Source organism: Tuber melanosporum (genome assembly GCF_000151645.1).
Source record: "Tuber melanosporum whole genome shotgun sequence assembly, scaffold_25, strain Mel28".
Taxonomy (NCBI): Eukaryota; Fungi; Ascomycota; class Pezizomycetes; order Pezizales; family Tuberaceae; genus Tuber; species Tuber melanosporum.
Window position 1 is genome coordinate 228,572 of NW_003298919.1, and position 69,890 is coordinate 298,461.

A 69,890-nucleotide genomic window follows, 5' to 3' on the forward strand; every position below is an offset into this window, starting at 1 on the left:
AGTATACCTCATATCTAAAATTGGAGGAAATGAGTACGGGTATTATAGAAGAAGGGTGAAGTTCAGGATGCTTGACTAGGTAGCAGCAGAAGAGACAAAGTTGCTTTTGTCGATATTGAATTTGGTGATTACTGGGTGATTTTCTTCGAGGAGCAAGATCATAGTTCTTACTCACATACCCGTGATACCAGCTTTAACTGTTATTTCACCTCGGAATAATACCAGTCTGAGGATACCCATTGCCTACAGGCCTCTCGAATAAGTTAACAGTAATTTGCTGACTATGGTGAAGGGAGTAGAAGCCTTCCATTACAAGGTTCTAAGGTAATCAGGTACGAAAAAATCCATGATGTTTCCAGTACTGGTCACACAGATAGGAAGCTGCAAGTGAAGTCCAAAATTCTAGCTCTTGAGCTAATAGGAAGGAATTAATAATAGTGGTATCTAAGAGTCAAAAGAAGAGGGGAAACCAATTGCAATAGGTTCAAAGTTGTATTTAATAATAGCTGCATCTTTGGTCGGTGATGTCCACCCTACCCATATAGTTATTGTATTCAACTGATAGCTTTGGCAGCCTTAACTCTCAAGTAAAGTTATCCCCCCAACCTGCTCCCACTAGCTGCCTATTTGCACTGGCAATTTTAGGCCATCGGCGAAGTCTAGTTGCAAGGTTTTCTGGTTCTGGTATGCTGGTATGAGAGGTGGTAAGAAACCGGACCAGGGTCTTATCCTGCCATAAGACAGCTAAAACAGAATCCATAGTAATGGCAGTAAGGGTATTCCAGGCTAAATACTGTTTTCTTTTATCAATTTTAAACAGGGTAGAATAGGAAGCAGAGGATGGGTAAACTGTGCCACAAGCTGCAATACTGTGCTCTCGTAATGTAATGAATAGTAGAATATTGGAAAGATAGTTGTCACAATAGAGAATAAAGCGATGAGATTGAGAGGGAAGTAATAATAAGAACTGGAAGACTGCACAAGATATAGGTGATAAAGACTGCCTACTTGATCTATTATACAAGTTGCTAAAATGGTAAAACTTGTCAATATGGGAGGTAAAAAGAAAGGAAAATGTATATCCTCTTTCACAAAGAGCTAGTATCTTATACCTCTGAGAGATAGGTTTGGCTCTTATTATAACAGTATGAGAAGAGTGGCCCATGAAGCGTGCTATCATTTCATCCACTGAGACATTTGAGGCCGGTATAATGTACTACTGAAAGTGGCTCTCTACCTGGAAGGCAAGAGGCTAAAGCTTTTAAGCCTACTCACATCGAGGTGGTTGTAGTTTATTGAGATTTACTAGTGAAACATGAAAATATCGCTTCAGCTGTTCAAAGCGATATTGAGACATATAGTGGACAATCTCATGAGTTGAAATTTCAGCACTTTTATTCCAATAAAGTGGAGCTCTCATGGCCTTATGAGTACCCATATAAATAAGTAATCCCACAAAAATCATTAACTCTTCTGTAGAGGTTCTTTGCCACCGTCAACCTCTGGCAGTAGGTGGTAAATTTGCACACTTGATATCTGCATAATTGTTTGTATTCTCTGCTAATTCTGCAAATATCTCTTGAGTGAAGAAAAGCTTAAAAAAAGAGCCTAGAGTTACTTGTAGTCTTGTTTGACTCAAACAGTCACGGTCTTCCTCCGAGTCCTCAACCAGTATGCTTGATGTAATTATTCCATATTGAACAGAGAGGTTTTCAGAGAGCCTGACGATTCGGCTATGCTCTGGTGCTCAATGCCTATATGGCTCGAAGGGTGGAGGGACTGGTAAGGATTCCTCCAACATCACCAGTGTCTCTATAGGCTCTTGATCCTAATCATCTCTATTTTCCTCCTCTTCCTCCTGACTACTACTCATGGGAGCCTCATTTTCACTGTCATCTGGTTCTTCTAGAACAACCTCCTCCTCAGACTCGTCTAGGACTGGAGACCGTAATGGCTCCATTCCCAGAGGTGAATCAAGCTTATTTAGAATAGCTTCTCGGTTCTGGTATTCTCCGGTCATTGGAGAGCGTATTGCCACTTTATTCACATAACATTGTGAATTTACAGGTAGTCTTGGGTGGGTAGGAGGTTCTGCATGTGCCAAAGGTCCAGAAATAAAACTAATAAATGTCATTTTATCTGAAATAATTAGACCTACTTGCATTAAAATAGTAAGGAAATATTAATACTTACTGATTTCTTACATTTGGACACAGTATCACAGTAGTTCGTGTGGGTTTGTAGATGTCTACAATTGCTTCACATCACTAATAAACTTGAAGTGACACCTGTTGATGTTAGCAGGTACCGACCATTGCACTACTATTCCACTTTCGGTGACAAGACATGCTAAGTGGTATTTAGCGCGAGGTCCTGAATACAGACGAAGGGATGGGCAAGAGGGAGTGGTGAAAATACCACTTGCACAAGACGACGTCAACTCTGACAAACCAGATAACAATAGCAGAACTCTACTTTAGTGGTCTGCTTACCAGGTCCATGGGAATGTTGTGAAAATACTACTCAGACAAGATGATATTAACATTAACAAGCAACATAAGAGCAGCCAAACACCAGTCTTGAATGCTGCCTTCAATGAGCACACAAGGGAGTGGTAAAAATACTAGACCGTGTGAGGACTCAGCGAGGCAACACCCTCAGCGAGGCGTGGCAAAGCTTGGCAAGACTTGGCATCAATGAAACTGAACATAATTTTTTCTTGTATACAAGACCACAGTTTCTTCCTTTCTCTTTTCCTATCAACTTACCCCACCCCACCATACCAACAGACACAATTGTCTTCGGAGAATTGATTTCTCTCAAAGGCACCAACAACAACGTAAGCAATTAGTCTACTGGCTCCGCAATGGGAGCAGGGGCTCCATCAGTCCCTGCTTCCTGTACCTCTTCCAACCTATCTTCAAGTTCTTGATGGTCAAAATCACTTTCTATTTCATCTCCTTGATGACCTGCAGACATCCTAGTTCCTTCAACATTCTGCGCCATTTCTTCCAGGTATTTTTTAAATTTCTTTACCTTTTGTTCCGCTTTGGTAATCTGTTTGACAAGGCAACCTTCTTTCTGCAGTAATTCTGCTCCTGTCTTCCGCCGCTTCAGTAATCTTCCCTCCTCTTCCAATCTTTCTGCATCCCTCCTCTTTCTTATGCATTCTGCTAACTTTTGTTTCCTAATTGAAATTTGATTTGTTGCGTTGTGGTACTTCCACTGTGCTGTTTCACGTTCCTCAGTGGATTGAGATTCGAAAAACTGGGCAATGTACTCACGATCTATCCATATTTTCCCCGTTGTCGGTATTCTCGAACGATTGGCTGTTCGTTTGTAGTGAGTTTCAGTTATCTGTTTTCGTAGGTTCTCGATCTGGTGATTCTTTTCATCGAGTTCTGTTAGTGCCCGGTTTGCACTTATAGCAATATTACTAACAACTCTTTTTAGTCTCCAATCAATCGGATCATTCATTGGCAGGGATTCAAGTGCAATCAACTCTTGTTGCTCGATTTCGGCTTTACTGAGAGATACTTTAAGATGGTTGATTTGTAGTGCAGACAATGTACTTAACAGCTGAGGATCAGGCAATATAGAATGGGTCTGAGATGTGGTTGAATTTGGTAAACTAAGATTGCTGTTAGGAGGTCTCAGTCGTGTAGCTTCGATTTTTGAAATTACAAGGCTTCTGTCAACTGGAAAAAGTCCTGTATTTCTGAATCCACTTAGAATGTTGTTAGAACTGAAGGCTTCTCATCGTGCTATCATTAGAAAATCATAGAAGTTTGCTTTCGAAACTCCATATTCCTATCTCTCAAATCGTCGAGTCAACTCTTTCTGGTACTGGTGTTTATATGGACTAAAGACACTAACATCTAGTGGCCGCAAGCGGTGTGTGGTATGCGGAGGGAGGCAGTATGGAATGATTTTTTGTGAGATGCAAAACTCAAGAAATTCCACATTAACATGACTATTATGTCCATCGAAAAGTAGAAGACAAAAGTCCCCTTCTGCCTTTTGTGCTGATATACTGTTATTGTTGAAATTTCGTCTAAGATATTCTTTTGCCATATTCCCGTCTGTCCATCTATTGTATGAACGTCCAAAAAGTATATCTTCAGGAACTCCTTTCATTTTTTTGAACCATTCAGCGATGAACTCTTCTGCTTTCAATATGATAGTTGGATTTAAAGCAGTTCCATCGGCACAGATTCCTTCAATCACAGTTACGAATTCTCGAATACCATCCACTTAATTGTAAGTATCATATATATACTATTATCCTTTATAGATAGAAAACTAACTTTGTGCCCGATACTTCAATTCACCATTCTCCCGTGGGTTTTTTATCACCTCTAAAACTCATTCAAACTGGCCCAAGCCCAGTAGGAATCCAACTTCATCAATATTGTATGTATTATGTCGCTGTATCTTATACTCGTGTACAATCGTTTTTAACTATATATATAAATAATTAATATTTAGTTTAAAAATATAAACATATAGTATACATAAACATGAATCACAGAAGAAGAAGAAAAATTAATCAATATGCAGTATATCTACATAGGAGGAAAGCTACCTCATCGAAGAAGTGATTCATTAATTGAATATCATTTCCCCTTAGATTCCATATGAAATCTAATTGCTTGCTAAACCTTGACTTTACCTCAGGGTGTCGTTTCTTGAATCCCTGTTCCCACCTCTTCCCAAGTACCTCATCTGGAATTCGTTTTCGTATGATGCCAGTTGCAATTTCCGGCAATTGCCAAATTGTTGGAGGAAATCCAAGTCGGCAGCAGAAGTAGCAGTGTTCAACAACTGCTATCTCCTCCTCTGGTGAGAGCTTTTGCCAGCGCTAGCCCTCCTCAACTCGATCCCTCCTTCCCTGCCGCCGATGCATTACAGTGGTTGCTGGAGCTCCTACCATCGCTGCCGCGATCATTAAACTTGGAGCTATTCCATTTGAAGCCATCTCAATGGCCATTTGCTCTCGAACTCGCCCCGGAATCTCACTATCTGTTGGTGACATGATAGCAGTAATTGGCAGACAACATTGTCAATTTCATGAGCCTTACTTAAGATTCGATGACACAATTCACTTTACTATTCTAGGATGCCAAGCTTTGCCGCGCCTCGCTGAGGGTGCCGCCTCGCTGAGCCCTCACACGGTCTACTCACACGAGACGAGGTCCCACATGAGACGACATCCACCTGACAAACGACATAACGACGGCGGAACACCACTCTCATACGCAGCTCATAATGGGCAGCAGAGGGTGGTGAAAACACTACTCGCATAAGATGATGTCAACCCCAACAAATCTGATAACAATGGCGGAACACCACTCTGGTAGGCTAGTTACCAAGGACATGAGAGTATGGTGAAAATACTAATTTACTTACACGAGACGACCTCGACCCGACAAACAAGATAACTATGACGGAACATCACTCTAGTAGGCTATTTACTAGCGGTATGAGAGTGTGGTGAAAATATACTCGAGTAATTGTTTGCACTTACCAGCAGGATTCTTAAGAGTAATACCAGCTTCCTGTTGGAGCAAGCTTGATATTGTCTGCCAGAATTGTCCTTTTTTTCGCTCTTGAAAATCTAGTTGATTTTCAACACAAAGTTTGACGAGTGTAAGCTTATGCTCATCGGCCAAATGGGCTCATTGATGGACAGGACCATGCTGCTCATTCTGGCTCGCTTGTGCAATGGAAAGTTCAGAATTTTGAGAACGGTCGGTCATTGTCTCTTGATAGTATTCTTATTGTATTTTCAAGCGTAAGTGTGATGAGGTACAATTTATCATCCCTTAGTGCTTATTAAGATATTTACCAAGCGAGCCTTAGGCTAGAACTGTGAAATCCCATTTTTTTTGAGTTCGCTTGTTGTCATGGTAAACACTCTTGTCACAGTAATAGCGATTCCTAACTTTGCCTTGCGAAATCCCTCTATTGTAAACTATGATATTCCTATGTTCACGGGGGATGAATCGTACTTAGGACGTATCTCCTCTGGCACCTTCATCCCTACAAACTCCTCCACTAACGACAGAAATGTTTCTTCAAACCTCAACATGCCCGTAACTACACCCTCCTATCTAATCCTCCCTTTATTTTTGGTTAAACGAAGAGCCGGTGCCGATTAGTCCCACATGATCTTATGGGGCCAGCAACGACCGGGCCAGCAGCGGTTCCCTTCTTATTTTAGACCTCCTACCGGTAGATCAATCAAACAAGGAGGGGTTCAACCACCGGATCAATAAAGTCGGAGAGAAGATGGATATCCATGGATGCAAGTCTGATAACCTCAGTTAGAAGCCCGATAACCCGGGGCAGGCTGTGGCCAACATTGGTCAGAAAACAGAGAATCTGGCTCAGAAGATTGAAAATACAATATCAAACTTGTGACAAAAATAAAACGGTCCTGGAGAATTGCCGTGAACGCAGCGATCGTCGCCATACAAGACCCGAAGAAAATCCGCGCGCGTAAGGGAGAGGCTTGATAATTTCTATGCACATGCGTGAAGGGAGAGTGAAGATCACGAATGGGTCAAGACGTCCTGATTGTCCTTTGTTTCCAATTGGTTGTGCTAGTTGAGGCAATTGAACTGGTAGTTGGCGATTGGAGAGCCAATGGGTCGATGTGGGGTGAGTGTATTGTTAGTGGTATCATACATAGAATGCTATACGGTAGCTAACAAGTTAAATACACCGTCTTCAAGTAACAGTTTACTAGTTCGTTCGTTCGTTCGTTCGTTCGTCTATCAAGTTCTCCTTACTTGCTTGTTTGCTCCACGAGATATATTTTAAATAAAGAAATAAAAGAGGCAAAACCACAAAGACAGACACCCCACGAAAAAAAAAAAAAAAAACACCCGTTATGCTTGTAACGATTCGTCGTCCCTTCCTTTCGTATCTTTCACTTTCTTTTTCGGTCAAGGGCATAAGAAAAGAAAGTCGACAAAAATCATAGCAAGAGCATTCGTACATGGTGAACGTCTACTCAAAGTTTAGGGATGTGTATCGACTTGGAGACCATTGCGCAACCGCTGGCGGCAAAAATCAAGACTGCAGGGTGGAACTCCAACAACCCGGCTCCGGCAGTGCCAAGAGGCAAGTTGCCCAAGTACCATCCCTTGTGCGCCCAGTATGCCATAGCCATGACGATGGAGAGGGTAGTAGGGATCGGTGTGCCCTCAAAGTACTTGGACTTTCCCGTAGCGTCTTTGGGGAGAGATTGAACCGTCACGTTGAAGCGCGCGAGACGCGAGAGGCCGCAGAGAACGAAAAGCGTGAGGATGATGGTATCCAGGAACGTACGAAAGCCGAGAGCGAAGGCACAAGAAGCCGGGGCCATGCCAAAGGAGATCTGGGCGCCCGTTAGCCAATTTGCGATACGGTACAAGTCGGGGGGGGGGGCATGAACCAAATCTGCGAGGGAATCAAGCTCCTGTCCCATCAAGGAGCTCTTCTTCCTCCAGCGAGCCACCTTCCCATCCATAAAGTCAAAGAAGAGTCCGAATGGCATGAAAGTCATGGCGAGCCAAAGTTGGGTGAGGTCGTCAGGGCTACCAAGACAGTATCGCAGTGATGAAAAGATACTCATCGCTCCGCAGAAACCTGTAGGGCATTGCACATCAGCTCATGGTTCGATTGTACTCGCTCTACAGGCTTTGAACGGACCGTTGAGCTCAGTGATGAGATCGGCCATATGGAGCGCCCTATAGCGGGTCTGTTAGTTTCGGGAAGCCAGACACCCCATCGAATTTGGCATCCCGTACCTGATCATGGAGAAATGTCGGTCATCGTCAGCGAGCGCAGATACCTTTGCTTGATCCTCTGTGAAGGGTAAAGCATTGTTAGTCAGATTCGAACCATATCAAACCATGCAACGGAGGCTCGAGCACGACCTGTAGGCAAACGTCGAGCTGGAGAAGAATATACCTGGTGAAACCAATGGCTTCTGCTCATTGGCGGCGGCCGTTCCGTTTCTTCGTGACATTGTTCGTGTCCCTTTTTTAGAGTGTGCTAATGGGAGATAAAAAGTTCAAACTCCGTATCTCAAGTGGGTATACAAAAACCAGGAGATCTTCCGGTAGGAAAAAAAGATTCAAGATAAGGTCTGAGTTTGATAGGGAAGATAGAGAGGGGGGGGACTAGAACGAAGAAAGGGTTGTTAAAGGATGTAGAAGCTTGGGCTTCGGAGAGGGGTGGTGGTGTTGAAGACTTGAAGTTGCGGTAGCGTTTTTCCTGGGAAATCTGGAAGCGGAGGCTGGGATCATGCCTATGCCAAGAGTTGCAAGGGCAGGGCAGAGGGAGAGTTGGTCAACGACGTCGTCGAAACTGTGACGTGCACCAAGGGGTGGAAAATGTACGGCAATAAAGTCAGGAATACCTACGGCAGTCTCTAACTCGTGCAAGGGAATGAGAAAGGAAACACTGTCCAATCTTTTATCAGTCTTACATCTGCGGTTAGGTTTTTCGTCAGGCACAGTACTGTACCGGTATCATATTACGGCGCGACAGCAGGAAGTGGGGCTCTACAACCACCAAGTATCATAATACAGTATGTATCATATCACACATATCCCGACTCTTGCCCCCCAATCATGCCATGGCTTCTCACCAGTGAATTGTTTCGCCGCTGACAAACTTCTGAATCCAGAATGCCAAAAGTGATGGATGTGTCTTCAATGGGCTCACCTTTCACGGGTTAGGGCTGTAAATTCCACATGCTCATAATATGACACTGTGTATGAATATGACACTCGAGTACGGTGGTCTATACTGGTACCTGTTTGGCTCCACCGTCAGGGCATAGAGAGTAGGGTACCGTACCGGTATATAATACTCGAGTACCAAGCTCGTGGTGAGCATTAAGCATTTGTGCTTTTGGTCCACCTACTCGAGTAGTGTCAGAGTAGTGTCAAAGTTCATCCGACAGGAAGGAGAGGGTCGGGAGTACTCGTACAGTGCCGATATTATGTTTAGACTACAAGTGCCTCTCTCTCTACTGTACTGTATCCTTATCCTCTACGGCAATTAATATATCCTGTTTCTTCATGTATCATACCGGTACGGCACGAGCAATGGAACGGATGGCCATCGATTGGGCGGAGGGTAAATTTACTCAAACATGGCACTGAGGGAATTTTAGACAAAGCGGGATGTGAGAGGGTCTTGGATGGAGATTAGGGGGGATCGCTTCATCGAGGCATCAGGGTGGTGTTTAAAAGGGTTAATTGGCGTATAGTCTACCAGTAATAAGTGAAGGTGATGATGATGGCGGTGATGATGAAATAGGATGAAGGGTACCGGTGGTCTATCATAAAGCATGTTTTGATAACCCATGATGTTTTCGGGGGCATGTGATGAGCCGGTAGATGCAGCATTTTCCCATGGTCTCCACGACAACAGGCCAGACGACAAAAAGTCACAAAGGTGACCCGACTTCCATATCCGGCTGAGGAGTTGTCGGGGCACGGGCCATGAAAGCCTGGCCAAAGTGACGTACCGGTAGAGGGCGAGAATGCTTGCTGGGCCACACACACACCTTTTCACTCTTGTCCCTTAAAGTAGTTGCACCCTCAGCGAGATTGCACCCACAGCGAGATTCCTTACTAATAAACTGCTAATTGCTGTGAGAAAGTTGCCCCTAAAGGAAAGAATCTCGCTGAGGGTGCAACCGCTTTATTTGCCCTTTTCTTTTATGATACTGGTATCATAGTCTACCGGTATTACGGTACCCTACCGTACTTGTGCACTCCACATCATACTTGTATGACAGAGTACGGTACTTGCATTATGAGTGGCACTCAAATTCAATTTGATAATATGATACTTGTACCCCTCTTGGGGAGTATCTATGCTACCCTCTGTGGAAGGACCGTTTATACCGGCTATCCTAAGGCAGCGGGACCATACCTGTGGAATACGGTAATTTACCGGTACTGTACTCGAGTAGCAGAGCCTTCCTACCATCTACCTGGTCTGCCAGCACTCGAGCAGAAAATCGCCATTTGCTTCCATACTAGTAGTGAAAAGCCAAAAATTCAGAATAAAGGGGAAAAGGAAGAAAGTACTGTACTTGTACTCGTACATCCATTCCCTATTTACGTTTACTCGAGTACAGTGATACCGGTTGCGGGATCATCCAGGGGTCTTTTTCTCCCTGTCTTTCCCCACCCCTCTTGGTCTCACGACACCTCCCCCCCCCCCCCCACACACATTTGATCCCGTTGCTAGCTGCAGCTTAGATCCTGGATTGCCCATACTTCTCCCCCCTCCCCCACGGTTACTCTTCCAATCCTCCTTCCTTCCTTCCTTCCCCTTTCCCTGCATTATCCCTCTTCTTTCAGACCCTTTCTACACGCCGACGTCTATCCTTTAATACCCTAGTTGCATCTTTTTTTCCTTACCATCGTCCTCTTCTACCCAAACTCCACCGACGTCAATCACCGCTAGGCATTATCACTTGATGTCTGCTCCGACCTCTACCCTCCCGGCAGAGGTGGCCCCTAATCACCATTCTACGCTGGGAGAGAAAGATTCCGTGAGACCGCGAAGTGGCAGTCATTCCTCCACTTGGTCATATGACGAAAAGGTGAGAGACCATCTTCTTTTCTCCATTGCCCGAAATTTTTGCTCACTAGTGAAACGAAAGCACCCCGTCCATTCGACCCTGGATGATGATGAGGAAGATTTCCTTCCAGTTGGAGCCGAAGTATCCCCCGCGGTGGAGAGACGTATGTCCGCCAAGCATGACTATTCCCGTGAGCATGAGCCCCGCGACCGGAGATATAGTGGCACTTCAGCCCACAGGGGTCCTCCATCCCGCAAGCCTACCGCGAGCTACGGGTACGACCCCGTAACCGGCCAGCCGGATACTGGGATGGGCTCACCTTCGCAACAACTCGCGAACATCGATTGGGCGCACGTACTCGCGGCCTCTGAAAATAAGCATGCCGCCCCCGCCGCCACCACCTCGCCGACTCACTCGAGAAAGACTCCCTCCCGAAAGCCTACAGCCAGCTATGGCATTGACCCCGTCATGGGACATCCAGAGCACGGCCACCACCACCATCCTTACCCTATTTCTGAGAATCAGCCCATTAGGACAGAGGTCAGTTCTTCCGCTGCAGATCCTGGTAGCCAGCTCACCGCTGAGGGACCGGGAATTATTAGAACTGAATCTGGCGTCACGATGACCAATCTCCGCATCTCCTGCGAGTATCCTAAGCCCACTTAGATTTTGCGCCTAACTTGGTGCTTTTTTCTTTTTACTTAATATTTGGTTCTCTCACGTCACGCCAGATCCCTTTTTTTGACACTTTTTTACTTTTCACTTTGCCATTTTCCCTATTTTCCTATGTAACAAGAATTCACGCTGTCTCATAACGTGTAGGCATTGGTTGGGACGAAGTGGCAGCACCGATAAACTGTTTTGGGCTTTCATCTGATTATTCACTTTCGGAACACTTGCTCTTCCGAGTGGTATATTACCTCGAATTAACATTGATGTCGGTGGTCACGCACAAGAAGCCGGAGATCGAAGAGAAGGAGAGAGAGTGTTCCTTGTTTAACTTCTTTGGGTGTAGATGCGTCTGTGACTGCCCTACTTGCAACAGTCGGCGGCGTCTATATATATCAATTGGTCTTGTCATTTCCTAGATCCTGATGCCCTAGGTAGTATGGCAGGTGGTCGGACAAATTTGCACTTTCCATCACACCGAAGTCATACAGTAAATTTACTTCCGACTGCTTGATTTCGGATATAAACGAGTGATATACTATGAGCCATAAACCATAAGTCGTACCCATACCCTATCCGCGTCAGAAAGCGACCGTGAACCCGAGCAATGATATCGCATTCCAGATCGAATACCCCAACTCGTATGGGTACCCCAATAAACCGTAACAGGGGAAATGATGTTATATTATGCTGATAGATACCCGGTCTCGTCAGTGAGGTTTTGTTTACGCCATAGCTCACGCTGCATGCGAGTTCTTGTGCCTTAACAATGAATACATGTTAAAAAAATAAAAAAATAAAAAAATCCCGATCTCGTCAGTCCATTGGATAGGGAAGGAGGCCGTGGAGGACCTCCGACGCCTATTCGCTTCTGAACTGGTTCCTCATGTTATCATACTTACTCCCGGGGTACGTAAGAATGTTGTTGGTAGTCTCCAACGACCCCGTACCACCGAACCGGTCCACGGTAGTCTTGATCAAAGACCGCGGGTCCCCAATCGGCTTATCAGAGCTTAACTCCCACCACATGCCACCGCCCAAGCCCTTCTCCAGGATATATGAGCTCTTGGTCTGCGCAATGGTGGGTGTGTCGTAAGAAATCATCTCCCGGGCGGCAGAGTCATAACTCCACGAGGCAACGGTACTGTTGTCAGCGCACTCGGCCGCGCCGGCTTTCGGCAGGGCCTTATAATCCCACACGCCATTCTCCCAGCTCCCGTTGCCGATGCCGGTGAAGGAGGCTCCGGGCCCCGTGGTGGCCTGGAAGGAGCGGCCGTAGAGGGGCATGCCCAAGACTATCTTGTTGCACGGGACGCCGCCGGCGATGTAGGCGTTCACGGCGTCATTGGCACTGAAGGGCGTGCTTTCTGGGTTGGAGGCTGAGTGGTAGAGGTTTGCTTGGTGGCCAGCTGTGGAATCCCAGCTCCCAGCGAAGTCGTAGGCCATTAAGTTCCAGAAGTCGAGGTATTGGTTCATTTGGCTGATTAGGAGTTTGGTGTAGTGGGTTGCTGTGAAGGTATCGTAGTTAGTCCGGGGGCCGGGGGGGAGGGTGGGGGGGGTACTTACCGCCGCAAGGAGCAGCAATAGTCAAAAGCAACTTCTGGCCTGGCGCATACTGGTTCCCGTAAGCGTCGAGTTGTGTACGGCACTCTGCCAATAGAGAAACAAAATTCTGAGCCTGGGTGGCATCTAGAATATCGAAATATCAGCTTTAACCCCGCTACTCTCAAGATACTCTAATCGTATCGTACCAGCAGGGTATTCCCTATCAACCCAATTAGTCAATGCCCCATAGAAAACATCAGACGAAAGGGCATACCAATCAATATCGATACCATCAAATCCCAGGTCCCTGACGAGTTGAACGGCAGTCCTGGCGAATGTACACCTGCCAGCAGCCGTAGCTGCTGCCGGCGCAAAGTTGGCGGAGTATGTCCACCCTCCGATGGAGAGGAGGGTCTTGAGCTTGCGGTTGCACTTCTTCAGAAGGAAGAGCTGCTTGACGCAGCCGTAGACGTTTGTGCCAACGTCGTTCCAGGAGTCGGTGGGGTAGTGCTTTTCTGCTTGATTGTTAGCCTTCTATCTGGATGGATGTGGCCGGTTTATTGAGTGCCTACCAAGATCGGAGTACGGGTCGCTCAAGTAGCTGCGGGAGTGTTTGGTTAGATTGGAGTGTTTGGCGTGTAGGGTGCTGGAGGAGGGGGAGAGGGCTTACACTTCACCAGATTCAGGGCGGACATTGGCAAAGGAGTCTGGTGTAGCATTAGCCTATCCGTTCCGTGCTTAGCTACGCCATGTTGCAGCAGCTCTCGGTAGGATGTATTATTCGCAAACTTACACAAGATGTGGGTCAAATGAGAAGCTGGGATGTCTTGGGGTTGGTAGTTGCGGCCGTAAATGCCCTGTTTGTGAGACCGGGTGAATCAACAATGAAGTTCATTGCATCAAGGTAATGGTAATGGTAATTGAATATCACGAACCCAGTTGACAAAGTAAGCAACCGTCTTCTTTCCAAACATTGTAGCGCGGGGGGTTTCTGTGCGGGTTGCCGTACAGTCGTCGAGGTATGAGGATATTATGTCGTTAAACGCGGGGCGCAGGGGTTCGTAAATTCTTGGGGCTAGTACAACTGATATAACAAGCAGAGCTGAGATGATGAAGATTCGAGTTGTGGTGAGTTGGAAGGTCATGAGGAGGGACTCCCAAATAGTTTTATACTTGTAATCCTGGGGTCTCTTTTTCTTTCCCACCAAAACGTGCTAATTTTGTGGGGCATGGTAGGCGATGATGTTCCGTTTGTCCCCTTCCCCACTCCACCCCATTGCCAGTGCTATTTCGTTTCTAATGCCGGTACAGTATTCGCACGCCTTCCGCCCAGGAAATCCCGTCTGTGTTCTCTTTTTTTTTTTCTTTTTCCTTTCCTTGCTTTAGCCCTTTAGGTGGTGCAGCCGGTTGGGGGGATTTATGATCCAAGGGAGTTCTTGGTAGGGTTGGCAGGATGGTCAGCTCAGTCTATCCACGCAACTGCACTTCACTCAAATATCACCGCCACGGTAGCCGAGCTCTATTCAGTGAGAGAGTACCGTATTCCTCCGCCAGTCCGTCCAAGATACCTGGGATGGCGATATCATCTTTTCTGTGTCAGATTTCAAAGATTGGGCTACTAACATTTAGGGTGCTACGGCATAAGGCCGTCTTTCTACATCAATCTTGTAAGTCAAGATTTTATGACTTTATCTTAAAATAAGATTTAAGGCTGATCTTGATTACCTAGTGGATAGGTGTGTAGGGGGTGTTGGGTTTGCATTCTGTGGCGAGGGGGCTTGGAGGAGTTTGGTGGAAGTTTGGGGATATCGGTTGCATTTCTTTTCTCTTTTCACTTGCACTGGTGTACTGTACTACTCCTAGTATATCAAAATTCTTCCAAGTTATGGTTCGTGCAGTCCAAAAGGTGCACCAGAATTTCCCTTGTTTTCAAATCATTATATCTCCTTATCAACATCAAATATAAAGTCGAAAAAACTACTATCTTATAGATCAACTTAAGGAAAATCTTGTAGTAGTTTTTTTAAAGCAATAGGAGTTGTTTGAAAAGTGGTATAATTGTTTAAAATCCTTGATTTTGTATGATACTTACAAATATCTCCCATGATGCTATGTAACAAGGAGGTTTTAGCATCAGTGAATACAGGACTAAGACTATACTCAGATAGATATTACAACAGATTGTGATGTAGACATTGGTCTAAGAACTATTACAAGTAGACAAAGAAAAGTACAAGATCATTACCTGTTGAAGTACTAACTCTCCCAAGGAGTAGGATTGCTACAAAGTCTTTTACCCTCCGAAGGTCGAAACAACTGGCCCCTTAACGAGTTCTTTTTCTTTGGCATCATAGTAAGTCATTCTTTCATAACATAATTAGGTGCTGACTGAGTGGAGTACTGGTACCTTGTTTTTTTTAACTTGTTTCACGGCACCGTTGCCATAGACCTTTACTGAATAAATAAATAGAGGCTACGGTACGGTACGTGCATGGCATAATATTATACGAGTTAATATGATAGAGCGATTCTTTCCCTTCGTCCCCTTCATCTCCTCGCCTCCACATCCCCACACCTCCCCTTTTAGTCCTCCCTTCCTTCACACATCAAGGTCCAATGTAAAAAAAGAAAAAAAAAGAAAAACCAAGGTATCAGTCCCTCATCTACCAGCGGCGAGGTTCCAGTATTAACACGAAGGTATGAAAAAAAAAGAAACGGACACACACACACAAGGAGACACATAGAGAGTGTGGAAGAGAGAGAGAATGAAGGATCCCCAAAAGTGAAAATGTACAAATGTTAATTTTTTGGCAATGCTGGAGAGTGATGTGAGAAATAAGAAAGAAAGAAAAAATTTCCCGATTACGATACCCCTCCCAACTTCCACCCAGGATCCTCCCCCGTCTTATTCTACTTCCTCCGATACTGTCCTAACTTCGCCTTGCAAGTCTAGTGCCAAACCGACCAAATCGCCGACCGGCCGATCCGTCCGGACAATATGAGAAGATGCTCTAGTATGAGAAAGAAGAAATAAAGGTAATACAAGGAAATAACGACATCAAGTAGAAGCAGGAACCAAAGACAGAGGGGAACATAGAAAAACCGACGATACAAAGAAAGGAGAATGCTAAGAGAATAAAAGAAAAAATGGAACGGAAGAAGCAAAGTAAATAAAAGAGTTTTGGCACGATCAGCTACTTTGTCCCTTTAACCTCCGGCCTCCTCAATGCTCCCCAATCACACCTAATCCCGTCACCCAAACAAAAGGAGGGGAAACCGCATTGATTTGAATGCCTCCGATCATACCCACCAGTTTGCGGATGCCCATGACAACCTTCGAAAACGTTATATAACGCGGAAATTGATATTGACAGGCAACCGAGAAGATGAATATAAAGCAAAAGGCAATGGGACTAAAGAAAAGGTACAAAGGAAAGAGCAGACCATTCCGTGTCTCTCAAGACTTGAGGACCACGACTCCAATTATCATTGCCGTTAAAGAACTTTTACCTGTCGTCTGGGTTTGTGACCTGTACACAAATTCGTCAGAAAAGCAATTGGCAAAACCTATAGGTAGGGTTCCAACCTTCAGAATTCTCCTCGAATAGTCCTGATTATCCGCAATGCTTCCAACACTGTCTCTCCTCTGGATCATAACAGGGTCGAGTCGGTGGTCCTGTTGAGGTTTCTTCGCAAACTCCCTAGCTGCTACTGACCTCTTGTACTCCTCCTCGACTTGCTGTCTCTTTCTCCGTCTGATGAAAAAGAAAAGTCCCAGCCCAACCGCCAACACCGCCAACACACCCACAACTACCCCAGCAGCAACGCTAGCTTTGTCGACAGATTTTTTAGGCTCTGGAGGTGGGGATGGTGGGAATTCGCTCTTATCCGAGGTGGGAGTAGCTGTGGGGTGGGAAGTGGTAGATCCACCTTGACCGAGGATTAGCAAGGATGCTCGCCATCATAGATATAAATTGACACATACCTCCTGCTGTTGAAGTAGGCGAACTTGATGACGAGGACGAAACAGGATCTTGATCAGGGTTCTCCTCCAATCCAGACAAATAAACCGAGAAATAGTCACCCAAGCGAGTACCACCTATATAACGCGTCAGTTGGATTAAATATTCGAAGGTTTGTTAGATTAAAATCAAAGGGAAAGGAAGAAAAGAAAAGAAAAGCAGAAGAGAGAGAAAAGTATAAAGAGGCCCTTACAAGTTTCCTGCTCAAAACCAGGGCATCCTTGTTTGCACTTGCTATCGTCCACCTTGTATGCATCGTTTGGAAGAAAGTTTCCACACAAACACAATGTACGGTTGGTCATTGCCTGTACCGAATAGCCCGGCGGCTTAACGCAAGTTTCCCTACATTTTCCTCGCGACTGAAAATCATCATCCCCCTTCGTCTGGAGGGAGCCACTGCTGTTGTAACACCCGTGGTAGATAGCATCACCTGTGGCAGCGGACAAATGAACATATCCTGCCAAAGCAGTCAACAAGATCGCAGATATCTGCTTCATCGTGTGATTTAGGGTTGGTGTTGAAACAAAGTTGCTCAGGGGCGATGAGCGGCCACCCGTGGTGGTGTGATATTCAGGCAACGAATGTGCGAAGCTGTGCTGATAGAGTGGACACGGTCGGATCAGTAAGGTATACAAAGCAGAACGGTCAAAGGGATGAGACAACTCAATGACGGACGTGATGTTTGTTGGAGCTAGTGGTGCTGGTGGTGGTGGTGGTGAGAAGCCACCAGCGTCGGAACAGGAGTCAAGGGAAGGACGGAGTTAAAAGGGGAAGAATAAATGATTACACACCTTTCAAAGACAGGACTCGTTCACTCGTGAGATGCCGGTTGCGCAGTGGGAGGGCAGCTCAATGCAGGAACAGTGTGTTGTTGACCAGTGTGACTAGGGGGACGGCAGAAAAGGGAGGTGCAAATGAGGGCAAGGGCGCGCGGCGGGAGTAGGGCCCGAGGAAAGATTACTTCGCTTTGCCCGGTGTGAAGGGATTGAGGGAGGAAAGAGAAAGAAAAAAAAATTAATATTATATGAGAATCTGATTTAAGAGAGGCAGAGAAAGACCGACTTTGAATTTGCTAGGGTTTGACCGTGGGGAAGGGGGGGATGGGGGTTGAAGGTTGAGGAAAAGAGAGATTAGAGGGAGTGCGAAGAAAGGGAAAGGGAAGTACGAGTGCTCGTACTGTAGGCTGTAGCAGCAGCAGCTCGGTGCCTTTTCCTATCCGAATCACCGAAACGGACAGGAGTCGAGAAACAACACGGGCAGCAAACGAATGGCTGGTGTGCAACGACAACCACGGAGGAATAGGAGGAAGGGAGGAGGATTGCCGGCAATGGATTCCTCACAAGGCGCGACAATAGTAACGAAGGCGGTTGAGGGTTTAGCAACGAGTGTGAGGGAACTCCTGAAGAGTTCACAAGCAATAGAAAAACTTGTCGATGGTGTTCATGACGATAAGCTTTTCCCTTTTGCCTCGATCTTTTTTTCCCGCCCTTTTTACTTTCTTTCTCTCTCTCTCCGATTTTTTGATTGGGTATGTGTGGTGCAGATGGGAGGCGAGGGGTTTTTTGGGAAGGATTTTTTAGCGAGAAAGGCACAGTATCCAGAAAATGAAAATGGGTTAACTTAGAGGATTGGAATGACTATCAACGAATGATTCCCTCACTGCAAGAAAAGGGAAAAGAGGATGAGCGAATTGCGAATGGGTTCTACGGCGTGGCTGTGCGGAAGAGGGCCAAGTTGGTGTTCTTCCGTTGGCTGCTCAGAGGATCGCGGCAAACACAGGCGGACAGCGGCGGCGGTGTAACGCCGCTGCCAGTGCCCAATCCCTGTATGATACTTGTATTACCGGTATCAGATTCTCTCATTCCTCCTTCTGATCTGGCGGGCCAGCTGCTCGAATACCCTACCTATCGCAAAGTACCGGTACCGTGCGAGGTCAATGTCATGATGAGAATTCATATCAACACTGGTACCGGTATGCGGACAACCCCCCCCCACTACCCTATCCTTCCGATCCGCCGATAACGAGCAATCGCCCAGTTCAAGTATTATCACTTCCCCAACCCCTCCCCCTGTTTCCCAGTCTTCAAAAAGCCTGGAGAAGTATGATACTGGTATCGTACTTGCACTCGCTTGCTCCCACAGCAACAACATGTACCACTCGAGCCCTGGTGGTAGTACTGGTACTCGTACACCCCGCACGACAAATGCAAACCGAAAATTAAGGTACCGGTACTTGAGCACAGAGCAAGCCACACCTTAGCCCAGCCAGCCAGCTGTCAACACCCCCACCTCCTTTTGTTATTGTTGCTTACTCCCGAGAAATAGGTCTTATTACTTGTATATTATTACGACAGTACAGTACAGTACCATGCTCGATCACTGCTGTTGCCCGTTGGTGTTCCCACCACCGTTCAATCAAAAATATCGTAATATTATCATCCCGTACCCGCACCCTATCCCTACATTCCCCCTTCTTCTTCTCCTTTCTTCTTCTCCTTCCTCTTCATCTGAACGTTGGTAACGCATGATAACTCCTCCTTCCTCACAGGAATAGACATGCTGGTAGACTTCTCTCACCCCCCCCCCATCTCCACCATCCGAGATTAACTTTCCAGCTTGACTGCTCCGGGAGGGGGGCTGTACCAGTAATTGTCGGATTTATTGACACAGATTGAAACAGTTGTCCGAATTCTGCAACGGTGGGCAGACAGGGGCTGGCCCACTTGTACTCGAGTACCTCCCACTTAACCTGCCTATATGGTACGAGTACTGTACGAGTACAGGTACTCTCCAGCGCCACATCCACACATCCCAACTTTTTTTCTTCTTCTTTCCTTCCCTTCTCTTCCTGTCCCTTCTAAGGGTTGCATATCGCACAATTTTACGATCTCTGGACTTGATTCGTGCTGTATGCTCTTCGAGGGTGTCAGACATGCCCCATTGAATGCCTTTTGGCTTGTCATCGGGAATGGATCAGCTGCAGGTTAAGTACTTTACAGAACAGCCCTCCAATAATTCACCTAAAATAGAAATGACCTCGTGTTTCCGCTTCGGTATCTCGCGTTCCTCTCTTTCCTCGAGTAAGGACGCGTTTGTCGAAATTATCCCTGACATTCCCTTTTTTTGTGTCGCATTACAGTAATATCTGTCCGTGCACCATTTCACCACCACCTGCTTTCGGACGAATAATTGTCACAGAGCTACCCCAACTCAACGACTTGATATCAGAGGGAAAGGAAAAAAAATAAAAAAATACCGATATATATATACAGATACAGTTCGCTAAGGTTGGAAAATAGGATGGAAAATATAGATAAAAAATATATGGATACTAAGATTGATAAGAAGGATGAGCCCCCCTCCCCCCATAAAATTATATAATATGGTAGAAGGAAAGGAAAGGGAATACGGTGGAGACGAAAACCACCGTCCATATCCGAAACATGGTTTTTGAAGCAACCGCAGAACCGAAACACCAGCGTGAAAAATGAGACCCCGCAAAAGCACCATGACTAGCCCTCTCCCTCTCCTAAGACACTAGCTCGCCCCCCAGCTCCATACCCAACCCAGCGGTATGGCGACTGTTACCAGCCGGCACCGAAGGGGACCCTGTGGGGGGATGAAGTTGATCGAAATTCAGCCTCTTGCGAGCATTTGCGATAGGAGTTCCTCTCCCAGCACCGACGGAGCCCCAAGCGCCCTGAGCTGGGGAAGGTGTGATATTGACAAAATCAGCAAAGTTAAAGCCGGTTTGTGGGGTTTGAGGGGCTCCCGGGGTACCCATAACAGATGACGGGAGAGCTGATGAATTTGATGGAGGTGTGGTTGGTGTGAACTTTGCTTTTGGCATTACTCCAGCTGGGGAGGGGGATGTTGCAAGATATATCAAGAGATCAGCGCCACGATCACCCGCTGGTTTGTTCGCATTCCCTGGTTTGGCTATGCGCCTTGGTGGGGTGCGAGGGGGACTTGAGTGGAAGCCATGTTCGAGGCCATCCTTACCCTCCCCTGTCCCATATCGATACCCTGGAGACGACTGCACGGTGCGGTTCTGATCCCTCCATGACTGGCGACGTTTGGATGATGGTTGTTGGAACTCGGCGGATGAGGATGTCCGTACACGTTTTCTAGAGTTGCGAAAATTCGGAAGGGGGCCGATACCAGACGATTGGCTGCCTCGCCGTTTTTGTTGCACGTTTGCCTTATTTTTCCGTAACCATTCGAGATCCCCTTCGCTGAAAAATGAGGTCCCTGGTGACGGTGATTTTTCCTGTGACCCTCTCTGACGTTTCCTTCGTAGGTCTTCTTCGACCTTAGGTTCGATAGTATCTAGGGTTAAGTTTTCCCATCCATTCTTCGTCTTGAAGTTTGCGAGCGCAAGTCGATGTTGAAGAAGCCTTGCGATCTAGACCAGAAGCATTAGCAAAGTCCAAAATAGGCACCACACCGATTTCTCGAGTGCGGGGAAATGGGGGAGAAATCACCCTTGACACCTCCGCACGCCGAATGACTTTTCTAATAACTTCTTTGGTTTGTTTCTCAGTCCAAGGTTTAGGTGCTGGTAAGGAAGACATGTTCCAAGCCGGGCCAAGAGAAAATAGATATAGATACAATTATTGTTGAAAAGGAGCGGCGATTGTAGGAGAATGGGTTTACGAGAGTGACAAACGCTGCCGCTGTTGGATAGGTGATGAGGAATGTAGAAGGGAGAAAAACCTTGTTAAGGGGACCGGGGCGGGAATTCACACAGATGGAGAGATGTTAAGTTTGACACCGAACTCCTGTTGCTTGCCGCAAGAACGAAAACACAAAACGCAAAGAAAAGAATTGGAAGGGTGAAGGAAGGGGGAACAGTGAAAGAAAGAATTAATCTAGGTAGTCTCTCTTTGAATTACCTTTTCCTTGTAGAAATCTCCTCCCGGGTGATTATTTCTTTCCTCTCCTTTTTTTTCCCCTTCTCTCTCTCTTTCCCTCTCCCTGTGTTTTTTCTTCTCTCCAACCGGACTTTTTTGTACGGGGTTTTTGGGGTTTGATCCCACGGGAAGAGCTGAGAACACTCAAAACGCCCTTGGGGCCAGAGCGATGATTGGGCAGCGATTGATTTTCGGGGAGTATGGTGGAGGCAAAGGGTCAGCAGAGCTTACAAAGCCAGGTGAGCGAAGTGCCGCAATTAAGAGAGGCAGAAGGGATAGATGGGCGTAGATATGGCGAGGGAGAGCTTTTGTCTCTCTTATGGCACTTTAGAGGGAGACTGGTGCAGTGCTGCACAAGGACCAAACAGCCAAGGAAGCATCCGAAGGGGCAGGAGGGTGTGTGTTTTCACACCAACGAAAGAGGCTCAAATTTATTTAGTTTTCTGTGTTTACCTTATTTTTGCTTTGTTTATTTCCTATTCTCGATTAAACGAGCCCGTTTTAGGATGAAGAGCAAGGGGAGGGGGGGACCAAAGAAGCATTGGCCGCGGGAAGATGACGTACTGCACATGAATGTTATGCTTGGAGGCTCCAAGGCAGTCGGAAAGCTCTAATTCGCAGATTGAAAGAGAGATTTCCGTCTTGTTGGGCCGCTTTTTCGATGGCAGTGCCGAAGTAGGGTAGTCTACAGGATTTACTCGGGTGCAGTACCAGTACCAGTAGACTACGGACGGTGACGGCAGAGAAGCGATCAAGATCAGATGAAGAGGACCTCTCCAACCTCGTAAACATGATCTGGGTCTAACATCGGTGAAGACATCAATGCTACCGCAGTAGCAACACCGTGAGGTCTCACCGGTGATAAATGATGGTTCTTTCTGAAGTTTTCACCTATGCATAACATATGTACTCGAGCACGGTACTCGAGTAGAGCCTTGAAACCTCTAATCCGTGTCGTCCAATGGTACTCTAGTAGTCCAACGGGTGCACCACCGCCGCCGCCCTTGAGCTAGACTATCGTACTCGAGTACGAGTACTATCCCCAACGACCCGGGTACGTTGGCTTTTTTCTCTTCCCAGCCCCGGGACTGGCTAAGCTGTTATGATATGAGATTAGGATAGCGAGCATCTGAGATCGGGGGGGGGGGGGGGCCCCAAATACAAACCGGTAAATCACCGAGGGGTAGCGCACCTGGGACGCCCCCTATGAAATGAAAGGTAAACCCCCTCCCTGGTATATACGGGACAATTTCAAAAAATCCTAAATACCGGGCCGTCATAAGCTCTGTTCCTCTCCCTAATAGGGAGACCCCCCAATCACCATTAGCATTCTCGGGGCTTTTTTACTAGTGCTTGTCCACTTGTTCCTCTAGCTCTCCGGTATACAAGCATCCACAATTGCTATACTGTATCTTAATTTGTATCCACTTACTGCCCTGTCTCTGATTTCCTGGCTACTCTACCGGTATGCCACTGTAGGTTTCAGTACCGGTGTTTGCCATCTTCACCAAGCAGTCGGAATTGCCACCGGCTCCCTTGTTCATCAATTTCTATGATGCTTCTACTCTTTTCTCATTCTATCTCCCCTCTTCCTCCTCCTCTCATGAATGCGTGCATTCCTCCCCCATCCCTCCTGCTTTTCTTCCTCATTTCCCCCACCCTTCTCCTTCTCCTGCTCCTCTACCCCGCCCCCGCTCCCGCCCCATCCTCCTGTCCCTGGTTCTACTCCTCCTTCCTCCTTTGCGAACTCTCTTTTTGGCTGCTTTTGCAGCTGCTCGCGTGTTTTTCCTATTGTCGTGTTAATTACGCCTCTCGCTTCTTGAATTTCCCCATACACACTCTCTAGCTGTCTCACCATTAGCGTGCTTTGTCCAATTACACACCGGTAGCCTCGCCAGCCTGCCCCATAGTTTATAGTCAATAACCGTTCATACCTTCCCAGACCGAATCTCCATCTGCACATACTCGCCTCTCGTCCGAAATGAAGCTCCCCAATTTGCGAAAGTCTCGTACGAGTTTTTTTGGCAAAACCGGAGTGCCCTCGCCTTCTATCAAAACGGATTCTACAACCTCCATCACCGAAACCCCTGAAACTTCCTTGAACTCTCCGAACGACAAATCCAAATCTAGTAGCTCTGTGTCAGCTACTCGTCCCTTGAGGCCAACTTCCGAAATATACACTTCTAGCTCTGGCAAGGCAGATCCAAATGTGTGTACTCCGAATTGTTTGAGAAGTACTCAGGGAAACACCACTAACACTTGTTAAAAGGGAAGTCCTCCCAATCCAGTTGTCAGATCATCTTCAGTGCCCCTATCACCTTTTGCTCCTCGGCTTATCTCTGCTCAAGAAGGACAATGGTTTCATCAGAGTGTAATTCTGGTGTTTGGGGAGGTTGGGGTGGCTGAGCACCCAATTGATGGAACCATTACTGTTCATCACCACCTAGAGGGGTATCCGGCGACTCAATGGCCGGTTAGAAGCGGTCACTTCAAGGTTCTTGTGCATCTTGATCCGGGAATGAACCGACTTCGCTTTGATTTCTCTGCCTCCAAGATTCCACCAACCAGTTCCGGCTTGGCTGTTAATTTCCTGCCCTTGACGTCTTGCCCACCACTTCATCTCGCTATACTGCTTGCAAAGGATTCTCCGGGAGAGTTCGAGTGTCATGGTGATCTAAAACTACGTGGGGGGAATGATGTACGGATGGCAAAGAAGAAGCTTCGAATGGCAGCGTATGAGATCACATCACCCGTAAAACTAGTCGGTTTTCTAATAAGTACAAAGTTATCTTGCGCAGCTTTTCACTGGTGAGCAAATGTTCAGGCATAGATTGGGTAACGATATTTTCCCCTTTTGTTTGTTCGGTGGTTGGCTTTCTAACACCGGCCTTAGGCCGACGGTGTTTTCGGCTTGAGGAGGAGTGGGTAGCAGATTCCTTGTCTAGTAGAGATGACGGAGTGATGAGGAGTGTTGCAAAGGTCCACATCTTACGTACTCAGAAAACGGTCGGGGGTAATAATTCTTGGCTCTGTTGGCCCATGTATTCGTTGCTTACTTATCAAAGATATTCAACGACGAGAGGCCTCTCGGGACGTTCGAGGGATCTGGGATATTGCCTCCGAGGCGGTAGAGGATTATTTTGGAGAAATCGCACCCGTGACGAAGCGTCATGTTGCTGTACTAATTCTTGATGCCAAGGGGGATTTGAGATTTGGGGATCTTATGAATCGTTCCGCGTTCAGTAATGGCATGGGACTCTGTGGTAGCCGCTCGTTATACGCCCTTCCGTCGTGCTTGGAAGAAGTGGTTTCGGCAGTATGGCTCTGTTCTGGGGCCCATTGGTTTTATCCGGAACTGACGGAGTTTATAGTTTAGCGACTGTTCTCGCCCTGGTGATGCGATTGAAAATAGCGATTCCTCTGAGTCTGGAAGCTCTTGGTGGGTCGTTCCCAGTATCATGTTTTGTCGCGTCGCGACATTGCATCGGGCTTATGAGTGAGAAATTAGGGAAATTGCTACATCTGTAATGAAAAACATGGTAGAGGCTTTCATCAGTCCCCAGCCACCGACCCAGCCCCGTGATCTTCAGCATATTAATAGGACTTTTTTGATGAAGGTTTGACCCCCCATTTGAAACAAGCCTGCTATTTCTTATGAAAATTGACTGGGGCCGTAGGAGCCGTATTCTTTTCGAACAAAATCCCCCGGGCTGAGGTATGTATTTTCTAGATCAACGGCTATGTGAATTATCACTGATGTATTTCGAGGTTTTGTGTTCCCAAAAACGAGTCTAATTGGCCCAGGTATGGTTATTTCTACTCGCGGCATGGTGTCTGAAAGCTGATGATGTTACTCGAGCACAAAGGGTCGATTGTCTTCGGTTTCGCTACCATCCCTGTTTCCGGATTCCAACAGATCCTGTGCCGCCTGCTCTGCCGGATAACCCGCAGGTCTATGCCGTCGAGAGCGGTATTGTTGCTGGAGCTCAAAGTGGCATAGTTTTAGTGGAGATCTACACGGATGGCGTTTACCGGGGACACCGGGAGTTCACCAATAAGCCGGAGCGGGAGGTTCTGTTGCTCGAACATGACCTCCGGTGGAGCCTGCCAGATGGTCATAGAACTGTGCCTTTGAAGCTCAAGATATATTCCGCGGGGCAAGGGAAAACTGTTGTGGAAGACTTTTCGACTGTCAAAAGTTCAAAGGTCCAATTGCCAAATGGTTATGGGGTAGCTTTCAGGAGCTCCTCTCTTGGGGGACCAAAGGCTGAGGGATCCAGGCCTCAACAGCTTATATTGCATACAGTGACACCCGGAAGGGTATTGACAAGCATTAGGGTATTTCACAATTCGGCATTAGGAGGATTAGAGTTCATGTATGAGGATTCATCAACGCAACTGTTTGGCCGTAGGGGGAGCAGCGAGAGCCAGGAAAAGGTTGAGGTTTCGGACTTTCCTTTAGATACAAGAAAGGGGGAGAGCCTACTTGGATTTTGCGTGCGCTCGGGAGCTCAGGTCGAGGGGATTGAAATCTTGACGAGCTTTGGACGCCGATCGCCGATGTTCGGAAATCCACATGGTGGTGGCGCAAGGTAATTCGGCCTATCTTGAGGAGTTGGCAGCTCGGGACTAAAGACGGCGATTAGCAGCAATACATTGATACCTCCCCGGGGACGTTCCATAGCTGGCGTCTCAGGAAGCTATGCCCAGTGTGTCGACGGGTTTTCAATACTCTATAAATGAGTAACGACTTTACGACTTACCCGCTTCACAACAAGAATATTCTTCGTTTTACAAACTGCTTATGCATCTGGAATTCTTTGACTATCGTTGATAATATTCCTCCATTACTGGGAGGACCTCTCTGGCACACAAAATACATCCACTCTTTTTTTCTCTTGTCTATCAGGTTTTATTGGGAGGTTTCGTTATGTGAGGGCCATTGTATGGGGACTCTGCTAATGGCTGGCCCCCTGGGCTGTTGGTGGGGTGGTTGTAATGAAGGTAATGCCCTCAGGCGTGGGGCCTACTGGTGGTGTGACAGTTTCTGTGTGGCATATAATAAACCGGGTCGAGCATAGAGAGGGGGAGGTTTGTTTTCGTAATTCCCAAAAGCAGACGTATTTGATACTCTTCCTCTTTCTTCCTCTTTCTTCCTTCTTTCTCCTTCCTTTTCTTCCCTCTTCACCCCATCAACGGAGTTCTTATCTAGTGGTGTACAGTACAGTGCAACTAGAGATGTCAGATGGTTGCTCATTTTTGCATCGCATGCGTCCTGTAGTTTGACGATTCATCGATCAACTAGGTGTCCCATGTACAGTACAAGTATATATATATATGTATGTAAAAACGCAGAAGAAAAAAATGGGGGAATGATCATGTATACACTTGAATAGCACCTTTTCTTTTTTCTCTCTTTCTCTCTCTTTGACGCACAGATTCTCGACCATAGTTACGTGCGCAAACCCACTAAACCCACCACCAAACCATCTATTCTGCCAGATCAAAATCAAACAATAACCTCCCCAACATCTATCACAGCGGGCCTAAACGGAGCGTGCGGGTCATCATCGGTCTTGCTCGGCAGGTCCACCTGCGGAGCCGGAGAATACAAGTACCAACCCTTGAGCGCGTTCACAGCAGCTCTAATCCTAGCCTCATTCATACTCCCGCCATGCCCCTCCCCGATCTTCTCCAGGCCGGAGTAGACGCCGACAACGAAGACGGGAGCAATGGATCTCCTCCCGGTCTCACTGATGTGCCTAGCAATCGGAGGCTCGAACCCCTCCCTGGAGCAAAGGCTGGACAACTCCCTGGTGGGTTGAACGAAATTGAAAAGCTTGTCAATGTCCAACTTGCGACTAAGCACGTGTTGGCGAAAGAACTGCTTGACAGGACCAACCCCCTCGTGCAGGTAAACGCCAGCGAAGGTAGAAGTGACGAAGGAAGCAGTAGCCTCCTCCTCGGGCACGCCATTCGTCCACCTCTCCCCCTTCTCCTGCCACCACTTGTACCCGCTCGCCTCCACTTCCGGTCCCGGTGGCAGACGCTTGAATTGCAGCAGTCCAGCGTCCACGTCTGCCCTTGGCTCGAAGGCGCTCTCGACACCCCACTCGCGGCCCATCGACGCGAGGGCTTTCGCCCCCACGTATGCGCTCAAAGCTGCTCGTAGGACTTCCGCTGGTAGGCGCGGGTAGGTGCATAGTAGCCATTCCGTGGCGTAGTAGTTTATCAGCGCGCTGCCCAGCGTTGTTAGCGAGCGGTTGTTGAAGAGTGGATTCGGGTCGGCGCTCGGATGGATGAGCGCGCGCGCTAGTGTTTGCACAGGGAATTTTGGGTGCAGGCTTAGGCGGGCGTGTAGCGCTGCTAGCTTTGCAGAGGTGGTGGGGGAGCGGCAGGGCGGGAGGGTTGTTGGTGCTGTTTGAGGAGGAGGAGGCGACGACGAGGGTTGTGGGGGTTCGGGGGAGGTGGTTGCGGGGGGGTTGGGGTTTGAGGTTTCTACTGGTGCTGGTGCGGTGGTGGTGGCGGAATTGCGGTTTCTCGTGCTGGTTGAGAGTGGTCTTGGATTGGTGGTGGTGGTGGTGGTCGTCGTAGCGGTGAAGTGGGGTGTTCTCCGTATATGGTGGGGCGGGAACATCCGAGCGCTCGGATGTCGAATTGGGAGCAATTGATCCCGGAGTAAGCCTGCACAACGCATCCGCTTCATTGGCGTATGTCCGGGTGATAAAAAGCGCTTCCTTTCTCTCCTTCGGATTGGAAAGGTAGGTTGGGTGGTGAGGGAGGTGTATGCGTGCCGCTTGTGTGTGCGGTGGAAGGAAGGTTTTGAAAAGAGCCGAGAGACGAAGAAATCTTGGCAGAGCTCGAGGACCCCCCCGGTGACTCGCGCGGTCTCTCATGAGGACTACGAGTGCTCACTTGTGACATAAACCCCACGGCACCGCCGGTTTAACTTATCGCAGCTGGGACACAGAAGGCCATCGTTACGGGGTCAAGTTGGATATCATAATAATCACTATGATACCCTCGACGTCAAAACGCGCCCATAAATTGGAACGGGCAAAAACCTGGTATATGATGATCACTTACAAGTAGCAGTACAGGAATTGTCAACCAATTCACCTAATTTCCAAATGGCATACCACACCGCCATCCCACGATTAAGCTTCACAAGAATTCAAACACGCGTATCCCAAACCATGGCCTTGGCTAATGATAAGAGAAGGGATAAGAGAAATGGAGGGTAGTCAAAAGGTCATAATATATCAAACACAATGACAACCAAACCCTCACTCCTTAACAAGTCGAAAGCATCGAAAAGAACCCCTTGAGCCAAAATATTTTCCACATTTTCAAAAAAGGAGGGGAACCAAAGCCGGGTAATATAACCAGAGCCAATGCATCAATGGATATATGGAGCATTTTACCGGAAACCCAAATTAACCGGAAAAAAGAAAGATAGCAAGTATCATAACAGAAAAAAGTGTAGGAAACCCCAGATCGAGTTTTTTTTTTTCCTCAGAGCGGGCTATAAAGAAAGAGGGATTGTTAGGAGTAAAAAGCAGGTAAACTAGTAGTAACAGGAAGAAAATAATCATGTACTAAGAAAATAATGGTATGATGGACGATATTACTGGTCCCGATAGCTCGAACAGAAAATGAAGTGAAGAAAAATCCAAGAAAAAAATCGTCCATCGTGTACAAGACAACCCAAATATTGAAAAAGCTGAAGGAAAAGAAGCGGGGGAAAAAAACACAGGATAGGACACAGACGATAACAATGCAAAAATGAATAGGGGACGCCTGGATGTTAACCAACCCAATAAGTGATACGATCGGAGACCAAAAGAGCCAGTTATGACGCTCCACCTCGTCCCGATTTTCGGTTTTGTTTGAAACCCCCAAAATGAAAGTTAGAAGGAAACGCGGTTTTCCAACCCCCCCACATGCCTACGGGGTACGCTCGAAAAGAAACTCTGAAGCGAAGATACGGAATAGAGATTCTCGGCCAGAAAGGACTCTGCGGTTAATATATGAGTCTCAGCTCCCATCCATTTCTTGCCGCTGCCCCAGCCTCGCCTTCGGATTCCTGAGGGGGCGAAGCGAACGGAGATTCCTCACGAATCTCGGTAGCCTGAACCTTCATATCCTGACCTTCCGGCATCTCTCTGACAAATTCGTCATCAACCAGGATAGTCAGGCCACGGGAGTTAAGGTGAACAGTCCGAAGCACAGCTGAGGGATCAATTCCACATTTGGAGGCAATGCTTGTAGCCAGACACGATGAGGTACGGGTTTGGAGGTAAACCGCTCGGTGATACTGGTTTGCCTGTGGGGGTGACCCAATCGGCACTGGGAGGATGTATATAGACATTACTATAAATTGTGTCAGTGAAATCATTGGCCCGGGTTGGAGGGTGTGGAGGATAGAAATATCACTGACCAGGTTTGGCAAGCCTCTCTGGGGGCGGATTATACGAGGAGTCAATCCCGATTGCTTCTATCCAGCCAGAGAGCATGCCAGCATCAGGCTTGACACGAACCGGAGCATCAGATACGCCCGGATGATGCGATTGCTGCTGAGGGGGCGGCAGAGGCTGAAATTCCCTCTCCCAATCACATCTTTCCAGCGAGTTAAAAGCATCACCACGCTGGCTGGACTGTGACGCCGAGCTCGGCGTTGGCGAGACAAACGAGGATGCGGTGGTGTTCGTCGTAGCCACGCTTGATCTTCTTCTGGCCCACACATCTTCCGAGATTTCTGGCACCTCCCCAGGCAGATGAACCGGGTGCAAATCGGGATCGTCGATCTCGCTTCCTCGAAGATATAACACACTGACGGCCCGTGTGCTAGTGAACATGTCCTGCATACTGGCCAGCTTGGCATTGGTATCCTCTTCATGAGCCCTTACTCCACCAACAGAACTCGCAGAAGACATTGACCACGTCCGCTTATGCTTTAGTGCCTTTCCGGGCTTTCCCGAATCCTCATCCTTCTTGCCTTTCTTGCCTAACGCTTTCATGCCCGTCCCCTCAACCTGATTTGCTTGCTGCTTAAGTTTCTCAATAGTCTTCTTAACATGTAGAATGTCATTGGCCAACTTCCTTTCCGCTCCATGGTCCCGGAAAAGCTTAACCTTACAGAAGCAGATCTCTGGCTGTTCGGGCGGGGATTGTGGTGAACCCGACGACAAAACCTCGGTCTTGGCACACAATCTCACAGGAATGCCCTTCACACCTTTCGAATGGCTAAAGTCCGTAGAAAGGAAGTTGAACCGTACCGATACAGAGGCCTCGGGAGAACCAGAAGGGGGAGGAGACCATATAACCGCGAAACTGTCGAACGATGCTGTCTCAATGTCGACCCTCCCTTTCTTCTTGTCATCCTCGGGCTGTGAAGACGCTTCAACATACTCAACGGCTTGCAGTTTTCCGCCACGCTGGTGAGCTTCATTGGTTCCTCGACCTTCCTTCCATAGTTGCCAACACGACGCCGGTCTCGAGCGTTGTGTTTCATCATGAAAAGATATTCGAACATAGGTACGATACCTCATGGGCCCAGTGTCAAGGGGCGGAGTGGTATCCAAGATTGATATTGCATATGCTTGCCCCTTGTTAAGATATGTGACCGGAATCTCATCGGGGTGCTTTATCATCGCTGTGGGTGCGTTCAAAATAACATTGAAGCGGAATCTATGATAGATTGTGGCGTTAGCAAACAAACACCAAACATTGTTCTCACAATCCCACTAGTGATAGATTGCTCTCAGCCTATCGTAAACCGAGAAATGGCAATGCAACGGGTAACGGCGAAGAAGTATAATGTCCCGATGAGCGATGCCGGTGAGAGCAAGACAAACCTTTCGGATGACGCAATTGGACCAAGCTCATGGTCGTATTGCTTCCCCTCCAGCACCAGTAGCTGGGTAGGCCCCATCACAGGTCCTTCCAAGGGCCCAGGCTCCGGCAAGATCTCATCCCCGCCATCCCCCAAGTCCATGGGGCTACCCGGCCCTGGTGATGTCCTAGCATACTGTGTAGGGTCCAGAAAATGGGGCTGCAAAGGCTGGCTGAAAGGATGGTAGTTATGGAATTGATGCGGCTGAATGGCTTGCGGATCGTAGTCTGGAAGACCGACGCCGCTGGTGGTTGGTGGAGCCATCGCCGTGGTATTCGGCAACGATAGCGGTGTCCCTGCATTGATCCCTATATTCGGTGTTTGGAGGTCATTATGGGTTGGGTTGTACACGGTGTTTGAGGCGCCCGGAGTTGGTGTGAAAAGACCAGGAGGCTGGTTCGCGAATGCTGCAAAGGCAGCGGAGGTTGGGTCCAGCAGCGATGGGGTGAAGCGAAACGGCTCTGAGGGTGCTTTCGGTGTCGGTTCGAGATCTTCATGATCATGTCCGAATCTGTTAACCCAGACAGGAAGGATTGTCAGCGGAGTGACCCAAAAGCTTCATCCCCGTACCCCTTGGAAGATTGCGGGGTGATTTTTTCCCTCCAAAAAGACCAATTGGTAAAGAGGATAGGAAAAAGAACTTCCCCTCACCCCCCGGTGAAGTGTAGAGAAGGGGAGAAACAAGAACAACTCGCGCTTCAGGGATGTGACGTGGGACTTGCCTCGGCTGATTTAGGGTGGAATCATGTAGCCCGCCTGCTGTCTGCAAATGCGACTCGCTTGGCCCGCTCGTCGATCCCGCGCGCACGCCAGGGAATGATTGTCGAAAACGTTCGAAAAGCTCATCCGGAGGTTTTTGCGATGACTGCCTGCGAACATCAAAACAACAAGCAAAGTAGAAATCCCACGGTCAGCCTCGAAAACTTCCATAAAACACTGAACACCAACAGACTAATCCACCAGACAATACAATGACAGATCCCTCCGTGATCTCTTACTCTCTTCTCATTTCTTCACCCCTTTCTTCCTTCCCCATTGCGCATCCATTCCACCCCTCACCAGAGCACGGATACCGCAATGGTACTGGTATCCCGCGAACCACAGAATGAAGGGTGATAAGGAGACTTGGAACAGGAGATAAACAGACTAGACATTGGGATCGTCAGGGCACGAACCTGTTGCGAAACATAGTTGATCAACAAGCAGAATCAGGGAAAAAAACAATAATAAGGATATCACGGAGGTGGTAGTATTCGTCAAATCGAGTATTTCAAGGTGGGGTAGGGAAGTCGCAACTTGCTTCCCTGGTGCAGAGTTAAGGGAAGCAGCGAAGTGGCATGGGGTGGGGGGGGGGAAATAGAGAGCGGGTGATATTTATTTTTTCCTCCCTCTTTCCTTATTCTTCCCAAATGGAGCTTTGCGAGATTTGCATGCACCCAAGAATGGCAAAATAGATGGATGGGATACTTGAGTACAATACAGCGGTGTGGCGCGTCGAGGGAGAAAAGTCAACATCCCTTCCTCTCTCTTTCATTCACTCTTTCACTCTTTCACTCTTTCACTCTTTCTCTTTCTCTCTGTCTCTCTCTCTCTCTCCTTCTCCCTGCTCCCCGGGGGCAGACACAAGTAGCCCCTAAGGCGTATTTAAGTGGGTGAAAGAATTCCGGTAGGGGAAGTCGGTCGGGATGAGGATAGTACCGGCAATGGCCATTTGGGTCTCCTGTTTCTGTAACCATCTAGCTGCTTCTGCTATGCGCCAGGAGCTTCTCTCCTTCTCTTATTTCTGAGGCAACGAGGGGGGAAGGAAGCTGACTGGTCGCATCATACACGGGGCCAGCCGTAGAGTCCAATCATAAACAACACTTTGAGGGTTACAAGATGGGGAGGGCAAAGAGGAAAAGAGAGGTAGAGATCGTGACACAAGTGGGCGTGCGGAGGCTGATGATTATGATGATTATGATGATTACCGTGCCCCTCTGATGATGACCTTGTGATGAAGAAAGTGAAAGGCTTCGCCGATTTGCTAATCTATTGCCTCCCCTTCCAGCCACCGACCCGGACACCGGTAACAATAGACACGCAATACAATACCCAAATAGAGTTGAGATGTGTGAAATCATTGTAGTCCTCCTCACTCACTCACCCACAAGTACGGTAACGTACTCAACTCCTTACTCTTCGCCTCCACGGTCCAAATACCGTTCTCCACAGTTTTGATATGGTACACACTGCGCATCCACCCCACCAACAACAACACATAAAAAGTATCATAGATAGATAATTATCCTACCCTAACCCGCAACACACCGGCACTCTAGGTAGAACCGCAGCAGGCAAAACGGCAAACGGCGAGTCAGGGGCAGATTTTCCAGGTAAACGCCACTCACAACTTTCTCTCGGCATGACGACGATGACGATGATGATGGATATTCGAGGGGCAGAAAACTTTTTTGTGTTGGTCGTGACCAAAAAGAGTTATGCATGTTGACCTCACAAGTTTTTTTTTTCTTTTTTTCTTCTTTCTTTGCCGATCCCTTAATCAACCCTTTTTTCGATACCTTTCTATCTTTTTTATTTTTATTTTTATTTTTAACCCCGATCCTTTGTGGCGTTGGCCATTTTGTGTTGTCGTCGTTTTTTTCACTCTTTCTCCGTCAACCCCCATGGCTGACGGGCCGGGTTTGAAGTGTAATTATGGGTTGGGAGATTGCGAGACCTGTCAACAACACAACATCTGTAGGTGATGGAGTACCTATACTATAGTCCATCGGCCCCGAAGTAATAATAGCGCATTTTGTGTTGGAATATCATAACTATATCAATGATAAGATATACGGTACCATACCAGAGAAAAAGTGCAAGAAATGAGTGATATTCTGTGACTGGCATATAGATCATCATTGTCATGATATGAATGGCGGGTGTTTGGACCCGAGAATTTGGAAGGGTACCGGTATTTACCGTTGAACGCGTGTCTGTGGGTCGGGATCACCAGCGTACGTCGGAGGCTCTATAGTGACGGTAGTCTATATCTTTCCACAACTCGATTTGACAGGAGGAGTCAGTACTGTACTCGTACAAAAAAAACAATATATAATTGTATGGCTTGAAGCTGTTATCGGCCCGGGCACAACTTCCAGTATCATACCATCCCTCGGAGACCTTTAGTCCAAGAAACAATCGCTCGTCCCGGACTCGGTTCGGTTCCCTCCAGCCAGATTACGAGTACCGTCCACTTGGTACTGTACAGTACAGTACCATTTTTTTGCACATTCGCGCATCCAGGATGCATAAATTACCTATAGCGATAACCATGATAAACCCCTCAAACCCGGACCTTTAGACTGAACAACAGCACAGCACGACATCAAAAGTGAAGAGGGAAAAGGAAGAAGAAGAAAAATTCCCCCATCCAGCGTGCTCTTCCGCCAGTGGAATAAAATATAAATTTATTTATAATTATAAAAGTCAATTGGCCAAAGTGGTAGACTACGGTAGCTGTGGCAACGATTGGGGGTGTGTATGATAATAATTTTTTTTACCGATCAAACCCCCCCCCCCCCAAACACCGATCCTCGTGCCGTTGAGGGTTCCGTGCGTGCGCGGACTTGCCACAATCTTCTAGTACGAGTACAGTACTGTAAAAACGGGTGTTTTGGTGTGTTGATTATGGACAACTTGGGCTTGTGATAATGGTTCTGGAATGTCTTCTATCGGTGTGACTACTCGTAGACTAGACTTACTGGAAGATGATAATGCGATATGTACTCGAGTAACTTGTGGGAGATATCTGGCGCCGGGACAAGGGACCGGTTTGTTGCTGTGGGGGTTTCTCTTTCTCTTCTGTAGATATAGACTATCTATTTACTGTAGTCTACTGGTAACTATCATAACTTTTGTGTGGCGGCGGCGGTTCGGGCAAGAAGCGTGGTTCAGAGCACGGTTGCACTCGGGGTTTTTTTACTCGTTGGTCTTTGCCAAGTATGAAGTGTGCAACCAAGCCGTCGCCAGTGTTACGTGTTACAGTGGATTTGAGGTGACTTGCCGTCCTCCTCCGGAGGGTAAAGGGAGCATCCGATTCTACCTTAGTATTTACCTTACCGTTCGCCGCTGCTCGAGGCCTCGTGTACTTGTAGTCTACGAGTACAGCACTGCCTACTACGTCACCGCGTGTGGGAATCAATGGGTTAATGAATCGATGAGTGTATGAGAGTGTGAATGTGTGGATGCGTGAATGTGCACATGAGCGGGCGAAAGAAAAATAAAATCTCCCTTTTGTAATGAATAATGGTGTACTGTACAGTACTGTACCCGAGTAAACGGGGCCAGTTCTAATTGTTTTGAACTACTCGTACGGGCTGAACAAGGTTGAGTCACCTCGAATTCCGCATTACCGCAGATGTAACGGATCGTGTTCTTTGCTTTGGCAATAATGATGGAGCTGGGAAGTGTGATTATGGTGAGAGAGCGGGCTTTCCTATTGGGGTTTGGACTACTCGTAACTTGATTCTGATTGGGCCGGGATCTGTCTGCTCAGTTTACTGTGGACCACGATGTAGCTGACAGCCAGACAGGCGGGATATCAATAATGTGCCTTGGATGCCGCCAGAGCGCCCAATCGCCTCCCCCTCAAGAGCGGCAATGGCCGGTGCTCGTCATTGAACGACGTTTGCAAACACGACCACTATTGCATGACATCGCGAGGTGGATAGTGCCGTATTTGCGAGGGTAGCATAGCATTGGAGGGAAGGTATCACACCGTCTTGATTATGAGAACCCCCCCCGGCACAGCGCCATGCCCGTCCAGCCAGTACAGTACAGGTACACAAACCACACAAAACCTCGCAGGAAATATACCGTCACCTTACACATCGACTCACTCACCCACTTGTCCCACGAAATCGCAGACACCCCAACCACGCCGATCGGAGCATGCAGCAGCAACGTAATGTGCGGCAACGCAACCTAACGCAACCGAGTGAGCGAGCAGCCCGCGATAAGTGCTCGCCTCGAAGCGTTTTTGGGGGGGACTGCTATTGCGTGCCACCAAAATCGGGCTCTTTTGCTTGGATATGGGTGATATGCAATGGTAGGTCTTTTTTTTTGAAAACGCTGCGAAAGCGCGAGCAAAACTGCCGCACAAAGCACCCTACTTGAGTACTTGTATCATACCCCGGGACATTGGAGGGTCCCAAGGGCCCAAGTCTAAGGCACCGTACTCGAGTTAGGTCTATCATTGATCATGGCATACCGGTATGATAGGGTAGGGCTAGGGAAGGAAAAAAAAAAAAGAAAGAAAAAAGGGCTGGGACCGCCAATCTTTCTCGATGCACGATAATGATCCCAGACCCTCCAGTGACGTCATGATAGGTGGGGTAGGGTTGAGGGTTTCACTTCCGGGACTAGGCTCCCGAGAGGTTGGAGGCCGGGAGGAGTGATGACGTGATGTAGTGGATGCATATGGATGGGAAGGAAGGGGAGGCTGAAGGACATGCATGTCTGTTGATTTTTCTGATTTTTGCCTTCGGTTTTGGTTCGGGCTGCCAAATATATTGTGGAGTAGACTGTTGATGTGTGCCTACTCGAGTACCGTATTAACTCGTCAAATTGAGTATCTCCGTACAGGGATAGTATCTCCGGTAGCGGTCTTGGCTGGCCCTTTCATGAGGTGATCATTCATGGGTTGAGAACGTCTTATGGTAGCTTTACTAGAACAGTAGAACAAAAGAAATGTCTAACTAAGAACAGGTCTCTCCATCCGCCAGAAATTCAATATCCTCTTGATTATCATGACCTTCTTCAACATTGGTAAAAGGATCCTGGGTGTCAACCTCCCGCCAGTCCCCTATTTCCAACCCAGTAAAACCTTTAATATCAAGCTCACTATTACATGAGCCATCTGGTGGAAGTGATAAATCCACTTTGTGGAATGTTTGTGAAATAATTTCAGACTTTTCTGTATGAAATTTGTAAAAAGCATCCCCCTCACACTAAGTAGTAAGAATTCTTTGTTGTCATATACTCCATTTTTCTATCTCCTCTACCTCTTCACAGTCAAGAATATCTTGATCGATAAGATCTCTTATAATTTCTTTTAGCGGTTTGTTAATAGAAACATCAAGAGGTTGAACCAAACTGGTACAACCTCCAGGGATAAGAGATGGGAGTATCTGGTTCTCATAAAGAATAGCGAGCATAGTAGGTATTTTGTGAGAGCTCATTAAGTCGAGAGCAAAGAGGCTAGGGTGGCCTTGAAGAGCAGGAGCAAGGTGGTCCATAATATAGTGTAAAAAAAGCTCTTTGTTCATGTTGGTTCAGGGATTAAATTCTACTAAAACCTTAGGATAATAGTGATCGAACTCATCGCCGAGCCTACTCACAGCCCCATGAACGATTATCTTAGGTGGGATTTGAGAAACTCTGTTGGCAAAAACACAAAGAACAAGGTGGGCTTGCCGTTTATCCCAGCCTGAGCGAGTTGATTTTGCCCATACTGTTATGGAACCCATGGGTTCATATGTTCAGCCTTCTGGGTATTCAAAGGGCATCAGGGTTTCATGCAAATTGCATATGTTCCCAAGGTTGAACCAATTAACAGGAAGATTAGGGGTCATTACAATTGGCCAATGAGTGAGCGGACTTGGTTCTGGCTGCAAATTCCTCTGATTGAATCTTAACTATAATAATATTGGGTTTTGATATTCATTTGGCAACCCCTGGGCCTTTTTGGTTATGTTTCGTAAACTAATATGATAACATGATAGGAATCCAGAAAACCACCCATTACTGAAGTGGAAAACTTCAATGCCTTCTGTATTCCTTTGCTCTACCCATTCCTCAATATGAGTAAGTGAACCACCTCTGTCTCCCATGAGATACAATTGCTAAAGAGTTATTCCGGAACCAGCTCTGACAAATAGGTTGGCCCCTCTCTTTCCACCCAAGACATAGGTGATATAGTCTGGATTCAAGCTCAGGCCAATGCATCACCTCTACCTCTGGCCCCAATTCTGATCTCATCTTCTATCAATTCCCAAAAGACTCTATCTTCACCTGTTTTGAGACCTAGTAACTTATTGTTAACTGTGGTACCTGAAAGACCTTAGAAGCTTCTTTTTGGGTTGGGGATTAGTATGGGTATAGGATATCCCCAGTAGGTATTTGATGATGGACAAGAAAAACTAAAACTCGTATTTGCTGATAATGGCTTCAGGATATCTCAGGCCGGACGATTAACTTTATATCAACCTCACGAAGGGTTCGTTGGGTAATTGGTTTTACTTTTGGTCCCTGACAGACTTTTGTTTACAGTATTTCAAATCATATTTGCTGCCACTGGGCTCATATATACTTGAAGATTCGTTTAGGATATAGATTGTACTACTTCAAACTACATGAAAAGCTTTCTTTCTCTCTACAGGTATTTCTATTCTCTCCTTCTGCTCTTGGGCCTTCAATTAAGTTCTAAACTGACTACTTATCCCAGGCAAGAAGTATTTAGAGGCCTGGATTCAAAAATATATGACAGAAAATCAGTGTATATTACAGACTCATGACTCGCATTTCATGATACTTCTTTTCTTGGACAAGTTCTCTGGAGTTCAGATTGCGCTTAATTGACTTTAGTATTTACAGTGACTCTTCAGAAAAAATCCTTCTCATAAGTGCTGAACTCGAACCTTCAATTTTATATACACATTTCTTTTTCTTGCCCTGAGTCATTAACAGTCACTCATGCACGAGCCAGCCAAGCCCGCCACCGGAGATATCATCCTTGTACGGAAATACTCAATTTGACCAGCTAATATGGTACTCGTACTGTGCATCATCTGCAGGGTGGTTGGTGCTGGGTCCAAATTCCGCTATCAAAATATTAAAATCCAGGTACTGTACAAGGGGGGGGGGAAAGAAGTAGTGCGACATAGTAGCAACCGCTTCCCACAAGATCGCAACTCTACTCCCAACCCCTATCACGACAATACTTACTATATCCCCCACCACCTGCCAAATCATTTCAGAAAGGCACTATGAGGGTAAAGGGAACCCGCAGAAGTGAGCGTAAGTAGTTTAATTAAATGAATATGTACATAAAGTTGAAATAATAATAAAATTAAATGATTTAGAGATTAGTCCACGAAATCTTGAGCGGTGGCGATCATTGACGAAGAAGCGACAGCGCTTCAAGCGGGAAACCACACGTGATGACCGGATCTGTATTATTGCTCTCTGAGAAATAGCGGAGTGGTCTTTCAGAAAGATAGTTGCCGAATTGGAGGAAAAAATAGGCCTTAAAGTTCACCATAGTATCTGTACTCGCATCTATCAACGGTATCGGGAAACAGGTAGTCCTTCCAACTACCAGTGAACAGGAAGACCTCCAATCTTCCAGGAGTTTGATCTACTTGATCTAAAGTCTTTTATTAAAGAAAATAAAAGAAATAGAAGACTCTCTTGGGAGGATATTAAAGAAGAGAAGGGATTAAAGGCATCATCCAGGACAATTAGGAAGACAGCTAAGAGTTTTAATTTAAATAAAAGAAAACCACGGAAGAAGTAAGTACTTTAATGAAGATTCAAGTGTTTACATAACTAAAAGATATTTTAGATGGGGATTGTGTCCTAAAAATATACCAATTAGATTTGGTTGGTGTATGAGAAAAAGAGCTTGGAAATTAAGAGACTGGTTCAGAATCATATAGACTGATGAAACCTCATTCTCTACAGCTGGATTTGGGCAGAGAGGATGGGTGATAAGAGAACCTTCTGAGAAATATGATCAGGATTGCATTGATGAGGTCTGGGAGTCAGGAAGGGAGACAGTTATGGTAGAGGGAGCCTTTTGTGGGGATTTGAGGTCAAAGCTAGTGGTAGTACCAGGAAAGGTTAAAGTGGATTCTTATGAGTATACTAAGTATATTCTGGATCCAGTTTTAATTCCTTTCTGGCATGAGTGTTGTGAGAGATTTGGTTGGACTAGAGTTGTTGAAGATGGTGTACCAGGATATAAAGGGTAGGTTCTACCTCCTTATAATTATTGTATTTTCTGTTTTTTGATATAGAAATACTTACTTAAGAATATAATCTAGCTACTGGTTTAATTACAGATATTGTCACGAACGTGGCTTAGCGAGGAAAGGGTTTTTCATGTGACACATGGTTATGAGTCACAGGTATGTTATTGTTTTACACATATGACCTATTCGGGTTATATGATTAGTTATGTGTGGGATTTGTGATGCTTTCGCACATGGCTCAAGTATGAGTCATGGGACATGTGCCTGACGAGTATGCCTTACGAGTGTACCTTACGGGCAAGCCTTGCACATATGATTTATATTTCGCACATGACCTCATTATGATGTCATGGGTTTCGTGCATATGACTCAGTCGAGTCATATGACTTGTTTATTGTGTTATGATTGATTTATGAGTTTCGCACATAACCTCGCTATGAGGTCATGGGTTTTGAGCATGTGATCACTTTGGTCATATGATTAGTTTGTTATGGTTTAGTTTCGCACATGGTCACATGATTAAAGGCGGGAAGAACACTATATAAGGAGGCCGATGCGGCCGAGAAAGATAGGTTCTTCACGCTTTGTTCTGAGTACTTTTCCTACTTATTACTTTAACGAATATAAAACACCCTTACGATCTTTACCTTTATTGCAACATTATCGTTACGCCAAAGAAGGAGCTTTACGAAGAAGAGTTAGAGAAAGCTTACGATAGGCGTTCCCGGTAGAAGACAAGGGTCTTGTACTATTGGTAACGTAGGCAGAGGCCTAGAGCTATCGTAAGACAAGGAGAAGAAGAAAGACAGGAAGAGAAGTATCGTTCCCCGTCGCCAAGCACTAACTATCCAAAGAGGGATCGTTACAGATATTCTACAAAGTGTAGAAAAAGGAATGGGGTGGATATATTGCCCTGGCCACCACAGTTACCAGACCTGAACTTAATTGAAAATATTTGGGAAGATATGGAAACTTACTTGGGGAAAAGGTAAGGAAGAGTTGCAAGTAAGGAAGAGCTAATCAGAGCTGTGGAGGATGTATGGAAAGTTATTCCTGATGGAAGGTTTATGGATCTTTGCAGAAGTGTGCCAAAGCAGGTCAGAGAGGTTATTAGAAGAAAAGGGCACCAAACTCATTATTGATTTATGATTTTCTTTTTATTTTACTTTAAGGAAATACTAAGCATTTTTTAATTTTATCTCCTTTACTTATTTTATTTATTGAATGTGATTGTGGAAAATGGTAGTACTATACGTTGTTGATATTGTTTCCGTACGGGAATTTGTGTTGCACGGGTGTTATATTACTTTCTTCTCCCTCTTGTACAGTACAGCACGCTATTTGATGTTCTGGCAGGGTAGGATTGATACCTTAGGGGGCACGGTATGAAATAATCCAGAGACGGAAAGAAAAGAAAAAGTGTACAGAGCAAGTGAATGATGATGTACTTTACAAGTACTTTACCTCTTCCTGGCTTGATCCTTCCTTTCTCTTCTATCCTTGAGAGTTGCCTAGCATAACCGATGCCCCAAGTCAAATATATATAAAGGTACGATATTAAAGATAAGAAGACTCTATGTGTCTCAGGTGTAAATAGTCTGTGATCAAGGAAGTACCTCATTTAGACCACCCTCTATAAAATCTTCACTCATACTGTGGGAGACCTCTTGTGCAAGGAGGTAGTGAGGGGGGGAATTGTTCTTTCCAGGATAGAGTACTATGTACTAGTACAAAACCCTCCAGGTATAAATGCATGACAGATAAATTTTACCCCACTAAATTCACGCCTCTCATGTTGGGGCTCCACCATCCTAAGTGCTACAAGTTCGGGCATTCTACTAACACCTCTAGTGAAAGATGTTCCGTGCTCTGCTTGAAGGGATATTGATGGACAATCAGAAGAGGAGTCAGGCGGGCTCCTCAATTTGGCAAAGCGGTAGAGCATATCCACTGCTCCCTAAAGGATAATTTAGCTGGGGTGCTGCTAGTTGGTGAGAGAACGTTCTTGTTTATGGAAGCTGTGGGAGAAGAAGAGCCTGACAAATTATAGGTTACATACTCTATGCCCATATGGGCTGTCTATCTTCCTGGATCGCCTGTGGAAAAATCTGCAAGAAGACTGCTTAAATATGGATTTGGCATGTTTCTTTGATATTGTATGCTGACAAAATTAACCATGATTCAACAATCAATAGCAACTCACCCGTCTTTATCAACCTGCACTCTTAATATTACTTAAAAAAAGTGGTCTAAGTCAACCAAGAAGAAACCATTCTGCTCAATTCTTTTTTTCAATAAACTATACCTCCTATTCTTCGCAGTCATGCCAAAAAACCTATTCTCTCCACACATTTTTCGGAGTTTACTAGGGAGAGGACTCTTAGGTTACATGAGCCTCAGATGAGATATCAATAAATTTCCCACTACCTGTAAGAATCCCTCCTCGGATAGTTAGTTCTTGGCAACGGGGAACAATACTTCTCTTCTTCTTCTCCTTCTATCTTTGTCTTACAATAGCACTAGGCCTCTGCCTATGTTACTGATAGTACAAGACCTTCGTCTTCTATTGGAAACGCATATCGTAAGTTTTCTCTAACTCTTCTACAGGAAGAGTTCTCCTTGGCGTATCAATATTGTTGCAATAAAGATAAAAATCGTAAAAGTATTTTAGATTCGTTAAAGTAATAAGTAGGAAAAGTACTTAGAAGTCAATCTAATTTTATTTAAACTCGTAGCGCCAACACTGGCATATGACGAGCCCCTGCCGGCACAGGGATACCGCTAACCGGTATACCACTAATCCTAGGCAAACTAAGTCTACGGTCCCGTACCTGCCATCCCCGAGTCATGCCCACACGGAAACAAATTACAAGATCATCGAACAACCCAGCGCCCTCCCCAGTCCAAGTCCGTAGCCCCTCAGGTATGAAGCGAACCAGTACCAAGTGTAGCCGAAGCCGAGCAAGAGACCGACCCAACCAGGTTCCTCGTCCAACAAAATCAAAACCACTACCACTCGGTCTAAATACCGTCCCGCAACACCTCCACCACAGTAGAAAACCAACAACAAACTAAACCAAATATAAACTACAGGCGACACAATGGCAGACAGGAGGTGACCAACATGTCCACCTCTCGCATCCGCATGCTAGGCCGTCGACCCTATAAACCCACTTTGCCAAGTGCCTCCGAGGAGCGTAATGGTGAGGAGGACCTGTACCTGCTGCCTGTCCCCCAAAACAAACTCATAAACAAAAGAAATACATAGAGGTGGTGACAGACCGAAATAGTCAGTGGGGCCTATCTCCCACCCGTGGTGCCTTGCCCCTGCCAGCCATACGCATTGCCAAACCAAAGAAACCAAACAAACATCCATAACACCCAGCACGCAGAACCCAAACAAGTCCAACCAGGTGGTCGCAACCCACTATCCGCACAGGTGTAACGATCCCCTTTCAGATAGTTAGTTCTTGGCGACGGGGAACGATACTTATCTTTCCTTTCCCTTTCTTTCCTTGTCTTACAATAGCTCTAGGCCTCTGCCTATGTCACTGATAGTACAAGATCTCTGTCTTCTATCGGAAACACCTATCGTAAGCTTTCTCTAACTTGTCTTTGTAATAAGTGCTTCTCGGCGTAACAATAATGTTGCAAGAAGGATAAAGATCGTAAAGGTGTTTTATATTCGTTAAAGTAATATGTAGGAAAAGTACTTAGAACGAAGCGTGAAGAACCTATCTTCCTCGGCCGCATCGGCCTCCTTATATAGAGTTCTTCCTGCCTTTAATCATGTGACCTAAAGTGGTCACATGTGCGAAACCAAATCAAAACAAACTAGCCATGTGACCAAAGTGATCACATGCTCAAAACCCATGACCTTATAGTGAGGTCATGTGCAAAACTCATAAACCAATCATAACGCAATAAACAAGTCATATGACTCGACTGAGTCATATGCACGAAACCCATGATATCATAATGAGGTCATGTGCGAAACATAAATCATATGCGCAAGGCTTGCCCGTAAGGCATACTTGTAAGACATACTCGTCAGGCGCATGTCCCATGACTCATACTTGAGCCATGTGCGAAAGCATCACAAATCCCACACATAACTAATCATACAACCTGAATAGGTTATATGAGTGAAACAATAACATACCTGTGACTCATAACCATGTGTCACGTGAAAACCCTTTCCTCACTAAGTCACGTTCGTGACAACAGGTGGCCATCAGCCCAGCAGTCTGCCGGGGAGCTTTACAGCACTCAGCAGCTTCGCCCAGCAGCTCAAACCGGTCCGGAAACACTTAATTAGACATCGCTCAACCTGACGCATGTCCGACCGGTGCTCGCAGGTGCCTCTCCCCCCCCAATCAGCCCCCCCCAAGCCCCACACACCAGACGCCACAGAGCCCATCCAGCCCCACCAGCCCCTCAGACAGAACAACCATCCGATGGCCACAGGACAGCCCATACCCAGCCCCACCAGGCAGCCATTGATCTTGGCCACACGAACAGAGCCCCAACCCCCAGTACCGTATAGCAGAGGGGAGCCCACCAGCCACAGCTGGGAGCCAGAAAGGAGGCAGCACCAAGACCCGAAGGCACCAGCACCAGCCACACCATCCAACCCAGCCGAACCGAAATCCAACCCAGTCGGGAAAGAGTAAGCAGAGCCAGCCAAAGCCAGGCCCACAGGTCCGGCAACAGGCACAGACCGAACAACGGGCAAAAGGCATCCCCAACTGACGTGACAAGAAGGGGGAGGGCGAATGAACAGAAGGAGACAAACAAAATGCAGGCCCCACTTGAAACAGGTGAAGCCGCCAACCACAGACCACAACCGAACCACCCGGATGCACAGACAACGCGAGTGTCTGGCAGCCAATCGTCCCACACCACTCCAGGTAGCAACAATCACCACACTAGGGGGTAAGATTTTTCAGGGTCAAAGCCATCCCCACGGGTGCGAGGAGGAGACGCCTGACTGAATCACCGTAAATGCCGCAAGGACAGAAACTTCAAGGGAACGGCGATAAACAACATCGTAGGATCCTGACCATAGAAATATGTAGTAAGGAGGAGGGGGGGGGGCCGGCGAGGCCCCCTCCCTAGTGGGTTGATGTGGCAGGTATGACGTGTTGATACTTGGGAAGGTCATCAGTCTAACCCAAGGGCGTTTTGTATCGTGAGAACTAAGGACTCCGTTAAAACCCAACAAAAGACATGAGCTGGCCCAAAGAACAACACGGGTGATCCCCCCAAACACAATATTCAATCCCCCCAATCGAACGCGAAACCTGTGAGTAGACAATAGACAGGAAGCCGTAGACATTTTACCGAAAGGTCCTGGTATGCGACCGTGATGAGTGCACGAAGTGCTAGTATCATGAGATAACCAGTCCAACGAAACGAGACGCAAACAAGGTATCCGCTATGTAACACCTAACAGACCTCAACACCAAAGACCCCAGGAACTACTGAGCGAACTCAGATATCTCCCCCAGAATCCAAGGCATCAAGGCCCATCATGATGGTGAAAGAAACGCTTGGGGCGAAGCGACGGCAAGGATGAGGAAATGTACTTAAAACAAAGCGTGAAGAACGTATCTTCCACGGCCGCATCGGCCTCCTTATATAGTATTCTTCCCGCTCGTAGTCATATGACCTAAAGTGGTCACATGTGCGAAACCAAATCATAACAAACCAATCATAATGCAATAAACAAGTCATAGGACTCGACTGAGTCATTCGCGCGAAACCGATGACTTCATAATGAGGTCATGTGCAAAACCAAAATCATATGCGCAAGGCTTACCCGCAAGCCATATTCGCAAGGCATACTTGTCAGGCGCACGTCCCATGACTCATACTTGAGCCATGTGCGAAAGCATCACAAATCCCACACATAACAAGTCATATGACCCTAATGAGTCATATGTGTGAAACAATAACGTACCTGTGACTTACAACTATGTGTCACGTGAAAACCCTTTCCTCACTAAGCCATATTTGTGACAATAGCTCCCCTCCTCCTAAGCCTGAGTCCTATCAGGCCTTTTCTCCCAGTTTCAATAGTTCCCATCCTGCCGAGCGCATGGTCCCTCTCAGCTAGTGGAACCTTTCGTCTGCCATCCTCCATCTAACCCTCACCGATTCCAGAGTCAGGTTCGCCATTTTGATCGTGTGCCGCTGATTATCGTTCAGCTGTCTTAGCTCCGCGATTGTTTTGTCGTTTGCCGAAATTGTGACCTCGGCTTGGCCCAGTTGTTCTCGGAGTCCCCGGATCTGCATGTGTAGGCTCCTGATGTCTGGTTCTGTGTCTGTGGAGGAGTTTTGGGCCCCTCCTTCCCTGGACCGCGTCCTCGCGGCCCATGCCTTTCTGGCATCTTCTCCTTCCAACTCTTTTCTGCTTCCATCCTTTTGTGGGTAGAATCCTGCAGATATTTTCTGTGACCTGTGCATCCTGCACCCGTTTCTGAAGCATTGTTGCCAATGCTTTAGAACGTGGTCCGGGCGTGGACCACTCTTCCGGCATTCCCTCGGGGAACCATCCCGAGCCTTCTTCGTCGCCAAAGTGTGTTTGGCAACCATCATCGTAGCATACTGTCCATGACATGGCGTTATGCTAAGCTTGTTTTTCCCTTTCCTTGAGTTCTTTGTCGGTTGGCCCCATGAATGAGTATTCGGGGCTGGTGGGTGTAGTTTGGCGGGGGCTATCACCCCAGCCCTCGTGTTGCTTCAATGGCGCGGGAGTCTTTCCCTTGCCTTTGTCTTGGTTGAATGTGATCGTCACCTGGGCCAGGCTTGCCGGGGTATCGTTGGTGGAAGGTTTAGATGGCATCTTGTGTGTTTTCAAAGTTGTGTGTGAAGTACCAAGTTTTATCGTGTTCAGGAGAATATCCTGTCCACTTGGCTCGATATTGGAGGTGACCGTGGAAGAAGCGGGAATCGACTATCTCGTCAAGCTCGTATTCTGATTCTCCCTCGAGTTAGATCAGAGGGGGAGGAATAAGTGTTTGGAAAGGAAACTTATTGTCGTTGTGTAATTCGCGGAGTGAGATGTGGAATGTATTGTGTATTCGCATTGAGGAGGGAAGGTCGAGTTTATAAGCTCGGCTGCCCACCCTTTCCAGTATCCTGAAGGGTCCGATTTTCTTGTAGTCCAGTTTCTTGGATAGTCGTGTTGTATGGATATTGTGTGGTATTAGCCATACCATGTCCCACGGTTGAATGTTCGGATCTGGTCTTCGGTGCTTATTGTATTGTTCTTTTTGCTGTTGTTGTGCTTGACTCATCTCGTATCGTAAGGTTTTGTGTAGTCTTCTCATATCCGCTTTCTCCGGTATCACATCATTAATTGTATGATATATGGTCTGACTTTGCGGATGTTGTCCATAATTCGTGAAGAATGGTGTTGTGCCGATCGTTTCTTGCTTTCCATTGTCGTATGCGAATTCGGCCATTGATAACAGCTTGTACCAATCATCTTGTTGATAGTTGATGTAAGCTCTTAAATATTGTTCCAGTATTGCATTTACTCGTTCCGTTTGTCCATCCGTTTGTGAGTGGAACGACGTGCTCATTCTGTTTGGTATTCCCATTTCTCCGATTACTTTTTTCCATAGTCCCGATGTGAATAGTGTTCCTCGATCGGTGACCATATTCTTGGGTAGGCCATGAAGTCGTAAGACCTCTCTGAAGAAGGTTTGTATAAAATTCCTCGTGTTGATATCTTTTCTAACCGGAATGAAATGGCTCATTTTGGTCAGACAATCCACCACGACCAGGATGCTATCGCAATTTTCCGATGCTGGTAGGTCGGTGATAAAGTCCATAGTAATTGTTTCCCATGGTCATTCGGGAACTTCGCTTGATTTCAGTAATCCATATGGCGCGTGTTTAGCCGTTTTCGTTCTTTGGCATATGTCGCAGTTTTTGACATATCGTTTGACATCTTCGTGCAGTCCTGGCTAATAGAATGACCTCCTAATGAATTCCGTGGTTTTAGCCGTTCCTCCGTGTCCTGCCATTCGGATATCGTGGTGTTGTCATATAATGTTTGTCCTTATCCCCTCTTCTTCTGGGATCCATTGTTTTCCGTCGTACCACATATTTCCGTCCTTCCATTGGCATAAACCTAGAGCAATTCCTTTCATCTCTTTTTTTCCTTCCTTCACGGCTTCTCTTATTGTCTGAATTGTTTTGTCTTTCTCCCTTGCGTTCTCTATTCCTCTTTCCTCCGTTGATGTAAATTGGATAACCTCCATTGCCTCAAAGTTGGTTTTTGGTAATAGCGTTCCTGTTTTTTGTTTGATTCTTTCGACTTCTTTCGTTTGTGGTTTGTCGCTTGCAATCCTTGTGAGAGCATCTGGCTTTCCACTTTCTTTGCCTGGTCGGTATTTGATTTTGAAGTTGTATTTGCTGAGGTGTTCCATCCTTGCTTTAGGTTTTGCTCGATATATTTCCTTAGTTCTTCAAGCTCTGCTTCTCCTAGGGGGTATAACTTCTTGTAGGGAATCTCTCTTGTTTTTCCTGTTTTTTCATCTTTGTCCTGCTGAATCTCGTGATCGATTCCTGGTTTTCGAGGTGGTAGTTCCGTAGCTTCCTCTTCTTGGAATAGATTTGTGAATTGGTGATATTCTTTTAGAACTAATTCTTTCCATCCCTTTTTGCTTTGGTATTTCTTGTCCTGGGTTGCTAGCTCTGTGCTGATGTTGATTTTTGCTAGAACTGCTTTCTCGTCTTCATATGTCCATTTGAGAATTCCTGTTGTATCTCCTCTTCGATAGTACCTTCCAAAGGCTTGTGCTGTGATCTCTTTGATCTCAATTCTTTTTGTTGTATGGAGCCGGTTTTGGTCTGTGCTTCCAAATCCCTTATTTCCCCTTGTGGTTTCTTCCAGTTGATTGACTTCCTGCAGATCTTTTTGGTTCATTTTTTCGATTATCAACTGTGTGATTCGATCGCCTTTCTGGACTTGGTAGTCCTCTTGGGATAGGTTGGCCAGGACCACTTGGACTTCTCCTGTATAGTCGACATCAATCATCCCGGCCAAGGTTATGAGCCGATGTTTGACTGCTAGACCACTGTGGGGTACTATCCGTCCATAGGTGCCCTCTTGGAGTCCAATGGCTATTCCCGTCGCTATAGTTGCCTGCCTGTTGGCCGGTATCTTGATTCCTTTGTTGGCGTATAGGTCGTGTCCTGCTGCCCCTTTGGAACCCTTGGTAGGCATTTTTGCCTCTTGGTCCAGTCTTTGTATCCGGACTCTCTTATCTTGCCACATCTCGGCGAACTTTGCATGCAAAGTTTGTTCCTCTGCTTCCCATATCGGTGTTGAGTAGACCACAGGCGAACTGTTGAGACATCGTGTTGCACATATTTCGCTTGTAAAGGTCATCTTGTTCTCGTTCCAATTGATCGTCAGATTATGCTTTCGTAACCATGGCATCCCTAGGACTATCGCATGGTTTTTCAGATCTGCTACTTGGATGGTCGCCGTTTCCCTATGACTGTCAATGTCTATAGGTACTGTCGTCATATGGGTTATAGGACCCATAGCGCTGGGTTTTCCATCCGCTAAGTAGACCTGTGTGGCTTGCTTTGCTTGTTTGGTGTGGAGGCCGTATCTGTCGCATATTTCTTTGTCGATGAAGTCTTCGGTGGCCCCCGAGTCGAGCATTGTATATATTGTTGTTTCTTTGTTTTCTTTGTTGTATATCTTCGTTTTGATCATCATGTGATCTCTGTCTTCTTCCCCTCTTTGTGTGTGTAGTGCCATGTAGTAGTTTGCTAATTTGATGGGTTTTCCAGGTCCATATCTTGGGTCTCCCAGACCACCGTTTACTGGGGACCCTCGTTGTTTTTTGCTGGTGAATCTTCTGCTATCATTTCGCGGATGTTGCTTCTTTTTTGATTTTGGAAATGATTGCTTCCAGCAGCTCTGTTTCCTTGGTATCCGTTGTCCGGTTGGCTTCTGCATTCTCGTATCCGATGTCCAGCTTTTCCGCACCTTAGGCAGAGTTTCCCATTCATCCTTCTGGCGTACTCTTCCTTAGACAGGTTTAGAGCCGGTCCTGCTCTTGATTTGTCTAACTCCATTGGCTCACCTGGTGGTAATACTCAGCTTTCTCCTCTAGGTGCTTGTAGTTTGAAGGTCCCGTCCACATTCCTGGATGATTGGACCACTCTGTGCGCTATAGTATTTTCCGAATTACTTCAAACCATGTTTAATTTGCTTTCCTTATCTATTGCCCATCTTGCAAATCGTTCGGCTGTCATATAGCGCATGTTGGAGATTCCCCAGGCCGCTTGAAGTCTCTCGCTGCAGTTTCTCAGGAGGATGATATAGAGAGTAGTATCATCAAACTCGGCCTCGTATTCTAGTAGTTGGCATTCGTTCCAGTATACTGAAAATGTTTGTTTTCCTTGCTGGAGTTTTTCTAACTTTCGTCTTGCTGTTTCTTTGGCGTTGGGATCTCTAAATTGTTCGAAGAGTGTCGCCTTGAACTCTTCGTATGTGACCTATTCCCTTTGCTTCCTTCCATCTTGGAATGGCATGATCCATTGCCCCGCGAGTCCTCTGAGCAGAGATTCCACATATGGAATCTTGATCTCATCATGCTGATCTCCATATCCCTTAACAGCAAAATATCCTTCGCATTGTGCTAAGAATATTCGTAGCTTATCTTCAACTCCTTCATATGTGTCAGGCTCTTTCACTTTTGGTCTTTCGATATTTCCTTGCCCTGTATTTCGCGTAGCTGCAAGAAATGCCTGAAACTGATTTTCAGTCATTCCAAGTCTGCTGGTTCCTGGTGTCGGAGCGGCTGGGGCCGGTGGCCCAGGTACTGCGGATCCCGATATTCTTTCGGGTTGTAGAGTTCCAGCAGGAGAGCTATCGACTGGTGATCCTTTCTCTGGGGTTACTGGGCTTGCTGCTCTCGAGGGTTCTGCTGAGACGTGATCTAGGGCATCTCTGAATCCTCCTAGATTAAGATTTTGATTGTCGATGTCAATATCTCCTTCCCTGTCTGGGTTGAAGGATGCCGTCTTGTATCGTTTAGCATCGCACTAGGTGACGTTTTGTAATGTAACAATCCCCTTTTAGATAGTTAATTCTTGGTGACGGGGAACGATACTTATTGGTTCTATCTCCTTCTTTCTTCGCCTTACGATAGCTCTAGGCCTCTGCCTACGTTACCGATAGTACAAGACCTTTGTCTTCTATTGGAAACGCCTATCGTAAGCTTTCTCTAACTCGTCTTCGTGACGAGCTCTTCTCGGCATAATGATAAGGTTGCAATAAAGATAAAGATCATAAAGGTGTTTTATATTTGTTAAAGTAATAAGTAGGAAAAGTGCTTAGAACAAAGCGTGAAGAACCTATCTTCCACGGTCGCATCGGCCTCCTTATTTAGTATTCTTCCTGCCCGTAGTATTGTGACCTAAAGTGGTCACATGTGCGAAACCAAATCATAAACTAATCATAATGCAATAAACAAGTCATATGACTCGACTGAGTCATATGTGCGAAACCCATGACTTCATAATGAGGTCATGTGCAAAACCAAAATCATATGCGCAAGGCTTACCCGCAAGGCATATTCGCAAGGCATACTTGTCAGGCGTACGTCCCATGACTCATACTTGAGCCATGTGCGAAAGCATCACAAATCCCATACATAACAAATCATATGACCCTAATGAGTCATATGTGTGAAACAATAACATACCTGTGACTCACAACTATGTGTCACGTGAAAACTCTTTTCTTGCTAAGCCATATTCGTGACACAGCTTTACAAAATATCTCTAATGCATTAATATTTGATCTAAACAATAAAAGCTTAATAAACATGTTATTTCAGATGTTGAATATCTTGTCATTCTCATAATTGATTAGTGTAATTTCAATAATTTACTCCTCTAAACAGAAGTAATATTTCTACTGAAATATTGACTAAGCTTGCACTGAAGCCCTCCACTTATCAAGGAGGCTCAAAGCGGAGCAGGCCTAATTACTGCAAAGGCCAATCAGCGAATCCTGCTGTTAGTGTATTTACACCTACTTTGGAAACATTACAACCTTTAAAATTTGTTGAACTCAATCCCAAATATCTTGTTCCTGATGAGACTACCTTATTTCTTATCGCTTTCTTTTATCTTTTACTTTTTTGGAATTCTCCTAGATTGAGCTAAGTAGCTCAAACTACAAATACTTATGCAGACTTCTAGGAGTAAGACAAACCTTAGAGTGTAAAGTCATATCTAACAACCGCTACTGAACTACATAAATTCCTTGGTGTGACAATTATGATAGGGATTATATAGCTCTTGGACAGAACTCAATATTGGAACCAAAGGATATTTAAAAGAAATCACACTAAGTATTTGCTGGTACTCTCAAATTAAATGCTATATTCACATTACAATACCAGAAACTGCTACCAAGTCATATAGTTAACAACTTGACATATTGTCTCATAGCCAATAGCTTAAAAGCCAAGAACTAAGTTACCAAAAACTAAGTACAGAGTTACCATACTGCAAGAAGCTTAAACCGCTTCATAACTACCTGCAAGTTTAAAGTCAAGCTTACTTCCAACTGAGTATGCATGTGACTATAGATGACATAATGGTTGCTTTTACTAGACAGAGCAAACAAACTGATCAGATTCCTAGTAAACCAATTCCTGTTAGATATAAGGTTATTGTGATTTGTCATAATGGGTTAGTTTAAATTTCTTATACAGATATAGATTGTAGTGACTTTGTAATTTCATATTCAGAGTCAAATTCTAGCAATCAGATTAGTCTAGAACTGCATTTGTCTCATATCTGAACTCTTTCTGCAGGAGTCCTAATCAATTTAAATCACTAGATTAAAATTATATAAGATCTATATGTGTAATACAATAGTTACTAAAAAATGGACAATAGATACACACTCAATGAGATACCTATCTTACTGATTAAACCATTTATGGAACTTGTTTGTGATTCTAATCTATTATCTACGATCTTTGCTGTAATGCAATTATCATACTGCCTTTACAATTCTCATCTAAGTCCTCAACCTATGGAGTCTGGCTACTGCACTATCTATATTTTATATATGAACAATAGATTTGTAACTATTCTATTGTTTGAAAAACTTCAAGAGAAAGAAATTGTAACTTGTAGTACTACAAAAATTAATGGACTTAAATATCCTTTCTTCCTCAAGTTAAATGAGAACTTCCTAGAGTAGAATCCAATAGATAGTTGTGTTATTAATAGTTAATCATTTAGTGATGGTGTCTTGTATTTTTGATAGATGACTAACAATGTGGTAAGAATACTATTTACTACTTATTCATAGAATAAGGTCATCTATACAGTTCATCAAAAACCTCACACAGTAAGTTCTAATACTAATATAATACAAAAAGCATCTAGTAAGATATAATGGATGCTACTATATATTCATACAGTTATCAATGACTACAACCATCATATGAATCGTATGGACCTCGCTGATCAATACTAAGTAACCTACAGTACTGCTAGGAATACTGGGATCCGATACTTAGGAATAACTCTAAATAGAGTAACCTCACTCAGAATTGAAGTCTCTGGTCTCCAACATCACCTTCTGGCTCCGTTATGAGGCCTACATATCATTATACATACTTATCTCAGTTGTGTCCTGTAACTATAAGGTAACAGATTTTTGGTGTACTAATAACACTATATACGTTGCTACCGTCTATTCAACTGGATTCTGTTTACAGAATATAGGAGAGGAGATATATAGCTAAGTCTGGGAAGTATAACAGAGCGAATCTGTCAACTACTTAGAGATTTATAAGGCTTTAGAAATGTAATATTTTTAGTAAGAGCTGTAGGTAACGGGATATCTTTGCATAAAGATAAAATATCAAATGTTGAACAATCTCTACAAGAGACTAATATATTGGCATCCACCTTATAATAACTAAAAGAGCCTAGAACTTTAAGAAATGCTATCACAGAAGCCAATGGACTTCTTGGAGTGTTACACTGTGCCTGAGAGTGTGTTGTAGTTGGGAGAATATTTCTCAATACTAGAACAATAACTGAAACCTTAATACCCAGATCAACCAAGGGTTGCTGATCGAGTAATTATCTACCAATCTAGTAGAACGGCTTCCTATGAATTAGTTAGAAGTTATCCAGAAGATATTTGTTGATTGGATCTGGAGTTATAGAGGTTAGAAGTCAGGTGACCTAGCAAGATTGAAATTGCGAGTACCTGTACAGATACAACTCACAGATGAAACTGATCATTTTATCAATAATGGAGACAATTAGGACCAACTCAGTTTAATATGAGAACTAAGCTATAAGACTAATGACTCTAAAGATCGAATAATAACTATTAGGAACAGTATAGTTTGTAGTTAGCAATATTATAATTACCGAAAAGAGTGGTGATTTTCAGGGTCTCCAGGTATATGTACCTTTGAAGAATACCCAATGTTGTGAGTTATAACTAGAGAGGTATATAGTTTGTATAATTAATAGAAGTAGTTTGTGAATACTCAGATGTGGAATACAAATATCAAAGTACCTCCCAAGCTTTTAGACATCATCAAGCAATGGAGAAGAGACCTTAACAATATAATATTGTTTTTACGATTCTATTCTACTTTACTTACTTTATTTTACTCTTAGTAGTCATAAATAAAATGAGTATATTTTGAGTCTTCCTAGACAATCTCCATCTACAGAAGCAAATCTTGGATGACTTAGACAACTCTGAGTCTATACAGGTTGTCTCTACCTAACAAGTACTTATCAATATGTAAGATATAATTTGTTAGTATTTTTATACATTTTTATTGACTTGTCTACTATTATCAATTCTCATATATTATTCACAATAGGATGAAATTAGAAACTTAATAAACTCCTTGATTCTTATCAATTATCCACTTCTGATATACTTTTCTATTCTCTTGCTTAATCTTATTTTGTAGAGCTTTTTTTGTCAGATTCTCTTTTAACAACTTTATACTTCTGAGTATAATGACTTTGATCCAGAAGGCAATTTACAATATCCAAATAGCTATCAGCAACAGAGTAGGAACCATCACTCTAGTAGGACAAAACTAGGTTACTGGCATACTCAATACTATACTCTGAAGTTCTCCTGAATTGTTTTTACCTAATATAGTGATATATATCAACCTTGAACTTGAATGAAAACTAGTACTACAAGTAGTAATAACTTCTCAAATTGAATGCCTGGCTCCACTGAGGCTGTCTGAGCCCAGAAAACTACCTTGATTGGAAGTGATCTGAATATGCAATATGCTGATACCATTTCTGGAACAGGTAAAGAGAAGAACATTGTAGGCAAACTTACTCGATATTAGTGTTTTTACAATTTACTAATAATTGCTCTTCACGGCTCCAATTGTCTTAGTTAATATTTTATAGAATGACATGAAATTTTTGTGCAGATTCTAAGTTAATTCTTAACAATATACGGAATCATAATATATGGTGGCTTTACTCTTATCTTTGGTAGCAAATAATGAATTCTTTAAGTCAGATACCTATTGGCTATAATTTTTTTTTTTAGATCTTCTATTTCTTCGTTTCTACACATAATAAGGTACAAGGGTCCTACAAGCTAATTGCTATGCAGACCTTAAATGTAACGATCCCTCTCTGGATAGTTAGTGCTTGGCGACGGGGAACAATACTTCTCTTCCTCTCTTCTTCTTCCTTTGTCTTATAATAGCTCTAGGCCTCTACCTACGTTACCGATAGTACAAGACCCTTGTCTTCTACTGGGAACGCCTATCATAAGCTTTCTCTAACTATTCTTCATAAAGCGCCTTTCTTGGCGTAATGATAATGTTGCAATAAAGATAAAGATCGTAAGAGTGTTTTATATTCGTTAAAGTAATAAGTAGGAAAAGTACTTAGAACAAAGCGTGAAGAACCTATCTTCTTCGGCCGCATCGACCTCCTTATATAGTGTTCTTCCACCCATAGTCATGTGACTTAAAGTGGTCACATGTGCAAAACAAAATCATAACAAACTAATCATGTGACCAACATGGTCACATGTTCAAACCCAATGACCTCATAGCGAGGTCATGTGCGAAAAACTCATCAACTAATCATAACGCAATAAACCAATCATATGACTCGACCGAGTCATATGTGTGAAACATAAATCATATGCATAAGGCTTACCCGCAAGGCATACTCGCAAGGTTCACTCATAAGACACACTCGCCCTGTATACGTCCCATGACTCATATTTGAGCCATGTGCGAAAGCATCACAAATCCTACACATAACAAATCATAGGATCCGAATGAGTCATATGTGTAAAACCATAATGTACCTGTGACTCATAACTATGCATCACGTGAAAACCCTTTCCTCGCTAAGCCACGTTCGTGACATTAGCTCCCCTCCTCCTAAGCCTGAGTCCCATCAGGCTTTTTCTCCCAGTTTCAATAGTTTCCATCCTGCTGAGTGCATTGTCCTTCTCAGCTTGTGGAACTTTTCATCTGCTGCCCTCCATCTGACCCTTACCGATTCCAGAGTCAGATTCGCCATCTCGATCGTTTGCCGCTGATTGTCATTCAGCTGTCTAAGCTCCGCGATCGTTTTGTCATTTGCCGAAATTGTGGCCTCGGCTTGGCCCAGTTGTTCTCGGAGTCCCCGGATCTGCCTGTGTAGGCTCCTGACATCTGGTTCCGTTTCTGCGGAGGAGTTTTGGGCCCCTCCCTCCTTGGCCCGTGTCCTCGCGGCCCATGCCTTTCTGGAACCCTCCCCTTCCAACTCTTTCCTGCTTCCATCCTTCTGCGGGTAGCATCCCGCAGATATTTTTTGTGCCCTGTGTATCCTGCACCCATTTCTGAAGCATTGCTGCCAATGCTTCAGGACATGGTCTGGGCGTGGACTACGCTTTCGACATTCTCTCGGGAACCATCCCGAGCCTTCTTTGTCGCCAAAATGTGTTTGGCAACCGTCATCATATCATACCATCCATGACATGGCGTTATGCTGTGTTTGTTGTTCTCTTTTCTTCAGTTCTTTGTCGGTTGGCCCCATGAATGAGTATTCGGGGCTGGTGGGTGTGGTTTGGCAGGGGCTATCGCCCCAGCCCTCATGTTGCTGCAACGGCGCAGGGGTCTTTCCCTCGCCTTTGTCTTGGTTGAACCTGATTGTCACCTAGGCTTAGCTTGCCTGGGTATCGCTGGTAGAAAGTTGAGATGGCATCTTATGCGTTTTCGAAGTTGTGTGCAAAGTACCAAGTTTTATCGTATTCAGGAAAATATCCTGTCCACCTGGCTCGCTATTGGAGGTGATCGTGAAAGAAGCGGGAATCGACTATTTGGTCTAGCTCGTATTCTGGTTCTCCGTCGAGTTCGATCGGAGAGGGAGGAATAAGTGTTTGTGAAGGAAACTTATTGTCGTTGTGTAATTCAAGGAGTGAGATGTGGAATGTATTGTGTATTCGCATTGAGGGGGGAAGGTCGAGTTTCTAAGCTCGGCTGCCCACTTTTTCCAATATCCTGAAGGGTCTGATTTTCTTGTAGTCCAATTTCTTTGATGGCCGTGTCATCGGGATATTGCATGGTATTAGCCATACTATGTCTCCCGGTTGTATGTTTGGATCCGGTCTTCGGTGCTTATCATATTGTTCTTTTTGCCGTTGTTGTGCTTGACTCATCTCGTATTGTAAGTTTTCGTGTAGTTTTCCCATATCCGCTTTCTCCGGTATCACATCATTAATTGTATGATATGTGGTCAGACTTTGTGGATGTTGTCCATAATTCGCGAAGAATGGTGTTGTGCCGATCGTTTCTTGCTTTCCATTGTTGTATGCGAATTCAGCCATTGATAATAGCCTTTACAAATCATCTTGTTAATAATTGACGTAAGCCCTTAAATATTGTTCGAGTATCGCATTTACCCGTTCCGTTTGTCCATCCGTTTGTAGGTAGAATGCTGTGCTCGTTCTGTTTTGTATTCCCATTTCTCTGGTTACCTTTTTCCATAGTCCGGATGTGAATAGTGTTCCTCGATCGGTGATGATATTCTTGGGTAGGCCATGAAGTCGGAAGACCTCTCTGAAGAAGATTTGTATAAAATCCCTCGTGTTAATATCTTTTCTAACCGGAATAAAATGGCTCATTTTGGTCAGATGATCCACCACGACCAGGATGCTATCGCAATTTTCTGATGCTGGTAGGTCTATGATGAAATTCATAGTAATTATTTCCCATGGTTGTTCGGGAATTTCATTTGATTTTAGTAATCCATATGGTGCGTGTTTAGCCGTTTTCGTCCTTTGGCATATGTCGCAGGTTTTGACATATCGTTTGACATCTTCGCGCAGTCTTAGCCAATAGAATGACCTTGTGATGAATTCCGTGGTTTTAGCCGTTTCCCCGTGTCCTGCCATTCGGATATCGTGGTGTTGTCGTATGATGTTTGTCCTTATCTCCTCTTCTTCCGGGACCCATTGTTTTCCGTCGTACCACATATTTCCGTCCTTCCATTGGCATAAACCCAGAGCAATTCCTTTCATCTCTTTTTTTCCTTCCTCCAAGGCTTCTCTGATTGTCTGAATTGTTTTGTCTTTCTCGTTTGCGTTCTCGATTCTTCTTTCCTCCGTTGATGTGAATTGGATAACCTCCATTACCTCAAAGTAGGTTTTTGGTAATAGTGTTCGTGTTTTTTATTTGATCCTTTCGTCTTCTTTCGCTTGTGGTTTGTCGCTTGCAATCCTTATGAGAGCATCTGTCTTTCCACTTTCTTTGCCTGGTCGGTATTTGATTTTGAAGTTGTATTTGCTGAGGTGTTCCATCCATCTTATCTGGCGGTCATTCAGTTCTTTCGTAGTCATGAACAGTACCAGGTTCTTGTGGTCGGTTAAATTTCGGACTGAATGGTCGTTGTTTGAAACATATCTTCTCCATTCTTTTAATGCTTGAACTATTGCTAATAGTTCTTTATTTGCAACATTGTAGTTGCACTCTGCGGGGGTAATTGTCTTGGATCGATAGGACACTGGCCTCCATTTTCCATCATTGCATTGTTGCGATAGTATGCCTGAGCATACATATTTTAAGACGTCCGTCTCGATCATTGTCCTTCGGTTTGGGTTGAAATGGACCAATATGGGTGCCGATGTTAAATGCGTTCCTATTGCATCATATGCTTTTTATTCCGTTTCTCCCTATTCCCATTTCTTGTCTTTTTTCGTTAGGTTATAGAGTGGTTTTGCAAGCCTGCTAAACCCCTCTATGAACCTTCGATAAAAGTTGCAGAATCCCATAAAGCATTGAACATCTGTTTTGTTGTTTGGTTTTGCCCAATCCTATATGGCTGCTGTCTTGACAGGGTCGACCTTGACCCCACTGCGATTGATAATGAATCCAAGATATTCTGTTTCTTCTTTATGGAATTCGCATTTTGTTGGTTTGATCTTCATTCCTAATCCTTGTATTGCGGCCATGATATTGCTAACGTCCTTTTGGTGTTGTCGTATGTTTTCCGAGTATCTGAGTACATTGTCCAAGTATACGATGCAGCATATATCGAGATACTTATTGAGTACCCTGTTGATCCATCTCTGGAATGAAGCCGGTGTATTGGTTAGCCCGAAGGGTATAACCAAGTATTCCAACATTCCGTATCTTGAGGCGAATGTAGTCTTCTATTCGTCTCCTGCCTTGATGCGTATGTTGTGGTATGCATCCTTGATATCAAGTTTGGTGAAGTATTTTGCTGACCGTAGTCTATCCAGTGCTTCTCCAATCCAGGGTAGTGGATATCGATCCTTCTTGGTAACCGAATTGAGGGCTCTGTAGTCTACACAGTGTCTCATCTTTCCATCTTTTTTCTTGACGAATAGTATTGGCGATCCCCCTGATACGAAAGTGTCCCTGATCCATCCTCGCTTTAAGTTTTACTCGGTGTACTTCCTAAGTTCTTCGAGCTCTGCTTCTTCTAGTGGGTATAACCTTTTGTAGGGAATTTCCTTTGTTTTTCCTGTTTTTTCGTCCTTGTCCAGCTGGATTTCGTGATTGATTCCTGGTCTTCGAGGTGGTAGCCCTGTAGCTTCCTCTTCTTGGAATAGGTTCATGAATTGATGGTATTGTTTTGGAAACAATTCTTTCCATCCCTTTTTGCTTTGGTATTTCTTATCCTGGATTGCTAGCTCTGTGCTGATATTGATTTTTACTAGGACTGCTTTTTCGTTTTCGTATGTCCATTTGAGAATTCCTGTCGTATCTTCTCTTCGATAGTACCTCCCAAAGGCTTGTGCTGTGATCTCCTTGATCTCAATTCTTGTTGTTGTATCGGGCTGGTTTTGGTCCGTGCTTCCAAATCCGTTTTCTCCTCTTGTGGTTCCTTCCAGTTGATTTACTCCGTGTAGATCCTCATTGTTGATTTTTTCAATTATCAACTGTACGATACGATCGCCTTTTTGGACTTGGTAGTCCTCTTGAGCCAGGTTGGCTAGGACCACTTTGACTTCTCCTGTATAGTCGACGTCGATCACCCCTGTCATGGTCATGAGTCTATGTTTGACTGCTAGACCACTGCGGAGTGCTATCCGTCCATAGGTGCCTTCTGGTAGTCCGATGGCTATTCCTGTCTTTATCATTGCTTGTCCGTTGGCTGGTATCTTGATCTCTTCGTTGGTATACAGGTCATGTCCTGCTGCCCCTTTGGAACCCTTGGTAGGCACTCTTGCCTCTTGGTCCAGTCTTCGTATCCTGACTTTCTTATCTTGCCTTATCTCGTTAAACTTTGAATGCAAACTTTCTTCTTCCGCATCTCGTATCGGTGTCGAGTAGACCACAGGTGAACTATTGAGACATCGTGTCTCACATAGTTCGCTGGTAAAGGTCATTTTATTCTCGTTCCAATTGATCGTCGGATTGTGGTTTCTTAACCATGGCATCCCTAGGACTATCTCATGGTTTTTAAGATTTGCCACTAGGAAGGTTGCTGTTTCTCTATGGCTGTCAATGTCCATAGGTACTGTCGTCATATGGGTTATGGGACCCATAGTGCTTGGCTTTCCATCCACTAGGTAGACTTGTCTTACTTTCTTTGCTTGTTTGGTGTGGAGGCCATATTTGTCGCATATTTCTTTGTCGATGAAGTCTTCGGTAGCTCCAGAGTCGAGCATTGCATATATTGTTGTTTCTTCGTTTTCTTTGTTGTATATCTTTATTTTGATCATCATATGATCTCCATCTCCCTCTCCTCTTTGTGTGTGTAGTGCCATGTAGTAGTTCGCTATTTTGATGGGTTTTCCAGGTCCACATCTTGGGTCTCCCAGACCACCATTTAATGGGGAACCTCATCGTATTCCGCCGGTGAATCTTCCGCGATCATTTCGCGAATGTTGCTCCTTTTTTGACTTTGGAAACGATTATTTCCAGCAGCTCTGGTCCCTTGGTATCTGCTGTTGGGTCGGCTTCTGCATTCTCATATCCCATATCCTGCTTTTCCGCATCTCAGGTAGAGTTTCCCGTTCATTCTTCTGGCGTATTCTTCCTTAGACAGGTTCAAAGCAGGTCCTACTCTTAACTTACCTAATTCCATTGGCTCGCCTGGTGGTAATGCTCGACTTTCTCCATGAGCTGCTTGTGGTTTGAAGGTCCTATCCACATTCCTGGATGATTGGACTACCCTATGTGCGATAGTGTTTTCCGAGTTGCTTCGAACCATGTTTAGTTTGCTTTTCTTATCAATCGCCCATCTGACATATGGTTCTGCTGTGGTATAGCGCAAGTCTGAGATTCCCCATGCATCTCGGAGTCTCCCCCTGCAGTTTCTCAGGAGGATGATATAGAGAGTAGTATCATCAAATTCAGCCTCGTATTCCAATAGCCTGCATTCGTTCCAGTATGCCGAGAATGTTTGTTTTCCTTGTTGGAGTTTTTCCAGCTTTCGTCTTGCGGTTTCTTTAGCATTTGGATCTCTGAATTGCTCGTAGAGTGTTGCCTTGAACTCCTCGTATGTGACCCATTCTCTCTGCTTCCTTCCATCTTGGAAGGGCATGATGCATTGTCCCGCGAGTCCTCTGAGTAGAGATTCCACATATGGAATCTTAATTTCATCATCGTGATCTCGGTATCCCTTAACGGCAAAATATCCCTCGCATTGTGCTAAGAATATTCGTAGCTTATCTTCGGCTCCTTCATATGTGTCAGGCTCCGTTGCTTTTGGTCGTTGGATGTTGCCTTGTCCGGTGTTTCTTGTTGCTGCGAGAAATGCCTGAAACTGATTTTCAGTCATCCCAAGTATAATAGTTCCTGGTGCCAGAATGGCTGGGGCCGGTGGCCCAGGTACTGCGAAACCTGATATTCTCTTGGGTCGTGGAGTTCCAGCAGGAGAGCTATCGACTGGTGATCCTTTCTCTGGGGTTACTGGGCTTGCTGCTCTTGAGACTTCTGCTGAGACGTGATCTAGGGCGTCGCTGAATCCTCCTAGATTAAGATTTTGATTGTCGATGTCAATATCTCCCTCCCTGTCTGGGTTGACGGATACCGTCTTGTATCGTTTGGTGTCGCACTAGGTGACGCTTGGTAATGTAACGATCCCTCTCTGGATAGTTAGTTCTTGGCGATGGGAAATGATACTTCTCTTCCTGTCTTCTTCTTCCTTTGTCTTACGATAGCCCTAGGCCTCTGCCTACGTTACCGATAGTACAAGACCCTTGTCTTCTACCTGGAACGCCTATCATAAGCTTTCTCTAACTCTTCTTCGTAAAGCGCCTTTCTTGGCGTAATGATAATGTTGCAATAAAGATAAAAATCGTAAAGGTGTTTTATATTCGTTAAAGTAATAAGTAGGAAAAGTACTTAGAACAAAGCGTGAAGAACCTATCTTCTTCGGCCGTATCAACCTCCTTATATAGTGTTCTTCCACCCATAGTCATGTGACCTAAAGTGGTCACATGTGCAAAACAAAATCATAACAAACTAATCATGTGACCAACATGGTCACATGTTCAAACCCCATGACCTCATAGCGAAGTCATGTGCGAAAAACTCATAAACCAATCATAGTGCAATAAACCAATCATATGACTCGACCGAGTCATATGTGTGAAACATAAATCATATGCATAAGGCTTACCCGCAAGGCATACTCGCAAGGTTCACTCGTAAGACACACTCGCCCTGTATACGTCCCATGACTTATATTTGAGCCACGTGCAAAAGCATAACAAATCCCACGCATAACAAATCATATGATCCGAATGAGTCATATGTGTGAAACCATAATGTACCTGTGACTCATAACTATGCGTCACATGAAAACCCTTTCCTCGCTAAGCCACGTTCGTGACATTAAACCTCTACTTTGCTTTATTCTCCAGCAGCCAGAAGAAATACCATAAAACTAGAAAGATTAGCATCAACAATTAGGTGCCAGATCCTCAGATCCCACAACTTGAACTTGGAGGAATCTCACCTAGAGCCATTGATATCCAACCAGCTCTCAGTGTGAAAAACTCCTCCACTAGTCTCCTGCATGATTATCCAGAAAGGTAAGGACTGAAAGCTCAAATAACTAATTCTTCAACATAAGGAAATTTCCTATCCCAACAGTACACCTTGAACTAAACAGAAGAAAATCTGAACCAAGGAAACCCCAAACTGAAGGCTAAAGCCAACTCCTCACCTATAACAACCAGGTTTCTGGCCAGACCTGTAGGTCCAACCACGGATAGGAAGTCAAAATAAGCCCTGCGTAATAAGTTATTTTCAAGTGAGGATAATGTTAGACTGAGACAACCTGATAGACTTCAGAGTTGTTTAGGCCAACCAAAATTCATTTCTGTAGATGGAAATTGTCTTAGAAGGCTCAGATTTTACTCCTTTTGTTTATAACTACTAAGAGTAAAGTAAAGTAAGCAAATAAGAATTGAATTGTGAAAATAATATTATATTGTTAAGGTCTCTTCTCCATTGCTTGATGATGTCTAAAAGCTTAAAAGGCACTTCAATATCTATATTTCTCATCTCAGTATTAGCGGACTACTTTTATCGATTATACAACTATGTACCTCTTTGATTATAACTTGCAACATTGGGAATTCTTCAAAGGTGCGAACACCTGGAGACTCTGAAAATCACCACACACTCTTCAGTAATTACGATATTGCTAACTAGAAACTATGCTATTTCCAATAGTAATTTTCCTATCATCAGAGTCTTTAGACTTATGTACTAGTTTTCAAGTTGAACTGAGTTGGCCCTAATTGTCTCAGTCATTGATAAAATGATCAGTTTTATCTGCGGGTTGTATCTGCAGAGCTAGTCATAATTGTAACCTTACTAGGTCGCTTGACTTCAAACCTCCATAACTCTATATCCAATGAACAGATCTCTTCCAGAGAACTTCTCACTAATTCGCAGGAAGCTATTCTACGGGACTGACAGATAGCTCCTCAGTGTCACGAACATGGCTTAGCGAGGAAAGGGTTTTTCACGTGACACATGGTTATGAGTCACAGGTATGTTATTGTTTTTTTTTTTTTTTTTTAATCATATGACCTATTCGGGTTATATGATTAGTAATGTGTGGGATTTGTGATGATTTCGCACATGGCTCAAGTATGAGTCATGGGACATGTGCCTGACGAGTCTGCCTTATGAGTGTGCCTTACGGGCACACCTTGCACATATGATTTATGTTTCGCACATCACCCCATTATGATGTCATGGGCTTCGTGCATATGACTCAGTCGAGTCATATGACTTGTTTATTGCGTTATGAATGGTTTATGAGTTTGACACATAACCTTGCTAGGAGATTATGGGTTTTGAGCATGTGATCACTTTGGTCACATGACTAGTTTGTTGTGATTTAGTTTCGCACATGTGACCACTTTAGGTCACATGACTAAAGGCGGGAAGAACACTATATAAGGAGGCCGATGTGGCGGAGGAAGATAGGTTCTTCACGCTTTGTTCTAAGTACTTTTCCTCATCCTTGCCGTCGCTTTGCCCCCAGCGTTTCTTTCGCCATCATGATGGACCTTGATGCCTTGGATTCTGGGGGAGATATCTGAGTTCGCTCAGTAGTTCCTGGAGTCTTTGGTGTTGAGGTCTGTTAGGTGTTGCGTGGCAGATAACTTGTTTGCGTCTCGTTCCGTTGGGTTGGTTATCTCACGATACTAGCACTTCGAGCACTCATCACGGTCGCATACGAGCCCCTTTCGGTAAAAGTATCTACGGCTTCCTGTCTATCGTCTACTCGCAGGTTTCGTGTTCGATTGGGGGGATTGAACTTTGTGTTTGGGGGGATCACCCGTGTCGTTCTTTGGGCCAGCTCATGTCTTTTGTTGGGTTTTAACAGAGTCCTTAGTTCTCGCGATACAAAACGCCCTTGGGTTAGACTGATGACCTTCCCAAGTATCAACTCGTCGTACCGGCCACATCATTTCCTCAAGGGAGGGGGCCTCGCCGGCCCCTCCCTGGCTCGTTACTTTATGTTTCTACGGTCGGAATCCTACGATGTTGTTTATCAACGTTCCCTTGGAAGTTTTGTCCTTGCGGCATATACGGTGGTTCAGTCAGGTGTCACCTCCTCGCTACGGTGGGGATGGCTTTGACCCTGAAAAATCTTACCCCCTGGAGTGGTTTTTCTTTGCTGCCTGGGGTGGTGTGGGACGATTGGCTGCCAGATACTCGCGTTGTCTGTGTGTTTGAGTGGTTCGGTTGTGGTCTGTGGTTGGCGGCTTCACCCATTACAAGTGGGGCCTACCTTCCGTTTGTCTGCTTCTGTTCTTTCGCCCTCCTCCTTCTTGTCGCATCAGTTGGGGATGCCTCTTGCCCGTTGTTCGGTCCGTGCCTATTGCCAGACCAGTGGGGCTGGCTTCGGCTGGCTCTGCTTACTCTTTCCCGGCTCGGTTGAACTTCGGTTTGGCTGGGTTGGATGGTGTGGCAGGTGCTGATGCCCTGGGGTGTGGGTGCCGCCTCCTTTGTGGCTCCTGGCTGTGGCTGGTGGGCTCCCCTCGGCTACATGGAGTCGGGAGTTGTGGCTCTGTTGGCGTGGCCAACGCCAGTGGCTACCCGATGGGGTTGGGTATAGCTGTCCTGTGGCTATCGGATGGTTGATCTGTCGGAGGGGCTGAGGGGGCTGGATGGGCTCTGTGGTGCCTGGTGTGTGGGGCTTGGGGGGGGCTGATTGGGGTGGGAGAGGCATCTGCGAGCACTGGTTGGACATGTGTCAGGTTGGGCAATGTCTAATTAAGTGTTTCCGGCCTGATGGGGCGTTGGGTGAAGCTGCTGAGTGCTGTAAAGCTCCTCGATGACCCGGATGGTTGATGGCCACCTGTGTGGATAGTGGGTTGCGACCACCTGGTTGGACTTGTTTGGGTTCTACCTGCTGGGTTTTGTGGGGTTTGTTTAGTTTCTTTGGTTTGGCAATGGGCATGGCTGGTGGGGGCAAGGCACCACGGGTGGGAGATAGGCCCCACTGACTGTTTCGGTCTGTCACCACCTCTATGTATTTCTTTTGTTTATGTTTTGTTTTGGGAGACAGGCAGCGGGTACAGGTCCTCCTCACCATTATGCTCTCCGGAGGCACTTGGCAAGGTGGGTTCATAGGATCGACAGCCTGGCATGCGGATGCGAGAGGTGGACATGTTGGTCACCTCCTCTCTGCCATCGTGTCGCCTGTAGTTTATGTTTGTTTGGGTTGGTTGTTGGTTTTCTACTGTGGAGGAAGTGTTGCAGGACGGTGTTCAGACCGGGTGGTAGTGATTTTATATTTGTTGGACGAGGAACCTGGTTGGGTTGGTCTTTTGCTCGGCTTCGGCTACGCTTAGTGCTGGTTGGCTTCATACCAGAGGGGCTACGGACTTGGACCGGGGCAGGCGCTGGGTTGTTTGATGGTCTTGTAATTGGTTTCCGTGTAGGCATGACTCGGGGATGGCAGGTGCGGGACCGTAGACTTAGTTAGCTTGGGATTAGTGGTATACCGGTTAGCGGTATCCCTGTGCCGGCGGGGGCTTGTCGTATGCCAGTGTTGGCGGTACGAGTTTAAATAAAATTAGATTGACTTCTAAGTACTTTTCCTACTTATTACTTTAACGAATATAAAACACCTTTACGATCTTTATCTTTATTGCAACCCTATCAGTACGCCAAGAAGTGCTCGTCACAAAGACAAGTTAGAGAAAGCTTACGATAGGCGTTTCCGATAGAAGACAAAGGTCTTGTACTATCGGTAACGTAGGCAGAGACCTAGAACTATCATAGGACAAAGAAAGAAGGAGACAGAACCGATAAGTATCATTCCCCGTCGCCAAGAACTAACTATACAGAGAGGGATCGTTACACTCAGTCGGAAACCCTTAGTTGTCTTGGATAACAGAGTTTTAATCGCCATTCTAGTATTAGAAATCATTCCCGCAACTATAGTGCATTCCTGGACTCAGTTGTAACACTCAGTGAAGTTTATTCACTTTTGTGATAGTATTCCTCAGAGTTCTATAGACTCTTCTAGTTATCATAGGGTAAGTTTGAATGTATTGGTTTCTTATTGAGCTTCTTTACTACTCAATTCCATATCCTGTTCAAAAATGTCCAGTTACCTACAGTACATACCAAAGTTGTAACATCTTTGCAGCCTATTAACTCTCTGAGTAGTTGACGGATTTACTCTGTTCCACATCTCAGACCTAGACAAAGGTCCCTTCTCATATATTCCGCATAAGCAATTCAGTTGGATGGACGGCAGTGACCTATACAGTATTATTCTGATACCTTCAATTCTGTGGTATTATAGTTACAGGACGCAACTGAGATCAATATGTATGATAGATAACATGTAGATCTAGTAAGAGGACCAGAGAGGAGTGTTGGAGACTAGAGATTCCAATTGTGAGTGAGATTACTCTACTTAGGGTGGTTTCTAGGTATTGAATCCTGGTATTCCTAGCAGTATGAAACGAAAAAAAGGGAGGAGAAATTTAATAATAGTAAACATCTTTTTTATGTATAATATATAGATATATCTTCAGTATCAACAGTGCAATAAATAAAATAAAGTATCATAGGTAATTAATGATTACATATACAATGAAATCATAAACAGTCACTTACTGAAAATTTTAGTACATTGTCAAAATTACTATACCACTATGCATTCTATAGGCAATGATGTATAGTTCAAACCTGGTGCTTTTCAGCCAGTTAGTCATACTGATGAATTGCTAATGACCAGCAACTCAGTATAAGTACAGTCTTTATAATCTATGAGGGTCCAATAACACTTAAAAGACCAAAGCAGTATTCTTTTTCTCTTCGTACTCTTACAAGATATTGTCTAGTTGCAACACCAACTATAAGTGCTATTGTGAGGAAGAAATCCTTGCTGGATGAGTAAAAGAAATGCCTTATGTCATGAATGTGGCTTGGCAAGGAAAAGGTTTTCACATGATACATAGTTATGAGTTACAGGTATGTTATTGTTTCACACATATGACTGATTTGAGTTATATAATTTGTTATGTGTGGGATTTGTGATGCTTTCGCATATGGCTCAAATATGAGTCATAGACGTGCACCTGGTGATTGTGCCTTGCAAGTGTGCCTTGCGGGTATGCCTTGTGCATATGATTTATGTTTCGCAAATGACCTCATTATGAGGTCATGGGTTTTATGCATATGACTCAGTCGAGTCATAAGACTTGTTTATTGTGTTATGATTAGTTTATGAGTTTTTGCACATGACCTCACTATGAGGTCATGGGTTTTGAGCATGTGACCATTTTGGTCACATGATTAGTTTGTTATGAATTGGTTTCGCACAGGTGACCACTTTGGGTCACATGACTACGGGCGGGAAGAATACTATATAAGGAGGCTGATGCGGCTGAGGAGGATAGGTTCTTCACGCTTTATTCTAAGTACTTTTCCTACTTATTACTTTAACGAATATAAAACACCTTTACAATCTTTATGTTTATTGCAACATTATTGTTACGCCAAGGAAAGTTCTTTATGAAGAAGAAGAGTTAGAAAAAGCTTATAATAGGTATTCCTGATAGAAGACAGAGGTCTTGTACTATCGGTAACATAGGCAGAAGCCTAGCCCTATCGTAAGACGAAGAAAAAAGAAGAAGGAGAAGAGAAGTATCATTCTCCGTCACTAAGAACTAATCATCCAAGGAGAGATTGTTACACCTTA

General features: G+C 45.2%; 8 protein-coding genes; 2 read left to right on the forward strand and 6 right to left on the reverse strand.

The window, feature by feature from the left end:
- Window positions 1-6,800: 6,800 nt before the first annotated feature.
- On the reverse strand, window positions 6,801-8,175 carry GSTUM_00006227001 (uncharacterized protein). XM_002838412.2 has 5 exons: window positions 7,960-8,175; window positions 7,797-7,854; window positions 7,699-7,736; window positions 7,442-7,635; window positions 6,801-7,384 (listed from the first exon to the last, which is right to left on the reverse strand). Exons 1-5 carry the CDS (start codon window positions 8,015-8,017, stop codon window positions 7,019-7,021), a joined length of 714 nt encoding a protein of 237 aa, XP_002838458.1. The 5' UTR covers window positions 8,018-8,175; the 3' UTR covers window positions 6,801-7,018.
- A 2,168-nt stretch (window positions 8,176-10,343) lies between these two features.
- Window positions 10,344-11,737, forward strand: GSTUM_00006228001 (uncharacterized protein). XM_002838413.2 has 3 exons: window positions 10,344-10,618; window positions 10,679-11,137; window positions 11,200-11,737. The coding sequence occupies exons 1-3, from the start codon at window positions 10,493-10,495 to the stop codon at window positions 11,203-11,205; spliced, it is 591 nt and encodes a 196-aa protein (XP_002838459.1). The 5' UTR covers window positions 10,344-10,492; the 3' UTR covers window positions 11,206-11,737.
- Window positions 11,738-12,127: 390 nt separating this feature from the next.
- Window positions 12,128-14,183, reverse strand: GSTUM_00006229001 (uncharacterized protein; the record flags this gene model as incomplete). XM_002838414.2 has 8 exons in its annotated part: window positions 13,747-14,183; window positions 13,605-13,668; window positions 13,482-13,518; window positions 13,384-13,412; window positions 13,271-13,326; window positions 13,074-13,206; window positions 12,833-12,955; window positions 12,128-12,774 (listed from the first exon to the last, which is right to left on the reverse strand). The coding sequence occupies exons 1-8, from the start codon at window positions 13,783-13,785 to the stop codon at window positions 12,128-12,130; spliced, it is 1,128 nt and encodes a 375-aa protein (XP_002838460.1). The 5' UTR covers window positions 13,786-14,183.
- Window positions 14,184-15,832: 1,649 nt separating this feature from the next.
- GSTUM_00006230001 (uncharacterized protein) lies at window positions 15,833-18,083 on the reverse strand. XM_002838415.2 has 6 exons: window positions 17,625-18,083; window positions 17,145-17,429; window positions 17,027-17,078; window positions 16,797-16,910; window positions 16,398-16,741; window positions 15,833-16,341 (listed from the first exon to the last, which is right to left on the reverse strand). Exons 2-6 carry the CDS (start codon window positions 17,328-17,330, stop codon window positions 16,318-16,320), a joined length of 720 nt encoding a protein of 239 aa, XP_002838461.1. The 5' UTR covers window positions 17,331-17,429; window positions 17,625-18,083; the 3' UTR covers window positions 15,833-16,317.
- A 2,279-nt stretch (window positions 18,084-20,362) lies between these two features.
- GSTUM_00006231001 (uncharacterized protein) lies at window positions 20,363-21,407 on the reverse strand (the record flags this gene model as incomplete). The annotated part of the gene is made up of 2 exons (XM_002838416.1): window positions 20,363-21,238; window positions 21,318-21,407. 2 exons carry the CDS (start codon window positions 21,405-21,407, stop codon window positions 20,363-20,365), a joined length of 966 nt encoding a protein of 321 aa, XP_002838462.1.
- Window positions 21,408-24,264: 2,857 nt separating this feature from the next.
- Window positions 24,265-26,489, forward strand: GSTUM_00006232001 (uncharacterized protein; the record flags this gene model as incomplete). The annotated part of the gene is made up of 9 exons (XM_002838417.1): window positions 24,265-24,523; window positions 24,640-24,777; window positions 24,812-25,062; window positions 25,118-25,185; window positions 25,255-25,363; window positions 25,424-25,461; window positions 25,515-25,550; window positions 25,613-26,338; window positions 26,396-26,489. 9 exons carry the CDS (start codon window positions 24,265-24,267, stop codon window positions 26,487-26,489), a joined length of 1,719 nt encoding a protein of 572 aa, XP_002838463.1.
- Window positions 26,490-27,255: 766 nt separating this feature from the next.
- On the reverse strand, window positions 27,256-28,452 carry GSTUM_00006233001 (mitochondrial 54S ribosomal protein YmL3; the record flags this gene model as incomplete). The annotated part of the gene is made up of 1 exon (XM_002838418.1): window positions 27,256-28,452. One exon carries the CDS (start codon window positions 28,450-28,452, stop codon window positions 27,256-27,258), a length of 1,197 nt encoding a protein of 398 aa, XP_002838464.1.
- A 414-nt stretch (window positions 28,453-28,866) lies between these two features.
- GSTUM_00006234001 (uncharacterized protein) lies at window positions 28,867-33,174 on the reverse strand. XM_002838419.2 has 4 exons: window positions 32,817-33,174; window positions 31,604-32,510; window positions 30,187-31,436; window positions 28,867-30,119 (listed from the first exon to the last, which is right to left on the reverse strand). The coding sequence occupies exons 2-4, from the start codon at window positions 31,741-31,743 to the stop codon at window positions 29,770-29,772; spliced, it is 1,740 nt and encodes a 579-aa protein (XP_002838465.1). The 5' UTR covers window positions 31,744-32,510; window positions 32,817-33,174; the 3' UTR covers window positions 28,867-29,769.
- Between the last annotated feature and the right edge of the window lie 36,716 nt (window positions 33,175-69,890).

Excerpts from the sequence above, each read along its gene's own strand:
- GSTUM_00006228001 (XM_002838413.2), top strand. The coding sequence starts at position 10,493 with ATGTCTGCTCCGACCTCTACCCTCCCGGCAGAGGTGGCCCCTAATCAC. Across the intron at positions 10,619-10,678 it reads CTTGGTCATATGACGAAAAG|CACCCCGTCCATTCGACCCT; the intron begins GTGAGAGACCAT and ends GTGAAACGAAAG.
- GSTUM_00006230001 (XM_002838415.2), bottom strand. The coding sequence starts at position 17,330 with ATGAAGCAGATATCTGCGATCTTGTTGACTGCTTTGGCAGGATATGTT. Across the intron at positions 17,079-17,144 it reads TTAAGCCGCCGGGCTATTCG|GTGGACGATAGCAAGTGCAA; the intron begins GTACAGGCAATG and ends GATGCATACAAG. Across the intron at positions 16,742-16,796 it reads GCCTACTTCAACAGCAGGAG|GTGGATCTACCACTTCCCAC; the intron begins GTATGTGTCAAT and ends TCCTCGGTCAAG.
- GSTUM_00006227001 (XM_002838412.2), bottom strand. The coding sequence starts at position 8,017 with ATGTCACGAAGAAACGGAACGGCCGCCGCCAATGAGCAGAAGCCATTG. Across the intron at positions 7,636-7,698 it reads TCTCATCACTGAGCTCAACG|GTTTCTGCGGAGCGATGAGT; the intron begins GTCCGTTCAAAG and ends AATGCCCTACAG. Across the intron at positions 7,385-7,441 it reads TTGATTCCCTCGCAGATTTG|ATCTCCTTTGGCATGGCCCC; the intron begins GTTCATGCCCCC and ends ACGGGCGCCCAG.
- GSTUM_00006234001 (XM_002838419.2), bottom strand. The coding sequence starts at position 31,743 with ATGGACTTGGGGGATGGCGGGGATGAGATCTTGCCGGAGCCTGGGCCC. Across the intron at positions 31,437-31,603 it reads CCAATTGCGTCATCCGAAAG|ATTCCGCTTCAATGTTATTT; the intron begins GTTTGTCTTGCT and ends AATCTATCATAG. Across the intron at positions 30,120-30,186 it reads AGAGAGGCTTGCCAAACCTG|TAATGTCTATATACATCCTC; the intron begins GTCAGTGATATT and ends CACAATTTATAG.